This window comes from Peromyscus leucopus, chromosome X, assembly GCF_004664715.2.
Source record: "Peromyscus leucopus breed LL Stock chromosome X, UCI_PerLeu_2.1, whole genome shotgun sequence".
NCBI lineage: Eukaryota > Metazoa > Chordata > Mammalia > Rodentia > Cricetidae > Peromyscus > Peromyscus leucopus.
Genome location: NC_051083.1, coordinates 117,826,484 through 117,898,572, shown reverse-complemented (window position 1 = coordinate 117,898,572; position 72,089 = coordinate 117,826,484). Strand labels below are relative to the sequence as shown.

At 42.2% G+C, this 72,089-nt stretch overlaps 2 protein-coding genes across 2 annotated transcripts in view; one reads left to right on the top strand and one right to left on the bottom strand.

The window, feature by feature from the left end:
* The window catches only part of LOC114705271, an 8,359-nt gene extending 6,166 nt beyond the window's left edge, over positions 1-2,193 (top strand). Inside the window, exons 3-6 of the mRNA XM_028887076.2 lie at positions 1-2; positions 209-320; positions 752-1,051; positions 1,417-2,193. The exon at positions 1-2 is cut by the window's left edge and continues 432 nt beyond it. Coding sequence (XP_028742909.1) covers positions 1-2; positions 209-320; positions 752-854 — 217 coding nt within the window. The 3' untranslated portion in view covers positions 855-1,051; positions 1,417-2,193. The remainder of the gene's footprint in view (positions 3-208; positions 321-751; positions 1,052-1,416) is intronic.
* A 32,261-nt stretch (positions 2,194-34,454) lies between these two features.
* On the bottom strand, positions 34,455-71,509 carry Hprt1 (hypoxanthine phosphoribosyltransferase 1). The gene is made up of 9 exons (XM_028887092.2): positions 71,294-71,509; positions 61,505-61,611; positions 58,154-58,337; positions 50,718-50,783; positions 45,492-45,509; positions 40,080-40,162; positions 36,223-36,269; positions 35,975-36,051; positions 34,455-35,075 (listed from the first exon to the last, which is right to left on the bottom strand). Exons 1-9 carry the CDS (start codon positions 71,366-71,368, stop codon positions 35,028-35,030), a joined length of 705 nt encoding a protein of 234 aa, XP_028742925.1. The 5' UTR covers positions 71,369-71,509; the 3' UTR covers positions 34,455-35,027.
* Between the last annotated feature and the right edge of the window lie 580 nt (positions 71,510-72,089).

Below are 72,089 nucleotides of genomic sequence, written 5' to 3'. Positions count from 1 at the left end.
CGGTACCTCTGTCCCTCGGCGTCCCGCACTCCCACGACCTCGCGGCCCCCCCCCCAAGTCCCTGTGCCCGCTCCTCTACCCCCACAACTCCGCCACAGCCCTCCGCCCTTTCTCTGGCCCTCTCCATCTGTCCGTCAGTGGGTCTGTCTGTCCGCCTCCCCACCCTCCTTTTCCTTCCTCTGTCCCGCTTCTCTGGCTTGTTCCCTAGTTCGACTTGGCGGAGCGGCTTCGCAGGAAAATCCCAGAAACCTTTGCAAAAAGCTTACAATGAAATTTAAGAAGTTCTACGATTTCGGCGCCATTTTCGAGTGGAGTGAGAGGTGACTTGCGATCTAAAAAAAGAGGGGGAAGGGGACTTTGGGGCTGACCTTTTCCCCCCCAGCTGCAGACTGTAACAGATGCGGGGTAACTCTGAAAAAAAGTTCTGTGTCGCGCTGGGTGGGGAGTGGGGTGGGGGTGGGAAGCGTGTTTGGGGGGTCGGGGTGGGGAGAGGAAAGATCTTTAGTCTAGCAAATGAGTGTGCCCAGAGAACTAGGAAAAAAGCACTGAGAAGAGTGAACAGGGAGGAGCAGGAAGAGAAAAGTGAGTGAGGGGCGGTGGCCGACTGTCAGCCTTGCCAGGGTGGGGAGCGACTGGTTTTGACAGACTGTAAATGGACTTTAGGCGACTCATTTGTAAGCCATAAAGACTGTCCTGGAAAGAAATCTAAAATTCATTTTACATTGTCTCTCGCTAATTAAAACTTTTCAAGGTTGTTTAGTTTTTCCAGACTCGACGTTGGAAAAGTTTGGCTCGAAGGTGCGGAGGACGTGTACATTGTGCGTTTTGGGTGTGGGGGCGCACGACATCTGTAACATTAAAAGACAAAACGTTCTCAACTGTGAAGAGAGGAAGAGGCGTATTCTTTGGCTCTTAAATCATTTGGCCAAACACGTCGCAGTTCTGAAAGGGGTGGGGCCATGGCAACTCCAAAGTATTGATTCTTTGTCTATTGTAGCAGTGAATGACCCTCTCCAGAAGTGACCAGACGCCTCTTTGTGGTCTCCTTTTTGTAAGTAAAGTTCAGCCCAAGGGGAAATACATAAACCGGGGAGTGAGATGGCTTTTGAGGGATATAAGTCGTTGTAGTGTCGCTGGAAGAAAAGAAATGGGTGGAGTAAAACATATAGATGAATTTGATTCCAGTATATTCGTTAAGAAAATGATCTAGAAGGACCGTCGTCTTTGACGCTGATGTCTCTTCGAATGAACTTATGTTTTTTTTTAATAGTCAACTAAGGAAATGTTAAATTAGGATTGGCTTTAATATCACATATTTGTGTGGAAAATAAAATTAAGTTGGGAGAAAGTTGTGTTATCTTTAAAGTATAATTATACCTTTACTAAACATGTTTTTTTTCTCTCTCTCTTTTTAAGGGCGACCATCGACGTTTTTTTCTCTCCACTATTCAGTGTCCATATAAAAATGACTTGTAATATAGCCAAGACAAGACAGAATTTGGACTCGGTCCAACTTAAGGAGTGGGGCTATTATTATTAATGACTTTATTTATCATGACCTTATGGGTTTATTATCAGTGCATTTGTTAGCACTGGATCACAATCTGTTGTGTTAGGAATTTTGTACTTAGTTTAATTACATACTCTGTATATTTAATTAATTAATTGATTGATTGATTGATTAATAGGACACAGCATTCATTGTACTAGTTTTGAGAATGTTTTGTTTAAACAAAAGGAAATGAATGAATGTAACTTTTGCTCAAGTGTGTCCATTTTGAAAATGAAGAGCGGAGCAGTGACGGCCATTTCAAGACATGAGTTTCGTGGAAGTGCTTGAGAAGGAGCGATTCGACATCAAGTATTTAAAGTTCTTGATTTGTGTTTGATAAGTGACATTGATAAATGTAAATTATTGATGAATAAGTTTGAGTAACCAGCAATGTATGAGAATATCTAGGGGTTTAATCTATAGAACGTTCTCATGCTTTGTCTTCAAAAATAACTAATGACAAGGTGTTTCCTGGAAGAACGGAGTTGAAGGAGATGTCTGCTGTCTGCACAAACAAGGCTATTCCATGCCTAGAGTACTCAGTCAAACCAACTGGAGCTACCCAGAGGGTTTTCTGATTATCAAAAGGTCCTTGCATTGCTTTCCAATAAATGACCCAAAACTGGGGGCAATAAATGAGACTTATGCAATGCAGCAGGAAGTTTCACCAAGACTCTGGAGCTGGCAAGAGTGATCCAGATGTTACCAAATTATCTCAGTTTATTTAATCTCACTTTTCATCTACTTTCTGAGGTAAGAGTCTCCCCCATCCTACTATCTGCCATAGCCCTGCTTTCCACCAATACACTTTCCCAAAATTCATGGTGAGGGTGTGTGAAACCCAGATCCTTCACCTCACCAGCAGATCCTGGAAATCAAGCAAAGTTATAAGAAGTACCAGCTTATAAAAAGTCCATCAACTTGGAGTGATAAGTCCTGAGAAGCATACATTGTACTTCATTCTCACCAGGGGGCAGGGCAAGGAGGGGCTCCCTTCTACTCACAGAGACTTTCTTCATTCACAGGTCGCAGAGCGACCCCCACCCTCGTTGACTCCGAAGGGATGCAGCAGCAATTCATGTTTTGGAGTAATGCCAAGGTTCAAAACATGAAGCGCTGCAACACCCCTTCGTGGGGAAGGTAGAAGGTGGGGGTCTGCAGAACAGACCCGTGTGGGTTCTCCTAAAAGCCCCAAAGCAGGTAGGTGGGAGGGAGGGCAGAGACTTGTCTGTCTCTTCAGTCCATGGTCCCCTAGGCAGGGACTTAGTCTAGTGAGGGCCACTCTACACTGTTCAAGGGCCTGGGAGGGGGTGACTGGCCATGCACTTGGAGGAGGGACAAGATATCCTGCACTCAGCCCACCACACTCAGCCGTGCCCTAGCAGCGTGAACAGTACTGCAGTGAGTGTTTGGTGCCCTGAAGTATTGTTTCCGCTGCCTGGGTAAGTCTGGGACTTCCACATGGGCACATCCACCCACCAGGTAAGTTTCGGTCCATCACATGCAGCATTGGGCCCAATGCCAGCGAGACTCCCGAACAGCTCCAGACTAGAGCTTTTGTGTTTGTCTTCCGTGAAACATTTGCGGATCTGTGACTAGGACTGGGTGTGACAGACACTTTGTTGTTAGCACCTCGTTTCCTGCCCAGGTAAAACTGAACCGACTGGAAAGCAAGCACTTCCCAACCACCTAGTAGAATACCACCCACAGGACAGCAATGAAGAAAGTTTGTCTTCAGTCCTCAGCAACAAAATGGGGAGGGGGTTCCCGAAAAGGAATGAAAAGGGGTCCGAATGTGGTCGGGAATGATGACTGAAGCAATCCCCATTTCTCTCACAGTGCCTGCTTAGGTCCTGCATAGAAAAGACGTTAGGGTCAGGAAAGATTAAGGATCGATCCCACGACTGTACCGGGGGGGGGGGGGGGGGGGCGCGTCCCTGGATCTCAGGCATCCAAAAGAAACACATAGGTAGGCACATGACCTTGCTGGTGGTGAATCCCAGGCGGCACAGCGAGGAGCAGTGACCTAACAGGAAGCCTCAGAGTGAGGCTCTACATGTCTACACCCCTTTTGTCCCCGTTTCCCCAAATCATCACACAATTCTACCCTGGCAGCAGGGACTCAAGGACACCTTTGTCACCGCCTAGAAGTATTGACAGGCTCTGGCAAAATGGCAAACAGCATCAGAGGTATAGATTCAAGGTCCCTTTGTGACACCCCAAACGCTGTGTGCTGTGACAATGATCACAGCACCTCTGTAGTCCTCTCGGGTCACCTCCACTCCCTTAGGAGCCCTTGGAACCTTCAGTGAGAAAAGGGGTCCAGAGTCACCTGCGGACTGGAGAAGAGTGTTAATTACCTAAGCGAGGCCTTACTTTTCCTGTGAAAATAACTGTATATAATCTGGAGCGTGGGCATGCAAAGTTCTATTGGAAAATGGAGTGGGGGTGGTTGGTGGTGGTGAAATCTCTCTGCTTTGTCATCTTAAAAAATAAAATAAAATACACATACACACACCCTTCTGGTCTGTATGAGCTGCCTTGTAGTGATCTTCCCCAGGGACTCGACGCAGGGCCCCATAAAATTTACAGTTAGAGGAGGCCTTGTGCGCCTGGGAGTCTAGCTCTAGCCACCAAATGTCTTTCTCCCAGACTCCCTTGCGCTTGAGCAATGTGTGGGAGGTGGTTTAGGTTCCTTTGGGCCCCCAAGGACCCCAGGGTTACAAGGAGCACCAAGAGCCTTCCGGACTTCGGCCAAGCCTTGTCCCCACGTCCCCCACCTCTTGTTGAAGCCACGCCCCCAGCTCCTGCCCCACCCCGCCCCCTGGCAGGGCCCCTCTGTCCCGGAATCCCCAGGGCAAATGGCTAACAGGTTCAGGCATCCGCGTTCCTATGCACTGGGTTGGAGGAGGGGCACCTTGAGACTCCTTACTCTCCCTCACCAGCTTCCCTTCTCCCTTTCTGCTGTTCAACAGGCTTTTCCCTTACTTAAGTCAGAGGAAGAGCACCCGGGTGCACTGAAAGCGCCCACCCATCCAGAAGGATCTGGCCCGCGCCATCTGGCTCCTTCCAGTGGGTGCCTGCAGGACTCAGGTGAGATTCAGGCGGGTTGGGGACTTTAAAGGACAGAGAGCAGGGTCGCAAATGATCCGATTTAGGGCCATTGCCTTCCAGAATCCAAAATGTCCTTTGCCCAAGGTGCCCAAGGGCGCCAAAATTGAGCTCATCCACACAGCGCCTGACTGTGTGGTGTCCTTTTCTGATTTGAAATGCTCTTCGCACCTTTATTTGTTCAGTTATGGTGTGCCTAGATTTTCTTCCAAGGGCAAAAATGTGAATAAAGCAATATTTTAGCCAAACACTTCTATGTCAATTAAGAAGATGGCAATTCGTTCCAGACTATAAATTCTCTTTAACAACTCCCTAAGGTATTTTTTAAATTGTTTTTTCAAACATTGCTAAATGTGCATCATAATGTGTGGGAGACTTGTATAAAGTGATTCAATTTATAGTCGGCTGATTAATTGATCCTCCATTACCACATTCAAAGAGGTACCTCTCCATTGTTTTCTCATTTTTTCCCCAACACGTGTTATTTGTTAGTGAGGAAGCTGTGTGCACGTGGCATTGTATAAAGTTTATTAGACAGACATGGCTCTTAAAACTATGAAAAGCTTAGCCTGGCTCTAAATCTAAACTTCGACATTTCTATAAGTCATAGGACATGGCATTCAGGTTATTATGATACACTAGAATTGAACATAATTTTGTAACAATTTTAATAACAGGAATACTTCTGAAGGCATCTTCAGTTAGCAGTACTGGTTTTGTTTTGTTTTCTTTTTTTCCAACAAGGGAACCCTACATCAACAATCTTGGGGATGTGGACACAGAAGACTCCTGTTTCAAGAAAGTACAATCATCTTCCAAACGCTGTAATTTATATGCATTTTACCACACTAGATTTTGAAAAACACCCTACTGGGGGGTTAAAAGAGAACCAATAACTAGTGTAATATTATATGTCTTTTAAAATGTTCCTGGAAAGTGTTTTATGATCTGTAAGTCAAAGGATCCGGTCCCAGCATTTCATTCTTCCTGCTAGTCCCCCCATTCCAGGCTCCTTTGTTCCAGTTGGCATGTAAACTTGTTTTTCCCACCAAATGAGTCAGTCATGATAGGAGCATCGATTGATTTGAACAGATGTGTGTCAATGTTACTTGGAAAAACTAGATGCCAATAACCAGGGCCACAGGAAAAGGCAGTGGTTGTAACTTTGTAAAGCATTTATGCGTGCACACAGACAAGGACAAAAGTAGAATCCTAAACAGGAAAACATTTGGATATACTCCAGTACTGGGAGACTAAATAATTGTATGTTGCTTTTGATTTCCATTAACATGGGCAACTATCCAATTCAACATAAACCCAGTAAGGACTCTGCAGTGCACATTATTTTGCTGAGTATTCTAAAACACCATGACCTGTCAATGCATTGAGGAGGTGGGACTAGCAAGGGACTGGGTTTGCTCCTCGACCCTGGAGAAAACATGATTCTACAAGACAGAAATGAACTGACAGGCAGCTTTTCCTGAGAGATCGTGTGGGATGAAAAATACAAACAGGTTCAAAACGTTTGCTTGCGAAAGATCAATGAATATATATGGATAGAGATTGAAGGACATGAACTGGAGGCTATACCAAGTTGACATTAATTTTCCCATTGGCCAGAAGCATATCTCGTGATCCCAGAAGTTTATATGTTCATCTTTAGAGTTATTGCATAACTCTTAAATGAAACCCAGTACGTATACACCAATCATATCAAATATGTAACTCCCTGGCCCAGTACAGCCTGTCTACGCCCACCCATTAGTATCTGTTCGCCAAGTTGGGATCCCCTGGCTTGTCCTAATATTTCACCCATCTGCTTCCCTTGCTTCACAATTGATCTCCTCAAGTTCAAAAGGGCTTAGAGCCCTGTGGGGACCTTAAGCTGCGTCATTAGGGAGGAGCCTCTAAAGACTTCCACTTCCTGTGGTCCCTCAGCCTTGGAGCACTCCCTTTAAGCTCTTGAGCTCTGCCATCTGAGCAACTGGTGGAAACTGAAGAGGGGGCCCTGGCCCCAAATCAGGCTGGGAATACTGCTTGCTTTGCAGCCTGAATTTCCTGAGGCAGGGCCCTGGCCGGGCGTTTGCTACCCCTCCCCCACCTCCACTCTGCAGCGTGAAAGGCAGCTTTTTGTGGCCCAGAAACAAAATCTTTGCAATCCTCATCTCAGCACTTGTCTGTGTATGCTTTGTTCACCCACTTTCCCAACTGCTCCCATAGATTTGTTGTGTGCAACCACTTTGAGATAAGTCAGGCAGAAAAAGTGTCCAGAAGCCCCGGGGATTCTGAAGATGAAGGCTGTATGGGAGCCTAGCTGCTGAGACCTCATAATCCAGACTTCATGCTGTGCCAGGTAATGTCCCTACCTGGTCATAGTGACTGCAACAGAAAATGGAGTGAGCTAGTAGTTTGGTTAGCAAAGGTCCTGGGGAACCTGCCTAGTCCTAAACTGAGGGAGACTCTAACTGCTGGACACTGACTTCCTACTAGAGGCCCAAGACTGAGCCCAGGATGAGGGAATGACTAAGTTACCTACCTATGCACAATTCAGTGTGCACAGCCTTAAGACTTGTGACTCGAATTCGCTTTAAACCTTTGCTCCTTTCTGTAGATTCAGCTAAAGTAAGGGAGCAAATAGGAGTTAACCGCAGGGAATAATTTAGCGGTGTCCTCAACAGAACCTTTTTAGCCATTCCAAACAAACATTATAAAAACTTCCTAGAAACTAGAAAACTGCTGAAGATAGGTTTTTGAAAATCAAGGCCACATAGTTATACAGATTCTAGTGGCTGAAAGTCGAAGCAGAAACTGATTGGACGGTAGGCTTGCACCCAAAGTTTTGTTGGCTTGCTTGCTTGCTTTTCCTTCTTTACTGTTGTGTTGTGATTTGCCTTTTGTTGCATTGTGAAATGCAACTCTCTAAAAAGTCTTTAAGGATCCTGGGAAATACAGAAATTTGAGGTTTTGCATGCAAAGAAGGATCTTAGACGTCTCGGGGATCATCATGTCACAAGCTATACTGTGCCCTTGTGACAGAGTGATAACTGAAAGGTCTGGGAGCCACTCACCTCCCTGAGAACAGGCAGGATGAGTATTATAAGAGATGAGAGGTCGGGAGGGATGTGGGCCCCAGTCAAGGAGAGGGGTTGCCATGGAGTGGGGGAGGGTAGGAGTTGTATTTGCATAGAAGTTTAATGAGAGGAGTTTTATTTGCATTTCTATTCAGTCCACTGAAGCCTAGACAGGGTGTATGATTTTCTATATAGGCTAAATTACTAAAACAAGTTTTTTTGCTCAAACAGACAAGGAAAGCACTAGCTGCAAGCATTAGAAATACAAGGCCAACTGTGATATGTTGAGTCAAGCAAGTGGCCATAAAGAAATATGCAAGCCACGGAACCAGAAAGTCACAGAGATTTCATTATGTGTGTTACTATTTATTTATTTATTTATTTATTTATTTATTTATTTATTTATGAGACAAGGGCTTACGTAGCCCAGGTTGAGCTCAAACTTGTGTAGCCAAGGCTCACCTTGAATTCCTTCTCCTCCTGATTCCACTTCCCAAGTGTCGGGATTGTAAGTGATTACATATTTTGATTTTTGAGACGGGTCTCACTAATTGGCTCACGAAGGCTTTGAAGTCCCTCTGTAGGCCAGGCAGAGTCTGAGTGTGTAGTTAACTTGCTTCAGCCTCTGATGTCACTGTGGTCCTTTCTGTAATTTGGAGGATAGAATTAGGAAAACCCTGAATGACTGACTAACAATAAGGGTTGCATACGTAAAATATGCTTTTCTAAGACAATGGGAGAGCATGCTTTAGTTGAAATTGATATTTCTGAAAATATTTTTGTGACATAAGGATATGCCACAAACACTGATAAAATGTTTAGTGATAAGCATGCAAAATATTTTTTCTTCTCTGTATTTTAATTTTACATACATAGGCTCAATATACAGATATATGGCTAAGAGGAAAGACATCAAAATATTATGGTTATCTCTGAGCTGTGCTCTAATGTTATTGAACAAAGATGCTGGGGGACGGGAGTGTGGTTGAAGGACAGAGGAAGGAGAGCGGGAATCCAGGATGCTGAACTGGTTTTGCGACGTGTTCCTAATATGTACTATGAGTATATTGGGGACATTTTGCATCCATGGTTCTGCATCAATCATGTGGGCTGAAGACAGTTAACCTCCAAGTTATGGTCCCACCAGTGACTAAAGAAAGATGCTGAACTGTTTTTGCGATGTGTTCCTAATATGTACTACAATTATATTGGGAACATTTTGCATAAATAGTTTTGTATCAATACAAGACAAAAGGCTGGAAGAAAGAAGCGGGATATCTAACCATAGTCAGTTATGGTTTGCTTTTAGAGTAGGGGTAAGATACAGAATTATTTTTGCAGTATGTTCCTGAATACATACTATAAGCGTATTGGGAACATTTTGCATAAACAGTTTATATCAATATATGGAGGAAAGAAACATGCCAAACTTTAGGAAGAAGCATGGCGAAACTTTAACAGCACTCATATCTCTGGTGTTACAGGTGATGCTTGTTTTTCTCTCTATATTTTTATTGTTTCTCCAAATACTGTATAAGCTGAATGTTTTTCTTTTATAGAAATAATAAAACTTATTTTATCTTAGTACTAGAGTTTACATTGATTTTTTTTTGGGGGGGGGAGTTGAAACAGGGTCTCCCAATGCAGCCCTGGCTGTCCTGGAACTTACTACATAGACCAGGCTAGACTCAAACTCACAGAGATCCACCTGCCTCTGCCTCTCAGAGCACTGGGATTAAAGGCCTGTGCCACTACGCCTGGATTTACATTGACTTTTTTTAAAGTGTGAATCCCTGGCCTGTGTGTGCGTCGGGGGTGGGGTGGGGGGTGAGGGTAGGGAGATTTCTATATGGACAGCGGTGGGCCTAGAACACTAGAACACAGTTTCCAGTCTGTCTAGGGAAAACCTATAGCACCGCTATAGGATCCGAACTGCAGATAGGTGTTTTCATTTGCTCTGGGCAGAGGTGAACCCGAGCCTACTTTAACAAATGCAGACGCTGGGGGATAGCTCCTCACGAATGTGGCTGACCTGCCTTCAACCTTCAGAGCTGTTTCCTTGTTGCTAATTAAAGAGGGGCTGCAGAGATGAGTCAGCAGTTAAAGAGTGCTTGCTCCCCTTGCTGAGGCCCCTAATTGGGTTCCCAACCCTCACATAGCAACTCATAGCCACCTGTAACTCCAGCTCCAGGTACCAGAAGCCCTTTCCTGTCTTCAAGAGCATGCAGTGCGGATACATATATGTGGGCAAAGGACTCAAATGCATTTTAAAAATATAATTTGTAGCCGGGCGGTGGTGGTGCACACCTTTAATCCCAGCACTCGAGAGGCAGAGGCAGGCAGATCTCTGTGAGTTTGAGGCCAGCCTGGGCTACCAAGTGAGTTCCAGGAGAGGCTCAAAGCTACACAGAGAAACCCTGTCTCGAAAAACCAATATATATATATATATATATTATATATATATATATATATATATATACATACACACATATATATAATATTTTATATATAATATATTTATATAATTTATATATTTTATATAATTTATATAAATATAAATTTATATATTATATAAATATATTTTATATAATATATAATTTGTATTTGAGTTCTGGGGAGGTGGGCACAGGTAGATCTAGCTGAATTGGTGAGCCCTGAGTCCCAGTGGGAGTCCTTGTCTCAAAAAACAAGGTGGAGCGCTCCTGAGGAATGATACCTAAGGTTGACCCCTGGCCTCCATGCACTCACACACGTGTACATTTATACTCCTCCATACACAAACGTGCAGGCACTAAATGAAAAAAAGAAAACCAACAACAACAACAACAACCATGGTCGTCGGGTGTGGTAGCTCAAGCCTGTAATCCCAGCACTCAGGAGGCCGAAGGAGAAGGTTTGCTGGAAAGCTTGAGCTAAGCCTGGACTACAGAATGAGACCCTCTCTCAAAGCACCGTATACACACGGAGCAACACTGATGACTGCTACCCAGAGTGCTGGCTCATATCCAGTCCAGCACACTAACCCTGGAGAGAGTTGAACCGGGCTCATTTTCCTCCAGGAGCAATTCCGGAAGGTGGCACTTGGATGACTCCCCACGGCCCCAAGACACATTGGGCTAGTTTGGGAAACACCTGAGCCAGGGAAAATCCTTCCAGAAAGCCCAGTTTCATGGACATACAGATGCCAACAACGGGCTGCATTTCTCCACCTACTGCCCATGTCCATTTGAACCCTGGATAGAGACTACATGTGACCTTCCAGTTCAGCCTTCCCTCTTCTTTCCTAGTAAGAAAGACAGAGCCATCTGGTAACTTCGCAGACCCGCAGACCCGTGGTCTGACAAGGTTCCTGTCAGGGGTGTTTTTGGTTTCTTGGGATTTTGTTGTTGGTTTACATTTTTATTTATGTTTGTGGGGGGGTGGGTGGAGGATGTATGTGTGCTATGACCCACTTGTGGAAATCAGAGGACAACATGTGGCAGACAGTTCTCTCCTCCCACCATGTGGACTCCTGGGATTCCGCTCAGGTCCTCGGGTTTGATGGCGTTACCTGCTGAGCTGTCTTACTGCTCGCTCCCAAAGGTTCTATTAATGGTCCTCAAATGGGACAGATGTGAAGAGGAGCTAGAGTCTCACTCTGAACCATTTACAAGCACTCCAGGAAAACTCTCCCCCAAGAGAAGTCCATATATTCTTTACCTCAGAGCTACTGGGGGAGCATCCATTCAACAAAGGTACTGGGAGATCATTTGTCCCAGTACCTCCCACCTGCCCCTCCGCTGTACAGCAGCCACACAGCCAAACATAGCCGTACAATGGCGTTTCATAAATAGTTTACTCTGCCACAATTAGTTAGAACAGTTTTACTGGGCCCCTCACTCTGTACACGGAAAAGAGGATGGGAGAGCAACAGGAGTTAAGATGAAGCTGAACCAGAGAGACCTTGGATGCTCAAGTCCATTCCTCTGTGTGGGTATGAAGCAGAAATCAGCAGGATCTTGTGACCTGTTCCACGCCAGGCCCAATCTCCCAAAGAACTTCCTTGCTACCCCGAATGATCAAGGCGACCTCCTTCCCTCTAGGCCTCACTCTGGTCCTTCCTGGGCAAGGATTGTGGGAAGTGGGGAGAGCCAGGGTGGGACCCTTTCTGAAATGGAAGGCCTCACTTCCAGGCCCAAGGAAGAGAGAACTCTACCAATTTCAACACTGCACTCCGAGTCCTCTCCTTTAGCAGTGGACTAAAGAGGAGATGCGAGTTTCTGAATCACAGATATCCCAGAGTTTGGCGGATGCAGACAGCATGCCTCCTAGTTGGGAGCATGCCAAGAGGCTCCCGGGGTGGGGGTAGTGCAGGAGGGAGAGCTTCCCTTTCCAACAAACCAGTCCTCCCTCTTTGCAAAGAGGAGGAAATGCAGTTGCAGCGAGAGGAAATAACTCGGAGCGAGGTCGCGCATAGAAGTGGTGGCACACTTGAGCCTGGGTCTTCAGGTCTCTCTCTCCTGTTATACACGGGACCTAAAGGACAGAGGGGGGACTTTAGAGGACAGCAGGGACTATGAGGGACTGGAGGAACACCTTCAAAGGTGGGTGGGGCAGGCAGGGGCAGAGAGAAGGAGGGGTGAATTTCAAGCAGGGGGATGACAGGGCACAGGCAGAGGCAGGAACAGATGGTTTCTGTCACAGGAACAGTCGAGAGCGTCTGGAGGAACCTGCCAAGGACAAATCTAGCTTTCAAATGCAAGCTGGGCTATACCCTGAGGGTAGAACAGTGTCTTGGGGAGTGGGGTGTGCAAAATGCCCCCAGAAAAGGTATGACACGAATTCCCCGGAGTGCAGACTTGATTCAGTAGTGAGAAATTTACAGCAGTTTCCCTATTCAAAGGAGGGCAAATTAGAATCTCAACCATTTCCAACTTTTCTATTTGTCCTGGGCTCCTCTGGCCAGCCTCATCCCAAGGGGAGAATTCATGCACCCGACTCCAGACATTCGGCTTTTCATCTGTTACTGCTGCCAAGCCTCTAGTCTCTGGGTCTTCTAAAGGTTCAAGGGCTCTTTGCTTTGGTGAGCTGCCCCTCCCCCACCGCAATCATGAGATGTTGGAAGAGCTGTCAGTTAAAGTAAACCATAAGCCTCCCAAAGGACTCTTCCTTTTGGAGCAGACAATCCTAACACCTTTTCCATTCTCTATTGATTGGCCTAGAACTAGCTCATGGCACCCTAGCCTAGGCAATCAGAGTACTTGCTAGGGATTTGTGGTGGAGGGGTTGTTGTTTGGGAGTTTCACAAGCCTGGCTGTCCTAGAGCTCACTCTGTAGACCAGGCTGGCCTCGAACTCACAGAGATCTGCCTGCCTCTGCCTCCTGGGTGCTGGGATTAAAGGCATGCGCCACCACTGACCAGCGTTTTTGTTATTGTTGTTGTTTGGTTGGTTTGGTTTTTTGTTTGTTTGTTTTGTTTGAAATTACACTTTTTATTACATTTTATTGATTTATTTTGTGTGTGCCCGTGGGGAGGGAGTGCATGTGCATGAGTGTGCACAGGGCACTTGTGGAGGTCAGAGGAGAAATTTCAGAGGTCCACTCCCTCCCTCCACCAGTCTCTGGAGACTGAACTCAGCTCCCTCAGGCTTGGTAGCAGGTGCCTTTTGCCTCTGATCCTAAAAGGCTGGAGTTTGGGGTACTTAGATTTGCTCAATATTTTGTTGTTGTTTTCAGAATTATTTTTATTTTTAGCTGTGTGTATGTGCACGTCTCTGTGTGGGTATGTACATGCGAATGCAGGTGTCTGCAGAGGCTAGAGGCATCAGATCCTCCAGGAGCTGGAGTTATGGGCACTTAGTTGTGAGCCACTCTGTGTGGTGCTGGGAATCGATGTCCAGTCCTCTGCAGGAACAGTTTTGAGCTGAAGCCCTGAGATATCCCTCTGGTTTTTGTTTTGGTTTTGAAGACAGGGTCTTGATATGCAATTCAACCTGGCTTTGAACTCTTATGTAACCCAGGCTTCCATCCGATTCGACCTCTGCCTGAGCCTCCCCCGTGCCGAATTCCATGCATATTGTGCAGAATTTTGGGTTTTTTTTTTTTTGTTTTCTGGGTTTTATCCTTTTTGGTTTGTTGGTTTTGCTTTTTAACTGAAATGGAGTCTCAGTACATAACCCACTCGGCCTAAACTTGTGACCCTCCCACTTCAGCATCCTGAATGCTGGGATTACAGTTCTGTGTTCCCCACACCTGGCCCTGATTGGTTCAGCTTTTACAATACCTCATGAGCAGGATGGCATAGATGATTCCAAGTCCCTTCAGTGAAAAGCAGTTGTGAATGAAAATAAGATCCTTCCTTCTGGGCTGGAGAGGTGGCTCAGTGGTTAAGAGCACTGCTTGTCCTTCCAGAGGTCCTGAGTTCAATTCCCAGCAACCACATGGCTCATGTCCATCTGTAATGAGGTCTGATGCCCTCTTCTGACCCCTTCAGGTATGCCTGCAGACAGAACACTGTATATATAATTAATAAATCTTTAAAAAAATTAAAATAAATTAAAATAAATAAAAATAAAAAAAGAAAATAAGATCCTTCCAGGAAATAGTTCATACCCAGTCTTCCTGCCCTCTCCTGTCTGCTCATTGTGTCCTTCAGTCCAGTCTTTCCCAGCCTGCTCCATCTTCTTGCCCTTGGCCTGCGTGGTGCAATGATTGACTGGTCACATTGGACACCCCCACCCTCGCCTGTGTGCATATGAAGTCCATATGCCACTAACGCTAAAATGCTAGCTGAAGGAAACTTGTCCACTCCTTGCCCCAGTCCACTTACTGTCTAGGACTCAGTCAAGTACTGCCTTCTACTGAGCACTGCTTCATCCACCTGTGCCCACACAGGACCTCCTCTGAACTCCTGCCACATGCCACATCCAATCACTTGCTACAAGTCTGCCAACTGCCCAAAGGACCCATTGATGCGTGAAGAAATGAAATATCTACACAACGGAATATTATTCTGCCTTCACAATTGCTAAGAGGGCTGGGGAGAGGGCTCAGTGGGTAAGGGGCTTACTGAGCAAGCATGAGGTGTTGAGTTAAAATCCACAAGACCCATGTAAAAAGCTGGGGGCTGGTGAGCATGTCTGTAATGCCAGCACCAGGGAGACGAGACAGAGTCAGGAAGAGGCCAGGGCTGGCTGGCCAACCAGTCTAGCTGAAGAGCTGAGCTCCAGGTTCAGTGAGAGAACTTGCTCCGAAGCCTGAGGTGAGAGTGAGTGAGGAAGACATCACACACATCAACTCCTCCTCACGCCAGGCTGCTATGATTTAAGCCAGAAGTGATAGTGCATGCATTTGGGGAGTCAAGGCAGGAAGACTGAGTTCAAGGCCAATTTAAATTATGTAATGAATCCCTGTCAAAATAAAAGGAAACACACACACACACACACACACACACACACACACACACACACACACAGAGAGAGAGAGAGAGAGAGGTGCTTGTAAGTTGAGCAACAGAAAGTAGGGAATTAATGAATAACAAATATAGACTTATATAATTATAAATTATATAAATATAGTTGGGGAGGATAAAGACCTGTGGAACTGGATAGTGGATGTTGGTAGCATAGCAATCAAAACATGCTGAATTGTATATTTTAAATGGTTAGAATGGAGACTGCTATGCTGTGTGTCTATTACTCTATTTTTTTAATTCAAAATTTTCCAGAGATAATAATCATTAAAGTTTAGGGGAAGAACTCAGTGGAAGCTCACACTTGTAATCCCAGAATTTGTGAGGCTGAGACAGGGGGATTTCCACAAGTTCCAGAAAAGCCTGGGCTACAGACCTCCTTGGTCTGCAGAGCAAGATTCTATTTCAAAAAAAAAAAAAAAAAGCCAAGAAACCCAACTTTGGAGGGCTCGTGAGATGATTCAGTGGGTAAAGGCGTTTGCTGCTGAGCCTGAGGACCTGCAACAGATTGCCCTGTGACCCACGTAACGAAAAGAGAACTGAACCCTTCATGTTATCCTGTCACCTCCACATTCTTTTCATGGTACACGTGCACCTGTACACACACACACACACACACACACACACACACACACACATGTACACCTGTACACACATACAACTGTACACTCAAATACACCTGTACACACACATACACCTGTACACACACGTAGACATACATGTACACACACACGTACACACACAGACCTGTACACATACACCTGAATACACACACACACACCTGAACACACACACACCTGTGCATACACACACCAACAACAACAACAATAATTTTCATTAGTATAATTTTCCAGAAAGCTTTTAGTGTACAGAACTGGCACAGCATGAATGAGTCCCTGGATTTGGTGCCTTTTTTATCCAAAATCCATGAACCTTGCACATTGTAAGTAAATGCCCCCAACCAACTCACCTTTCTTTTTTCTTTCTTTTCCGCAGGCTTTTACTCCTTAGCCTAGGCTGGCTTCAAGTTCACAATCCTCTTGCCTCAACCTCCTCATTCCTGGAATTATAGGCCTATACCACGATGCCAAGCTGTAAATTGCTTTTCTAACCTCCAACAATGACTAATGAGCCAAGTGTTGTTTTTACTTTATCCTTCTGGTGCAACAAAATGTTCCAGGTTCTTCTTGCATGCTTCTTGACCCTGACCTTGAATTAGCCATTTGTCCAAGGAGTCCTGTTGCTAGCAGTGGGAAAGAATGTTTCAGGGTCACAATCCAGACCTTGCATATCATATTTCAAGCTCCAAGCTTGCTTTTCTTTCTGCCTCGAAGTCTCCTCTCTCCTTCTCTGCTTTTGCTATACTGGCTAAACGCACACTCTGCTTATTGTGCATTACAAGTAGCACAAGAGCGAAGAACTACCATGGTTTCGTCGCTGTTCCTGCTTGATGATATATCTCCACGACCTAGAACAGTGACTGGCCCATAGCTGGTGTTCAGTGACTGAATCCACACATATAGGATGGATAGGACCCTACATTTAAGCTCACAGATGCCAAAGATGCCAGAATAAAATGAGGTCTTCTGTGGGGGTGTGAAAGCAGACTTTGAAATGCTCTTATCTCCTGATCCATCTCTCCAGAACCCCTTTACATGTTTAATAGTGGTGCTGTCGTTTCTGTCGTATTTCATTTTTAAACTTTTAAACTTCAATACAAAAGCTCAAACTTCATAGAAAAGTTACAAAACCGGTACAAAGAATTTTTGACCAACTTCTTCATTCAGTAAATGTATGAGTTATGTCATAACCACTTCTGGTTGAGTATCCTTAATGTAAAAACCCCAAGTTCAAAATATAATAAAATCTGAAAGTCTTGAGCCCTGACATGATGTCGCAAGTGAGAAATGACATGTCTTATTTCATGTAACATATCATAGTCAAAATCAAGGTGCACTAAAAATACTACTTAAAGTTATCTGTATGTCTTATGTTTACAGCATGTGTGAGAGACATAGGGTCTGGAACTCAGCGGGAAAAGTGTTTGCCTAGCATGCACAGAGCCTCCAGTTCTATCCACAGCATAAATCAGATGTAGTTCTACGCTTCTGTAATCCAAACACTTGCGAAGTGGAGACAGGAAGTTCCGAACGAAGTTCAAGGTCATCCTCCTCTGTATAGCAAGTTTGAGGCCAGCCTGGGAAGCGTGAAACCCTGTGAGAGAGAGAGAGAGAGAGAGAGAGAGAGAGAGAGAGAGAGAGAGAAGAAGAAGAAGGAGGAGGAGGAGGAGGAGGAGGAGGAGGAGGAGGAGGAGGAGGAAGGAAAGGAAGGAAGGAAGGAAGGAAGGAAGGAAGGAAGGAAGGAAGGAAGGAAGGAAGGAAGGAAGGAAGGAAGGAAGGAAGAGGGTGGGCAGGCACTCAAGCTGGTGCCTATCTTTAATCCCAGCACTCAGAAGGCAGACACATGGGGACGTTCGTGAGTCTGAAGACAGCCTGGCTAGAAATCAATGCTGCCGCAGGACAGAAGAATCTCTGGGAAGCTCTCAGGCCAGGTAGCATGCAATATTCAAAACCAAGAGAAGTTGAGGACTGACACCTGAAGCTGTCCTTGGACCTCCATATGTGGATTGTGGTATGTGTGCATCCAAACACACACATGAACAATCACATACACACACATAAGAAATCGAAAGGAAGCCAGGTAGTGGTGGTGCACTCCTTAATCCCAGCACTCAGGAGGCAGAGGCAGGTGGATCTCTGTGAGTTAGAGGCCAGCCTGGTCTACAGAGTGAGTTCCAGGACAGCCAGGGCTACACAGAAAAAACAAACAAAAATCCAAAAGGAATATGTTGGTATAAAAGTAAGACTCTCTGTTTAGATATAGTCCGTGAGATACTGTGAGTTAGGATGTCAACATGGGAAACTGAGGCAACCTAATTCATGCCCTAAGAGTGAGTCAGCAGATTTACCCAGCTTGATAGGCATTCATTTGAATAGTGAAGATTTCTTACAGCAGGGGAAAGGCACATGTCAGCAGACTTGGAGGACTCTAGCCCAGGTCCCACTGTCCTTCATATAAGGTGAAAGCACACACAGCATGTTTTCTATGTAGCAGCAAACTGCAGACATGGATCCAATGCCTCAGGACAGGGAAGCCTGCTGGGTATTACAAGGTCTGTGGCCCATATGGCTGCTGGTCACAGAAACTCATTCGCTAGTGGCTGTCTATGGCACCTGAAACACAGGCTCCCAACAATGAAAGCAAGCGTATATACATATATGTGTTCAGTCATATGTATGCATATATGTTCAGTCTTCATGCAGAGCGACCATACCAAGATGGCACAGCATGCTCTAGTATTACAAGTGTGCACAATGAAATCATCAACCCATGAGTGGCATGCGTGCTCTGCAGGCCAAGTTCCCACGGATTAAGAGTTCTTTGGAGACAGGCAAGGATGGAGCGCCAAACCTGCTGAGCTAACGATACCTCACAGTAATGCAAGCATAAGATGTCTATGTTGCTGACACCCGTCACTCCGAGGGACGGGTTGAATGAGGGGTGAGGGATAATTAGATGATAATGAGGAAGTGGGGACCATGTTCGACTGCACCTCACCCATACGAGGAGTTACTTGTTTAATGGAAACGACTCTTTTCCATTTCACTCAGTAAAGGACACTTCTTCATGTAGACTGGATTCTTACATCAACCTTCTCAGATCTTAGATTTTTTTTCTTGTTTTGCATTTTAATTTTCATTTTATGTATGTAGGTGTTTTGCCTGTGCATGCAGTGCCCAAAGCCAGAAGAGCACATCACACAGATGCCCTGGAGATGGAGTTACATCATGTGTCTGCTAGGAATTGAACCTGAGTCCTGTGGAAGAGCAGCCAATGCTCTTAACCACTGAGCCATCTCTCTCAGCCCCTCCAGAATATTTTTATTTTTATTTCTTTTTTGAGACAGTGTTTCATGTAGCCCAGGCTGGCTTCGGATTTGCTATGAATAGCCTTGAATTTCCGAGCCTGCTGCTTCTATTTCCCGGGTTCTGGGGTTAAGGCATACATCACCACACTCCATTTATGGAGGCCCAGAGATTGAACCCAGACCTTCAAGCATGCTAGACAAGCATTCCACCAGCTCCGCTACATCCCTAGGCTCACCACCGCTTCCAATAAAACCCACCGTCTATTCGCTGTCCAGAGCTCTACTTAGCTTTCCCTCCCCCTACCCCTCTCACCCCATCTCCTATCATTTTCCTCTTCTCTTTCTCCCCTGACCCAGCCAATGGCAACCTCAAGGCCCCTCCACACACCACAGTCTTACTTGCTTCAGACTCTTTGCTGAAGTTGAAGCAGTGTCTCTGTCTGAAGTGTTCTTGGTGATTGCACAGCCTGCTCCCAAAGCCCCCCAACTCTGTCCATACCCCAACTATTGTCTCAGACACCGTCACAACCATGTTATTCAAACCAGCAGCCCCCACCATTCCATGCACTTCCCATGTTTCGTTTCTTCACACCTGACAACATAGGCATGAATCTTGACTTCTTTTGGCTCGTCCCCCTACCAACCCCCAACCTCAATGCTTGCTTCATGAGGGCATGAAAACTCTTTCCAGTTCATTGCTGGATCCTCAGGCCCAGCTTACTGCCTGGTACACAGTCGGGGCTCACCACTCACAGAAGGAATGGGTGAAGGAGTCAGATATGTAGTACTGAGGGAAGGTTCTTGGAGAAGCGTAATAGTCTTTATTTTAGCAGTCTGCCTTGGTGACACACACTCAAGCCCAGCATCCCTCAGCCCTCATGAGGTGAAGTCTGGAAAACATAGCCAAAAGATTTTGCCCAGGGATATGGCCTAATCGGCAGGGTGGTTTTGCCGATCATACATAAAGCCCTGTCTGCATTCCCAGTGCCATATGAATTGGGCATGGTAGTACATCCGTATAATCCCAGTGCTTGGGAGATGGAGGCAGGAGGATCACAAGCTCAAGGTCGCCCTCAGCTCCATAGTGATTTTGAGGCCAGCCTTGGCTACATGAGATCCTGTCTCAAAAAAAAAAAAAAAAATCAAACCTCCTAACTTTTAGCTGCAGACTTCAGAGGAGATATCCCACTAAATCATTTTCTTTTAGGATCTGAGTATGAAAATATTGTATTTATATCAATATTTTGTTAATTAATGTTTTGCTGGGCTTTGTGCATCCTTGGTGTCTTCCAACTAAACTACATGCCCCGCTCTGTCATTAAACATTTCTATTGCTCTTTCGTACTCCATGAGAATTTCACAGAGCAACACAGTGGAATTTCAGTCAAACCCAGTAGGTCATCCTTAAACATTTGAAGAGGTGATTGTAGTTCCCTCTTCATTTCATTTCATTTCACGGTAAAATGTGTAGTTTCGTTTCATTGCTATGGTAAAACACCCTGTCAAAAAGCAACTTAGCGGAGAAGGGAATTATTTTACTTACAGTCCATCACAGCAGGGAAGTCATACAGCATCAAGAGCTTGAGAAACCTTTTCACATCACATCCGCAGCCAAGAGAGAGAGATGGATACACAGATGTTTATTGCTCAGACAACTTTCTCTACTCTCCTTCTTGTTCTTGCGTGGGCTTGCTTTTGTTTCTTAGACAGGGTCTTACTGTGTTCTCTGGCTGGCCTGGAACTCCGCATGTAGACTAGGCAGAGCTCCAGCTCACAGAGACCTGCCTGCCTCTGCCTCCTGACTGCTAGGATTAAAGGTGTGCGCCACCATCACTCTCTTCTCATTTTAAAGGTTTTCATTACTTCTAATTATGTGTAGGTGTGGCTGTCTTCGTGTGGGTATGAGGACATGAGTGGAGGTGCCTGCAGAGGCCAGAGACATTGGTTCCCTGAAGCTAGAGTTACAGGTGGTTGTGAACCGCCTGATGTGGGTGCTGGGAACTGAACTTGGGTCCTCCAGAAGGGCAGCAAGTACTCTTAGCCTCTCAGTCATCTTTCCAGCCTGGTAGCTTTCTCTACTTTTACACATATAAGACGACAAACGAGGTAATGGTGTCAGATACTTTCAGACTGAGACTTCCAGTATGAATCAAGGCAGTCAAGACAATTTCCCACAGATATGCTCACAGGCCAATCACTCATTGACACTCTCTTAGTGGATGAGTCTAGGTTGCATGAAGTTGACTAACCATCAGAAGAGACTGTTTAGCAGGATTTTCTCTCCTTGTTCCCGATTAAAAGTAGGATATTTACAAAAGGCCATTAAACAACGAGAAAAGAGTCCTGTGTGCTAGGAAGCCCAGAGCACATGGGCTAGAGAGAGGTTAGGAAAAGAGAAAGAGCCAAGAGCTACATGTTTCAGCAGGGCAACTGTCCCACAGTGGCTGTAGGTAGTAGCTGGGTCAAGAGAGCTCTGACCCCGTGGATCAGTTGGCCACATCAAAGTAACTTGCTTTACTATTTATGTTCTTTGCCCATTTTTTCTAGGAAAATTTCTTTGAATGCATACTTTCAATTTTTGTATAAAAAAATCTTGTCTATAAAATAGTTCGCTTTTTCTCTGCTTATTCTCATCCTCCAATGAGTTTTTTTTCTTTTTTAGTTTTATTTACACTTGTAGAAATCTCCCTTTTGACTGATCAAACTTTTAAGACTTATTTATTTTATGAGTGTTGTGCCTACATGTGTACCACGTGTGTACTAGGTGCCCATGGAAGCCAAAAATGGCTATCAGATTCTCTAAAACTGGAGTTACAGACAGTTGTGAGCCACTCTGTGGGTGCTTGGAACTGAACCCGCGTCCTCTGCAAGAGCAGCCAGTGCTCTTAACTGCTGAGCCATCTCTCCGGCCCTGATTTCATGTTTTCTATCATTTAGAAGTGGTTTTTACTGTATGGCCAACTCTTTCAGCGTTCGGCCTTTGGTGCTGCCATAGATACCATGCTTAGAAAGGCATCCGCTACGGTCAGGGATGTAGCTAAGTTGGGATAGTGCCAGCTTAGCATGCATCAAGTCCTGGGTTTGATCCCCAGCACTTCGTAAAGTGGGCACAGTAGCACACATCTATAATCGCAGCACTTGGGAGGTAGTCAAGAGTACTAGAAATTCCAGGTCATCTTCCACTACATAGCAATTTTGAGGCCAGCCTGTAAGATATGAGACCCTATCTCAAAATAACAAAAAAATTTTTTTTTAAAGTCTTACCTAAGGGCTGGAGAAATGATTCTGTGGTTAAGAGCACTGGCTGCTCTTCCAGAGGTCCTGGGTTCCATTCTCAGCACCACACAGCAGCTCATAACTGTCTGTAACTCCAGTTTCAGGGGATCTGACACCCTCACACAGACACACATGCAAGTAAAACATGAATGCACATGAAATAAAAATAAATAAATAATTTTTTTTTACAAAGTCTTACCTAATCCAGAATGATAAACATTGTTCACCAGAATTTTCTTTTGGAGCTGACATGAGTCGATCTTTGTCATTTTGAAACTTTGAGGACATCCACAGCTTTCTGGTGCTACTAGACATTTAGTGTGCACTTATCCCAGGTCCTGTGCTGATGGAAAGTTGAGCCCCTGTAGAGATAACTGCTAGCAGGAGCCCTGTTCTCACAAGTGGGATGCATTGAGACCTGAAGGCTGGTTGCTTGGCTCGGGCCACATTGTTAGGGGAAGCTCAGTTCTCCTGACGTTACAGCCTCCACAGGCCTGTTGTCAGGGTTCAGGTTGGTAAACATGAAGTCTTTAGAAGATTAGGCAGTCAATGGATTAGAAAAGGGTTATAAAATTATTACTACATAGCCTTCATAAGCATTGTTTTATTTATTTGTTTATTTCTTTTGTGTGTGTCTCCATGTCACATGCGAAGGTCAGAGAACAAATTGCTGGAGTCGGTCCTCTCCTTTCTTCCACTCTGTGGGTCCCGGGTAGGCAGGTTTGGTGGCAAACTGAGCCATCTTTCTAGCCCCATAAATATGATTTCTTTTTTTTCTGGTTTTTCAAGACAGGGTTTCTCTGTGTAGCCCTGGCTATACTGGAACTTGTAGCAGGATCTTAAAGAGTCTTATTAATAAAATCAAACCCGGGCCAGGTATTGGGGTGAACTGGAAGGTCAGAGAGACAGAACAGGCCACAGCCACCTCACCTCACCAGTTCCTCAGCTGATCCTGTTTCCTGAGACTGGAAGCTTCTGTGTCCTCATCCCAATGGCTCTCAGCTGAACTGTGCTGCTCGAAAGCCTGAAGCTTAACTAGCTAAAAGCTTAACCAGCCAAATGCTTAACCAGCCAAATGCTTCTAGTTTCTGGTCTTCACGCCTTATATATATATATCTTTCTGCTTTCTACCACCACTCCCTGGGATTAAAGGCTCACTTTCTGGGATTAAAGGCCTGTGTCACCATGCCTTGCTGTTTCCAAGGTGGCCTTGAACTCACTGAGATCCAGAGATTTCTACCTCTGGAGTGCTAGGATTAAAGGTGTGAGTGCCACCATTTTCTAGCCTTTGTATCTAGTGGCTGTTCTGTCTCTGACCCCAGATAAATTTATTAGGGTACACAATATTTTGGGGAACACAATACCACCATAGGAACTAGTTCTGTAGACCAGGCTGGCCTCGAACTCAGAGATCCACCCGCTTCTGGGATTAAAGGTGTGTGTCAACACCGTGAGGCTCTCAGTATGATTTCTGATGGCTGTATTTTATTTAGAAAACTTGATTTTCTGTTTCAGTAAACTACTAAACCTCCCCCCAAAAAAGTTCTATCCCCAAACTGTGATCCTTCTATATCAGACTAATGGACTCCTTCCCTCCCTCTCTCTGTACCTGGGAAGAACAAGAACCAGAGAGGAAGATGGAAACGTAGAGGGAGAGGGGCCGTCAGGAGCAGGAAGGGTGTGTGAGGAGGCAGCAAGTGAGGAAAAGATACACTCTGTACGCAGATGCTACACAGAGCACAGAAAGACTCGATGGTTGTAGTTTATCTTTAGTCTGGATTTTTTTCTCATTTTAAAAGTTCTTTTATTTATCCAGACTCCCTATATAAAGATGCACAACTTGTTTTTTTGTTTTGTTTCTTGGAGTCTCTATGTGGCCCAAGGTGGACTCAAACTCAACATGCCCAGCTGGGGAAAATGTTATCTGGCAGGAAAACAGAATGATAATAGCTGTTTTCAAGCAGCAGATGGATGTGGCCAGGTGCAACTGACTGTAGGGCAGAAGCCACTCTGGAAAAGCAGGTGACAGGAAGGACTCTGACTCACCAGCGCTCTGTTTTTCCTAGCCCAAGTTCAATTGTTACCTCTTCACGTAGGATTCAAGTATGAAACTAGTATATTGAAAACACCAATATTTTTACATGTTGATTGGGGAGGGGGTAGCGCACATTTAATAGTGAGCACATGGAGGTCAGAGGACAACTTGCAGTTGTCGGTTTCCTCCTTCCATTGTGTGGGGTCTGCTGATGGAACCAGGGCCTTGTGCACGCTAGTCAAGCGCTCACCCACGAGCTCCACAGAGCTCGGCTTCTCTTTGCGGGTTCTGAGAATTGAATTGAAGGAAGCGGTTTACTTCCTCAGCACTTCTGAGGTGAAAGTAAGAGGGTCTGGAGTCCAAGGCCAGACTCAGCTATGTAAAGAGTTTGAGACGACCCCACACCAGCGCCTCAAAAACAGAAAGCCAGAAACCCCACCTAAAACGTTTTCCACGATCCCTATTTTTGCCTCAACAAGCACAAAACTCTACTTTTCTGACACTAGAGGCCACATCAGTTGTTCCTAGTTGTTTCTCACGCAGAATTCTCCACTCTGCCATCCTGAAAAAGTCCAAGGCATTCTGAGGGAAGTGGACTCCAAGCTTGCTCCAGATGTGAGCTTTCCTGGGCACACAATTGCCAGTGACTGCTTCAAAAACCGATATGAGCCGGCGGTGGTGGCGCACGCCTTTAATCCCAGCACTCGGGAGGCAGAGGCAGGCAGATCTTTGTGAGTTCGAGGCCAGCCTGGTCTACAGAGTGAGATCCAGGAAAGGAGCAAAACTACACAGAGAAACCCTGTCTCGAAAAATCAAAAAAAAAACAGATATGAGGATTAGAAGGGGGGGTTGTTCGGAGCAAGAAGAGGCCTTTTTATTGCATTCATTCATCTACTCAGTGTTTGGTGTGTGTGTGTGTGTGTGTGTGTGTGTGTGTGTGTGTGTGTGTGTGTGTGTGTGTGTGTGTGAGCATGAGCATGAGCATGCCACAGTACCTGTGTGGAGGTCAGAGGACCACTTTTGGAAATCAATTATTTCCTTCCACCATGTCAGTCTCAGGGACAGAACTCAGGTCTACCAATGAGCCGTCTCATCAGACCAACAGGAAGGCTTCAGGAGAAGGAAGGGATTACAAATAGAGCACTAGGGGGTGGAAAGTGCGAAAATTCATTAAACACATGTATGAAGCTGTCCAAGAATAGAAAAATTAATTTTAAGACTGGGCATGGTGGCACACACCTTTAATCCCAGAACTCAGGAGGCAGAGGATGGTGGATCTCTAGGCGTTGGAGGCCAGCCTGGCCTACACGGCCAGTTCCAAGCTACCAGTTCCAGGACTACATAGTAAGACTCTGTCTCAAATAAACAAATAACTAAAAACAATGGTATATGTTTTAAAATATAGGCATGCGCTTCCATTCTGGCCAGTGAGAGCTGAGGAGAGTGTCAACTCCTTTGAAGACAATGACCCAGATGTCCGTTTTGAGGAAACTTTTTCTCAGATTTCTACTAGCAGCCTCCATGTGACCAACAAGGAAGGACAACTGTTGGTGTTCCTTTTCTCTTTCCCTTCCCCTCACTCCCACTTTCCTCCCTTCCGGTCCCGGGGCTCTTCCTGAGGACCGGAGCTGGCGCATGCTCGCTCTGCTACTGAGCTACACAGCAGCCCAGGAGCAGCCTCTGAGCAGCAGTGACCACGGATGGAAATTATGTAGGTACTTGACCTCACCGTGGAACAGTGGACCGACCAATCATGTCTGGACTTCCCACTTAGGGAGCCAGTTAGCTCCTGTTATGAAAGCAGGTTTGAGCTGGGCCGTCTGACTGGGCCAGAGGTTGTTACGATGACCTGACCCCGCCATCATCCAGAGCTTCCTTTTTATTCCTTTTTGTTCTCTTCTATATTGACACAACCAACTTAGGGAAGTCAACATTTTCTCATACCATCCTGTGATTTTGTTGTTGTTGTTGTTGTTTTGGTTTTTCAAGACAGAATTTCTCTGTATAACAGCCCTAGCTGTCCTGGAACTCATTCTATAGACCAGGCTGGCCTTGAACTCACAGAGATCCACCTGGCTCTGCCCCCCGAGTGCTGGGATTAAAGGTGTGCACCACCATCACCTGGTTCCAAGTCTCCTTCTTAATGTGGCTTCTTCCTGAGGGCTTAAATTCTCCCCACACTAGCTGTGTCTTCCTTTGAATAGTATCCTTTTTCTTTGAGACTGGGTCTTACTTTGTAGCACTGGCTAAGCTGGAACTCACTCTATAGACCAAGCTAGCCTCAAAATCAGAGATACCTGCCTCTGCCTCTAGAGTGCTGGGATTAAAGGCGTGTGTCACTGTAGATACTTGACCTCAAATCTCTCAAGGACAGGGAGAGTATACTCCTTTAAAGCCCCAAGATAATTAGTGCCAACCAAGTTCAAGATGCAGGAAGGCCTAGAATTATCTACTGAATTTGGTAGCTCTTTTTGCTTCTGTGGCTTTAGAAAAGTGCTTAGCAAAGGAAATGGAGGCAGGTACCAACTGAAGAGAATATTTATTCCCAAGTATCAACCAAAAACTACCTGAGTAGTTTTCAACATGAGCTTTCAACAGATATCTGAATGCTTGCAGAAAGGTGACTTTATAAGTGCTGAGTTTTAGAAAGACCCAGAAAATGTGAGAGAGAAAAAAAAAACAGGTAACTAGAGATGTGGTCCAGTGGTAAAGCAAATTTAGTATGCATAAGGACCTGGGCTCCATCACCAGCAAATGAAAGAAAGAGAGGGAAGAAGGATTCAGTAAGAAACTCCACTCCAGTAAATAGAGTGAAGAAAGACTGAAGAAAACATCCAGTGACAACCGCTGGCCTCCACATGCACACACATGCATGTACCTGCACACATTACACACACCATGTATGGATACAAAGTAAACTTTCTAGGTAGAGGAAGCCATATGTGCTACAACTGAACCTTTGAATAGGGAGAAAAGAACGTCAGAAATGCAAGTTCTGCTGAAAAGCTACCAAGTTGGAAAGTCACTGGTCATGAATCAGAACAAGGAAGCCTGTTACAAAGTGCACTCATATGGTATAAAGCAAAAACTTGAAATTTAATTTGACGGTTTATCAGTAACACTTGAGGTTACAAATAATCATCAAAAACCATTTAAAAAGCATTACTCTTTCAAGTGGCTGGGAGTGTCTATAAAATTCACATTTACAAATGGCAAAGAGCACTCATAATCCTTCATGCTAGAAAGTTATTTTGTCTGAAGCTGCCCACAAGATCGTAAAATAGGCCAGAAGAAAAACGTGAAGAGCACATCGGCGAGGAGGTCTGCAAGCCATCGAAAATGCTGGCTAGTGGCACAGGAAGTCAAGAGGCATGCTTTAAGTTCAGCAGGGACCTCCAAAAGTCATGCGAGGTGTCCAAGTCATTTTTGATTATTACCTGCAATCAGCTTAATGCATTTTCTTCATTGTTAGCGCAGTCATTTCTACAGAAAAGCTGACTTACGTGGCAGTGAATTACTCAGGAAGATTCTGGAATAAAATTGCCTCTGTTTAAGTTCTTTGTCTGATACTTACCAGCTGTGTAACCTGGGAACATCACGCAACCCTCTCTGGACCCGCATTTCTTTATCTGTAAAGTTGGGACGATACAAAAAAGCAAGCCCAACTTCTTTATCAGAAGATTTCAAAAGCACTTAGAGCATTTCTATTGCCTAACAGACACATAATAATGGTAAAAAAAAAAAAAAAAGTGTTAGCTATTCTTAATAACGAACAATTAAGGCTTCTTACCCCTCAACCCCCTCAAAATGTTTTCTCTCTGTACATGCAGGTTCCGCGTATTTGGATTCAACCAGACTCAAATTATAAATTTTGAAAAACAAAATTACACCCCCATTGAACTGTATTTTCTGTCTTATTTCCTCAACAATACAGTATAACAACTATTCATATAGCTTTCATATTGTGTGCTATAGATTGGTGGTAGTCTACGAGGATTGAAAGTACACGGGAGGTGGTGTCATGAATTTTCCACACAGACTTATTGACAAGGTCAACTGCAGCCTGCCCTGTCTTGAAGGAATGCCCTCAGATCCTTCCCTGAACAGTCTTGGGAGCTGGGCCAAGGCTGTTTGTCACCCACCTCCCCATCTTGTGGAGACTGCCTCCCAGGTTCTGCAAAGGCATGGGACTTTTGACCTTGCCGCCCCAAGAAGGGTACAGCTGCAGGCCATAAAATCATTAGGCTGGAGTCTGGACCTGACCTCCCAGAACAGAGCAACCCAGTGTGGGTCCCGGGGTGTGGGAGCTGACACCATGCTGGCTTCCGTGGTCTTTCTGAGTAAAAAAACTATCTAGATGCACTTGGGCTTGTTTCTTTCCCAGCGAGCCTCTGTAGGTGTTGCTGTATCAGGACCGCTTGCTCTGACAAGGCTGAGGGAAATAAGCGAAGTAATTAATGACAAGTGATCCTGAGGTAGAGGCGGGGGCAGGGTTCACCAAGCGGACCTGTGAAGCAGCCAGTTTTGCTGAGTGGCAGGGAAGAGTGTCGGAGAGAAGGGGCAGGAGTTACAGGGATCCCGAGGCGAGGAGGAGACAGGTTTGAGGAGCGGTAAAATGGCGGCATGGTAGGAGGGACGGAGTAATAAGGGTAAGATGGGGATAAATTAGAGAAGTGAGCAGAGCCGAGTTCTGCACGGCTTAGTAGGCCACAGAGCAGTTTGTTTTCTGAGGTGCTAAGGAGGTGATGTGATCTGATTTATATTTTGAAAAGATCATCTTCCTCCCAAAAGTGAAATGAACAAATTAAATAAAAACGACACAATAGTAAAAATAAACAAAAATAGAACTGGTGGGATGGCTCAGTGGGCAAAGACGCTTGTCAGCAAGCCTGACACCCTGGGTTCCATTCCAGGACCCACATGGTCGGAGAGTGCCAATGTCCACAGGCTGCCCTCTGACTTCTCCAGGAACCACATGGTCCACACACACTCCAGATGTGGACTAAGCCAGAGAGATCACTTCAAGTGCGGGGAGAAGACTGGGATGAGGAGCGGAGAGGGTGATCAGTTGTGAGGCAAATTGATGGCAGTCCCAGTGCTTAAACGAAGTTGGAAGCCAGCTGAGAGACGCCAGAGCCTGCTTAGAAGTGACCAGGTTGTCCTGAGGGGGAATATTCTCCACTACTGAAGGGTCTTGGCTTTTTCTGTAAAACAGGGTTCCACAAAGGATTCCAGCAGAAGAGAAACTCACCATGACTAAAGCTTTTTTTTTTTTTCATTCTTATCCTTAAGATGGGGTCTTGCTCAGGCTGGCTTCAAACTTTAGGGGTCAAGTGACCTTCCTAGCTGAAATGAGTTCTCACCATCACTCCTAGCTCCAACCAAAGGATTTTGTTTGTTTGCTTGGTTTCTTGAGACGGCATCTTACGGAAGTCAGCCTTGTCTGGAATTCTCTATGTAGCTGGGGATGACTTTGAACTTCTGGTCCTCCTGTCTCCATTTCCAGTGCTGGGATTCATTACAAGAGTGTGCTAGCTTTCTCCGCCAGGCATCTTTGAGTGTTTTGCCTGCATATCACATGCATAACTGATAGCCACAGAGGCCAGAAGACAGCATGGATCCCCTGAAACTGGAATAATGGATGGTTGTGAATCATTTTGGTGATGGGAACCGAACCCAGGTCCTCTACAAGGGCAACAAGCACTCTTAACTGCTGAGCCATCGTTCAAGCCCCTTAAATTTTTAAAAAGATTTATTTATTTTAGAATGTTCTAGTTCTTGTGCTGGGCTTTACAAAAAGAGAGAGGGGTATGAGGGAAGGTGGGCCAAGGTGGAAGCAGATCAGGATATAGGCTACTACATCAGTCCAGACAGGAAATTATGGCCAGTTTTCCATGGCAGATTTGCTTCATTTTGGCCACAGAACATCTGAGATGGCCTTCCTTCTGTGAACTGTGATGTGAATGAAAATAGTGTGTACAAAGCACTTAGAAGGATCTGACTATAGTAAACAGTAGTTAGCTGCCATCGCAGCCCAGGAGCCTGCTTTCCAGAAGGCTCTTAAGAGGTTCTTGTGCCCTTAAAAATGCAAATGAAATCTCATTTCTGGCATTAAAACCCTGAAGGGCCTTCCCATTGTGGAATGCAGAAACTTCATAGTTCGTTCTTGCCATAACCTTCAAAGTCATTCATGGTCCAGCTCTGGCCTTCTTTCCTGGTCTTAGTTCCTACCACTCTTCCCCAGGCAACTCCAATGGCTTGCCAATATCTCGTTTCCTTCTGCTTCCTTACCCTTAGAGTTTCCCTGTGGTAGACTTACTGCATTTCAGCTCAACCATCATCTTTCCTAATCACCCCGTCTAAGAGAGAGGGCCTGCTTCTCATGGCCAGCATACCCAATTTACTTCCTTCATTGCACAGGTTGTCTTGAGGCTGCAGAGAGCTCAGTGGGAGAGAACTTGGCTAGCATGTATGAGGCCCAGTCTAATACTTCTTGTTGTGGCTATTGTTTTTCAAGACAGGGTTTCTCTGTGTAACAGTCCTGGCGGTCCTGGAACTCGACCTGTAGAACAGGCTGGCCTTGAACTCACAGAGATCCCCTGCCTCCTGAGTGCTGGGATTAAAGGTGTGTGCCACTACCACCCAGCTCTCCCAATCAAAATTTTAAGCCTGATGTGGTAGTAAGTACACACCTGTAATATGAGTCTGACCTACAAGAGACCTGTTGCAAAAATAAAACAAAATAGTTCAAATGAAAGGTCGTGTTTACTGTGTCTCTCTCCAACTAGAATGAATCTAGCTAGTGTTCTCTAACACATGGGAACTTCTCCAACAGAGAAGACTGCTTCTAGAATCTCAAATTCAGGGAAGGACACCAACTGATTAACCTTACAAGCCCAATGATAGCTCAGTTAGCATCTACAAATCCACAAAGAGAATTAAAATAGGGACCTGCCAATATTTTTAGATATGATTCTAAGCATCTGTAAGGCATGACTGCAAACACTTTTTTTTTTTTTTTTACAACAAACCAACACTTTCTTGGGCAGCAATGTTCCTGAAAGAAGCGCTTAGATGTTTGCTAAAACACAGACTCCTCACTTAGACCCAACCAAGTTAACAAAAAGCAATACACTTCGTCTCTCAGATACTTCAGCTGAAAGGACGGAGGTAAGTCAGCCTTAACCTTTCCTCGAGTTACCTGGGAATCATGGGACAGCTGAATGCTGTGGGACAGGTGGGAGTCATTATCCACGAGGGCATACCCTGCAGCAGTGACATTGCAGGCTAAGGGCCTGGGCTCATCTTGCAAAACCCACACTGAGACAACGATCGACCATCAAGACTAATTATGCCTCTCACCTTCTTTCCCCAGCTTCATCTGTTGCAACCTAACCCTCAGGCTGGTACTCTGGAAGGACTATCGTGGAGCCGCTGGACCCCTTTACTTATCCTTTTCAATGTTGTGCCATTAAATAAGTCTTAAATATTAAATATTTAGCGGTGGGTGGGACGTTAAGTCTTCTGCTTTTCACAAAGACTTGTCTTTTTAGTGCATATTGGGGATGGGTGGCTGAGCCTAGCTTGTTGGGGGTGCTAAGGCCCAGGCTTCTGCTCACCCCTCAAAAAACTCCAATTATAATTCCTAAAATGGATATATGCTTTGCCATTTCCATGAACAACTTCAATACAATTTTGTTTTCTTTATCAGCATAACTTTTCAGGACTGCAATAAAAGTGAAGCCCCAGAGAATTGAGATAGGACAGTTATGACCGTTTGCTCCTATACTAGCCACAGGAAAGTACAGCTTTCTTTCAATTTTTACTTTACCTATCTTAAACTGTTACCCTGAAAATGACTGCTGTTCCTCTCAGTAACTCCCCTTTCCTGTCTTACAAACTGACTATATTTGATCTGTAGAAAGTTGGTTTTTAAAAAATTACATAACTTGGGGGGGGGTGACGATGTTGTCAGAAAGTAGACTAACATGCACAAAGCCCTGCGTTTAACCCCTAGCACTACATAAACAGGATGTAATTCCAGAACTTGGGAGGTGGAGGAAAGAGGATCAGAAGTGCAAGGTCATCCTCAGCACCAGAGTTCAGTTCAAAGCCAGCCTCGGCCACGAGACCTCCAACTCAACAAAATTATTAGAATTACATACTCTCAAAATTAGGTTAAGTAAATGCAAAGAGGCATTTCCTTCCCAGCTGTTAGCTACGGTTCTGGTAGGTTAGGCCACGAGCTAAAACGTACTAAAAGCTGAAACTACTTCATGATGAACTGCAGCAAGTTCAGGCAGGTCTGAGTTAAATCAGGGCCGCCATGGTTTACCAATAACTTCCTGAAGCATTCATTCGTTTTCTAGCAACAACTAATGCTGCTGGAGCATTTGCTGTGTGTCAGGTTACTGTCCTGTCTTCCCTTCACTGTAGCTAATTGATCCTTAAGTCCATGAAGAAGACAGCACTAGGCCAGCAAAAATGCTCAGCAGGTACTTGCTGCCAAGCCTGATGATCTGAGTTCGAGTCCTGACACCCACACAATGGAAGGAAGATAACCTATTCCTAAAAGTAGTCCTCTGACCTCCACATACCTTCTATGGCATGAGTGCACCCCCTCCAAAAAATGTAAAAGGAGAGAAAAATACAGCACCACCCCCACTACCAGGTTCCAAAGGTAACTAATTGGATGCCAAGTCACTGTTAAGGACTAGACAGTCCTAGCCCAGAGCAGGGCCAGAGCTCTTAGCTACCTGCTCATTCAACAGCCATGCGAGCTCTTCCTACTCTCTAGGCACTGGTCAAGCCACCTAATGCACACCAGTGAACAACGAGACACATGGCAGCTCAGCTGTAATAACTCACATTCTTGGGAGGCAGAGGCAGAAGAGTCGTGAGTTGGAAGCCAGTCTAGGTTAAGAGAGCACTGCCTCAGTACACAGATAGACAAAAAGACAGAGCAAAGTGATTTTGCCAGCTGGGTATGGTGGCACAGTCCCTTAATCTGAGCTCTAGGGAAGCAGAGACAGGCGGATCTCTGTGAGTTCGAGGTCAGCCAGGGCTACCAAGTGAGTTCCAGGAAAGGTGCAAAGCTACACAGAGAAACCCTGTCTCAACGCCCCCCCCCCAAAAAAAAAGAGTAAGAAGGCTCAGCAGTGGGAGGTACAGGTAAGTGTTAACTAGAGTAGCCAGGTGGACCTCAATTGGATGAAATTTTGGGGGAGGAAAGGGCTCAGAAGTTATTCCTGACACTGTATTCACATATGGCAACATCAGGCTTCGGAGAACAAAGGAGAAAACAGAAGTGAAATGTTTTGTAAACTAGGAAGTTGTAGGACTGTGGCAATCTTTTTTATTTAATTACTTTGTTTTGTCAGCTTAGTACATGTCCACGTGTGCGCCCACGCTGCTCGTGAGGGTGGGAGGACAACCTGCTGGAGTCCTCTCCTTTCACCATGCAGGCGGTCCCGGGCCACCCTTCACCTGCTCATCTAGTTCACCAGCTTGACTGCAGCAAGTTCTTACTGGTATTATTTAAAGCTTCCTACTTCGTACCTCACCACATCAGAAAGGTAAACAGGACTCTTGGGTTAAAATATTTCTCTTGCTCCCAAAACACAAAACAATGTTTTATTGTTATTGTTCTTTGGTTAATAAAGCTTTATCTACACAAAGAAGGTAACAGGACATGTCTGAACACAAATTTGTAGGTCAAACTGCAGTCTGAACAACCTCTCAGAAATCCGAGAGCCGTGTTCTTTTAACAGAAGGAAGTGTAGTAAGTAGTACTGTCTGTAATTTACAGTCTCAAGTAGGTAGGAGCTTTCCTAGTGCCACCACACACCATTCTACCAGATAACCATTACTTGCAATTAAATAACAATTAAATTGGCTACTAAAACCTAAGGAAAAGGTAAACAATGGAAAATTGTACCAAGGTAATTTTTAGGGAAATGATAGGCATCTAGAGTTCTATAAGAGATAGTCCTTAGTTTAAGGACTTTCACATTCAAGAATTCAAAAAGTAGTAAATTTTTAGAATTTATTTATTGGTATTTAAAAGGAACTGTTGACAACGATTCACTGAAACAATCCAAGTGGGAAAATACAGTCAACACTGCTGAAACATGTTTATTCCACTGAGCAAAACTTCTTAGATGGGTACTGACATGAAGCTGAGTGCTTCAGACTGATCTAAACACACGTGGTCTAATTAACAATATTCAATCACATCTTTCTTTCCTGGATATATAAAAATTAAAATACCAATTAAAAAACTAATATATCTTCTCTTTAAATGCTTCTTACAGATACAATCTTAGTATTATTTAATAGTGGTAATTTAAGAGATTTATTTTGCTCACAAGGTAAGCGACAATCTACCGAAGGGAACCAATAGTTGGCCTATAGGCTCATAGTGCAAATAAAAAGATCAAGAATGCAGCAACTGACATTTCTAAAAATAAAAAACATAAAATTCGTAGAAGTTTCATGCAAAAAGCTGTACTAAGCAGATGGCCGCAGAACTAGAAGCCTTGCTAATTGTACTGGCAACATCAATGGGACTCCTCATCTTTGCAGATTCAACTTGAACTCTCCTCTTAGGCTTTGTATTTGGCTTTTCCAGTTTCACTAATGACACAAACATGCTATAAAATAAAAGAAATTCACATTAGAAAAATGTGTTCTGGAGAGACAAGAACAGCATTAGAGAATACTACTACATTGTCTGGGTTCCTACCAAACAAGGTACTTCGGACCAGTAACTTGAAGAAAACACATTTTGAAAACAAAGCAGAAATATTTTCCATTAGTGTGCTTTTTTCTTTATCTTACTATGTAACTTTGAAAAACATATAAATCTGGGCATTGAAGGCATATGAAAATAGGGGCCAGTGTAGCTAGGTAGTGGTGTCACATGCCTTTAATCCCAACACTCAAGAGGCAGAGCCAGATGGATTCTCTGTGAGTTCAAGGCCAGCCTGGTCTACAGTTAGTTCCAGGAAAGCCAGGCTACACAGAGAAACCCTGTCTCAAAATAAATTAAAAAAAATGAATTTATGAATGAATCTAAGGTGGGGGTCAGGATAAGCGATTTTAAAAAGATGAAATAAAAACCATGCTTTAGATAATGCTGCCCATGTAGTCTTCTTAACTACTCCTGGACAATGTTCATAAACTCACCTAAAGGACTCCTGCCTCCAGAGTGGGAGGCAGGTATGTGAAGTAGAGTTAATTATAAGATTTAAATGGAATTGTTTCTTACTTATGACCATATTTATCATGTGAAATAACAATGAGACAATTTTTGTATATTAAAGCTGTTCAACTATTTCAGTCAGCAAGAAGTGTCACACTAGCCTGGCCAAGTTCCAGTCCTAAGGACGTCTGTACTTGACTACAGCTTTATGTGACTAATGGGAACCATCAGTCTGGTCAAATTACGAGGTGCTGGAAGGAGAAAACAATTCTTCCCTTTCCTAAATTTTTATGTGGGTTTTTGAAAAATGAGATTGAGAAGAAAAAAAAAAAAAGAAGCATTACTTACATTCAAATCCCTGAAGTACTCATTATAGTCAAGGGCATATCCAACAACAAACTTGTCTGGAATTTCAAATCCAACAACTGTAAACAATCACAGTTTATTATTTAGACAGAGAAAATAGTATATTCAAATCTAATAGTTACAAATGTACCTTCTTTACAAATGTTCTCTAAAATAACTCTAAGCCATTTCATAGTCAACTTTTTTAGCTATATGATAGATAAATGACTGACCAAAGAGCATCTACTTACAGTCTGGCCTATATCCAACACTTCGAGAGGTCCTTTTCACCAGCAAGCTGTTAATTACAAAATATTACACATGACATATGGAAAGACAACAAAGCATTACGAAAGAAAACATCAGTGTTCTTAAGTATCATCTGCATTTAGAATACGGTCAGCTTTGCATACTCATGGGAAGACAGAAACTAAATCAGAATTCACAAGAAGACAAGGCCCCTGATTGATCTCCACGTGGAACCTGGTAAGATGCTTTTGAGAGCACAATCCCAACTACCCGTATGTCTGTTAAAGCACAGCTACTGAGGGGAATGAATGGGTGGGGGTGCCAATAAGCACAGATGAATAGATAAGGGATCTAGATCCAGAATCCTTGAAATACAACCCCTAAACTTGTAAAGGAGGTAGGTAACAAATGTTCTTTCGTCAAGACTTTTAATAACTGGCTCACAAATGGGAACTTTAGGCTCAAAACAAGTATGTTAAAAGAACTTTTTATTTTTTTGCAGTGGAGATTTTACCCAGAGACTTGATCATGTTAAGATGTATAATACCACTGAGCTACCCACTCCATTTTTTTAGTTATTATATTTTCAACTGCTTGACTCTTGCTAAAAAGATAATAGTTTTGAGCAGTTTTATTTTTTAAAATTATACTGCTGTTATTATTTATAGAAATCATGAATTTGCAAATGTAATTTGATTACACATAATTATATAAAACTATATAGTTAGTTAATTATCTGAATGCTTGTCGTGTATATATACAACCGTGAGTTGAATCCCTACTACCACCAAAAAGTTAATGGCTTTCAATTTTTTTTATTTTCACAGAAAGTTGCAAAAGAAAAAATATAATACACAAGGGAGGTCTCTAGTGTCCCTTTTTATCAGATTAGCAAACCAGGACATGGGCACCGATGAACTAAGTGGCCATGTACAGATTTCATCAATTTTATATAAGCTCATCTTTCTGTGCAGTTCAGGCAATTTCAATCACCAGTGGAATTATCTAATCACTACCACAATCGTACTTTGAGCATGCAAGGCTCTCTCCTGTATTCCCTTAACCCCTGGCAATCCTAATCTGTTCTCATCTGTATGGCTTTATCATTTTAAAGTAGGTTATAAAAGTAGAATCATGCAGTTTATTACTTTGCCTTTCTTTTTGGGGTATGTGGATGGGTCTTATTATAACAGCCTTGAAAAAAATTAGGAAATTTTCAAAACAGGGAGCAGGTAAGCAGTTTAAACAGAGCAAAAGACCTGTCTGATGTACTGCTGGAAGTGTCACAACCGGTACAGTCTCAGTAAGACTCATCTGAACTGTTGTGTGTCATAGTTGTTCCTGTTTCTTGCTGACTTGATGGTATAGTTGTACTCCAGTTTTGTTCAAATTTTGTTGCTTTGAATTCTGGGCTATCACAAATGGTGTTGTGAAGATTCTTGTACAGATTTGAGCAGGGAGGTATGAGACAGGTATGAAAGCTTAGGCTGCTTGTCTCAAATTCAATGTGATCCTCCTGCCTCTACTTTCCAAATGCTGAGATCACAGGTGGTACAGGAGTGAACCACCGTACCTAGCTATCAATTTATACAGATTTTTATATCAACATGCATTTTCACTTCTCAGGGATAAGTACTCAGTACAACTTGTAAGGCCTTCTGGTAGTTATATGTGCAGTTTTTAAAGAAAATGTTTTCTAGAGTGGCCATACTATCTTATATTTATATCAAATAGTAGCGTTTTAATTTTTATTTTGGGAAAAACCAAAACACACTTGTGTAGGACAATTACATTATCAAAAAAAATTACCCACATCTCACCTCCAGCAATACAAAAACTCACTGAGGTACATTTATTCCATCTATCAGAAAAATCCACAAGGATGAACTGCTCAAACAGGCTTCATGAAAATTATAGCGATTCAAAGACTTGACACAGGTACTTTGATCCTTTAAAAAGCGTTTATAGCCGGGCGGTGGTGGCGCACGCCTTTAATCCCAGCACTCGAGAGGCAGAGCCAGGCGGATCTCTGTGAGTTCGAGGCCAGCCTGGGCTACCAAGTGAGTCCCAGGAAAGGCGCAAAGCTACACAGAGAAACCCTGTCTCGAAAAAACCAAAAAAAAAAAAGCGTTTATAAGAAGCCAGTTCTGGTCAGCGGAGGAGGTTTAGTGGGTAAGGCTACCGCTGCCAACTCTGCCAACCTGTACTCCACCGCCACCTAGGACCAACAAGGTGGAGAGAAGCAGCTCCCCTGGGCTGTCCTCTGACCCACACAAGTACATGTGGCACATGCCCACATCCCTGCCACAATAAATAAGGGTAATGAAAAAAAGTTAGAACCAGTTAATCATTCAGGGATAAAAAAGAAAAAGACCTGAACTTTCCTCTACACAAAAACCACAGATTAGTCAAAGATTTTAAAATAAAAATGAAATTGTAAAAGTAAAAACGAAACAAAATTCAACAGCAGCAAAACAAAAACAATGATACTTTTACTGACAAACCCCAACTTAAAATAACAGAAGCATCAACTGAGCCATGTTCCCTGTGAGCTTCTTAACTCTGTGGGCAATTCCCTATGCTTCAACATTCTCATCTGTAAGGTGGAGATAACAACCATTAGAGAATCAAACTATAACTGAAAATAAAACCAGGAAGAACTATGAAAACAAAAGCCAAACACCGAGAGAAAGCAAGGAAGATGTGGGACTGCTTCAGAAAAAAGAAGTAGACATTTATAAAATTTCAATGATGACACAAAACAGGATGCCTTATCCACCACTCAACTCCAGGCGATCCAAATGTTCGGGGCCCCACCCTTGTGGGTATCACCTTTGGTATCACTGGTTTCCATTTCCCAAGGGAACTCTAGATCCTCTCATGCTACTCAGGACAAGTCTGATATAAACAGCATGCTGCAAAACCAATTGTTATTTGACTCTACATATGTGTGTGAGTTTCATATCTAAAAACTTGTATATCAAGTTGCTCTGTAAGCACAGGCACCTGAGTTTGCCTCTTCAGTGTTCACATAAAAAGCTGGCCATGCCTGTCTGTGTTTGTGACCCCAGCACTGTGACATTAGAGATGGATTCAAAAGCTCACCCACCAAACAGCCTGCATGGCTAAAACTTTGAACTTATAGTTCAGTTAGAGACCCTGTCTCAGGCAATAGAGGAAGATACCCAATCTTGCTCTGGCCTCTGCATATATGCATGTGTGTACACACCTGCACATTGCAAGTTAACACGCACACATACACACACACACAAAATATTCTAAGAAACTATACTAAAAATATACATATTTCCCTAAATGATTCAGTTAAGTATTTATATGGCACTAACATTATAATAGGTATTAAAGTATATGGAAGGATATGCCTAGGTTCTGTGTAAACACTCAACATTAAGAAAATTAAATTACATTTATTTTATTTGTGTGTGGGTTGGGGGCATGTGTTGTGGTACACATATGGATGTCAGAGGGAAATTTTTAGTAGTCAGTTTTCTCCTTCCACCATGTGGGTCCAGGGTTTGAACTCAGGTTGTCAGGCTTGGCAGCAGGTGAGCCATCTTGCCAGCCCTTCTGACATTTTGTTATGAAGGACTTGAACATCTAGGGAGCTTAGTGTCGAGGTAGTTGTGAATCCAAAGCTCTGTATATATTGTAGTAGACAAGGAGCTGACTATAATGAAGGGCTTTATTAATACATAATAAAATTACAAAGGATACTGTCTAAATTTTAAGAATACATTACTTTTTAATGATAAAATGAGAGCTGAAAGCATTTCTCCTTACAAAGAAGCAATTACTTAATGCTCCAAATGAAGAAAACATTTTACTTTGTCATACATACCTTGCGACCTTAACCATTTTGGGGTTGTACCGCCTGACCAAGGAAAGCAAAGTTTGCATTGTTTTGCCAGTGTCAATTATATCCTTTTAAAAAGAAAAGAGATGTTTAATGGTAAGTGTTAAATAAAACCAGCATCATTTTAAAATCAGAGTTGCTATATAAACACAGAATACCAGAACCTCAATGTTCTGGTATTCCATGGCACAATGTCATTATTTTTTCAGCACATACAAAAAAGAAAAAAAGAAATCTCACCATAATTCACACACAGAGATAGTCTGTAACTTGTAACCCATCTGGCTCTCAGCAAGCAGTGGGAATGTCAGTCCCCAGAACTAGACTGCACAGGTGTGGTGAAGTAAAAACCAATGAACTGAAATGGGTACGTGTAATCACTGGATAGACATGCAATTCTTCTGGTTGTTTTCACTCAGGGTCTAGCTATAGAGCTCAGGCTGGTAGCCTTAAGCTCAAGATCCTACTGCTTTAGGTGTTCGCAGCCGTCGCCACCCTGCCGCCGCTCCCTAACGCCAGCGCTGCCTCTCGCTTGCAGAGCTCCAGCCAAATGAGAAGGGGAGTAAGTAAGGAGGTGCCCATACCATGGCTCGTACAAAGCAGACTGCCCGCAAATCCACCGTTGGTAAAGCACCCAGGAAACAACTGGCTACTAAAGCCGCTCGCAAGAGTGCGCCCTCTACTGGAGGGTGAAGAAACCTCATCGTTACAGGCCTGGTACTGTGGCACTCCGTGAAATCAGATGTTATCACAAGTCCACTTAACTTCTGATTTGCAAGCTCCCCTTCCAGTGTCTGGTGCAAGAAATTGCTCAGGACTTCAAAAACAGATCTGCGCTTCCAGAGTGCAGCTATTGGTGTTTTGCAGGAGGCAAGTGAGGCCTATCTGGTTGGCCTTTTTGAAGATACCAACCTGTGTGCTATCCATGCCAAACATGTAACAATTATGCTAAAAGATACCCAGCTAGCACGCCGCATACGCAGAGAACGTGCTTAAGAGTCCACTATGAGGGGAAACATTTCATTCTCAAAAAATTTTTTCCTCTTCTTCCTGATATCAGTAGTTCTGAATGTTAGATATTTTTCCCATGGGGTCAAAAGGTACCTAAGTATATGATTGCGAGTGGAAAAATAGGGGACAGAAATCAGGTATTGGTAGTTTTTCCATTTTCATTTGTGTGTGAATTTTTTTTTTTTTTTTTTTTTTGGCTTTTTTGAGACAGGGTTTCTCTGTGTAGCTTTGCGCCTTTCCTGGAACTCGCTTTGGAGACCAGGCTGGCCTCGAACTCACAGAGATCCGCCTGGCTCTGCCTCTCGAAGTGCTGGGATTAAAGGCGTGCGCCACCACTGCCCGCCTTGTGTGTGAATTTTTAATATAAATGCAAGATGTAAAGCATTAATGCAAGCAAAATGTTTCAGTGAACACATTTCGACAGTTCAACTTTATAACAATTATAAATAAACCTGTTAAATTTTTCTGGACAATGCCAGCATTTGGATTTTTTAAAAATAAGTAAATTTCTTATTGACGGCGACTAAATGGTATTTGTAGCATTTTTATCATACAGTAGATTCCATCCATTCACTATACTTTTCTGAGTTATCCTACATGCAAGTACATGTTTTTAATGTTGTCTGTCTTCTGTGCTATTCCTGTAAGTTTGCTATTAAAATACATTAAAATATATATATAATAAAAAAAAAAGATCCTACTGCTTTAGACTACCAACAGTTAGGATGGCAGGCATAAACCACCAGGTTTAATTCTGTAAACATATATTAGATTTTTCTTTGTAATTTCAAGATAGGGACTCTTTCATCCTAAATTCTGATCATGTGAGCAACAATGCTTTGTATTATGTTTGAAGACATCCAAATTACTATATTTTACTATATACAACTTTATCAAGGATAAAGCACCTGTGTAAGATCCACTGGGCCCCATATCTCCAGTACTACCAAAAACAGTATCAGAAAACAAATAAAAATCCATAAAGCAGTGTGGACCACAAGAAATACCAGGCTAGAGACTTGTGAAAAATGAAGATTCTAGGATGTGGCAGGCAGGATGGGCGCCAATATTACTGCCCCCTAGAGTACACACTGGAAGAACTTCTACCTCTTAGAGATGATCACAATCCATGAACACCTTATACACAATCATTTTAGCAGACTAGAAAGAGAATTCTCCTGCTGGTTTTGAAGAAGTGAGCTGTCATGCTATGAGAGGGCTGTGTAGTAGGACATGAGGGATGATCTTTGTAGAAGAGAGCCACCCCCAGCCATTAGTCAGGGAGAAAACTGTCCCTCAGTTGGACAATCACACAAGAAATTATACGGTGCTATCATCCTGCATGAACTTTTATTTATTTGTGGAGTGTGTGTGTACATACACTTGCCATGGTTCAAAGCCAGCATGGTCTACATAACTAGTTCCAAGACAGCTAGGGCTACATAGTGAGACGCTATCTTAAAAAAAAAATACATAAATAAATCAGTGAAGCCGGGCAGTGATGGTGCACGCCTTTAACCCCAGCACTCAGGAGGCAGAGGCAGGCGGATCATAGGCCCGCCTGGGCTACAGAGTGAGTTCCAGGAAAAGTGCAAAGCTACACAGAGAAACCCTGTCTCGAAAAACCAAAACAAACAAACAAAAAAATATCAATGAAAGAAGCCAGACACAAAGTACAATTACTATGTAATTCTATTTATATGTATGTCCTCAATTGGCAAATCTTAGAAAGTGGAGAAGGAAAAGGAAGAAATAAGAAATGAAGGCTAAGGAGACTGGATTTTTCTGTAGGAAAATGATGTTTTTATAATGTTACTTAAAAAAAATAAATAAGGGCCACCAAGATGGCTTGGTGGGTAAAGCCATTTGCCACATAAGCCAGTAACCTAAATTCAATCCTCAGATTCCATGTAAAAGGTAGAAGAAAAGAACCAATTATACAAAGTTGTCTTCTGACTTCCATGTGCATACTGTGGCATGTTTACCCATGCAAACATACACAAACTTTTTTTGAGACAGGGTTTCTCTGTGTAGGTTTCTGTCCTGGAATTTGCTCTGTAGACCAGGCTGGCCTCAAACTTACAGCTATCTGCCTGCCTCTACCTCCCAAGTGGTGGGATTAAAGGTGTGCGTCATCACTACCTGGCAGCAAACTTTGAATTAAAGAAAAAGTCAAAAGTGGAGGATAACTTCAAGGAAACAATGTTTTCTGGCACAGTATTGCAGTTACATTTATGAATTGACATCAGTTGAGAAAAGATGCACAAAACATTTGCAGGGTCAGGCTAGACAAAATTCCAGCATGGGGAGGGGAGGTAGGCATCAGGTCCTGCTCCAGTGAAACTGATAGCTGCTGCAAGACAAGTCAGTTTTCTTTAAGAATGTGGCTCCTGGTGGGTTGATCACTCTCTAGTGAAAGCCACACATCCAAGAGTAATGGGCAGAACTAACTGTATTGTTGGATTTTAAAAAAAGAAGACGACCCAAAGCTGGGTAGATAGGGAGGGGCAGACAGATCTGGGAAGAGTGGGGAGAGGAGGTGAACATAATCAAAATACATTGTACTAAATTCTCAAAGAACTAAAAAAAAAAAAAAAGAAAGAAAAAATTTTAAAAGAAATACTAACTGAACAATGGTGTGCACCTTGAGGGGAAAGGATCATGAGTTCAAGGTCAGCATAGGTTACACAGTGGGTTCAAAGCCAGCTTGGAGGCCGGGTATGGGGGTGACACAAAACCATAATGGTAGCTAGCATTCAGAAGGGAGAGGCAGGTCATCCTGATCCACACTATGAGACCCAGGCCAGATGGGGCTGACACTAATACCTGGTCTCATAAAAGCAAAAAAAGCCATCTTGAGCTATACAACAAGATCCTGCAGGAGGGAGGGAGGGAGGTAGATGATAGATACCTGTAATCTCAGCACTTGGGTTGGGAGGTGCAGGCAGGTGAATGGAGTTAAGAGTCTAGCCTGGACTATTTAGCTACCTCATTCTCCAAACAAATAAACAAACAAAAAGCAAAACAAAGAACTGGTGGTGAAGCCTAGTGGTAGAACATTTGTTTAGCATGCTCTGGGTTTGATCCCTAGCACCACACATAAAAACAAAGAAGTAAATTTTCCTTTGTTAAAAAACAAAATAAGGGCTGGAGAGGTGGCTCAGTGGCTAAGTCTATTAGCTATGTAACCACAAGGACTGGAGCTTGGATCTCAGTACTCACATAAAAACCAGGCATCTTGCTCCCACCTGCAACCCAGGTCTAAGAAGACAAGAGGCAGGAGGACTGCTGGGGTTTGCTGGCTTCCAGCCTATGTAAGAAAATGTGAGCTCCGGGTTCAGAGAGAGCCTGTCTCAAATGAATAGACAGTGCAATAAAGGAGGGTACACATCTTCTTCTGGCCTCTGTACTTGTGCACAGGCATGCACAAGTGCACATACACTCATATACACTCAGACATAAAAAACACATGCACAAACAATAAATATTACAAAAAGCAGAAAGGAAACAAAGAGATTACAAAAATGAATAAGCAACTAGGAGCAGAAAAATGATGATAGAAAAATGATGTTCTCGAAAATGTGCAAAGTATAGAGAAGAAGATCCTGCTAGTTTTCATCATAAAGATTCTGAGTCAGTAGGTTCTTGGCTGATGATTTTGGTTTTTAGGGATCACATTGAAAAGCAATGGGCTACAGACAGAGATGGTTTGAGTCTTTACTCCACTCACTGCCTGGTAACCCTGGGAATCTGTTTACCTTCCCTGTGCTTGTTTCTACATCATTTACACAAGTAGCTGGCAAAGGGAGCATTGGATAAACTTTACTGGTATTACATACAAAGTACTCAAGGACATAATAGCAAATAGAAAATAACACATGAACTATAAATATTTTTCTTCTTTTATAAGAATATTTGATACTCATTTAAGATGAAATAAGAATCTTATGATGTTCCATAAAATAAAATTTAGGACATTAAATAACATACATACACATCTCTCTATACTTATAGCTGGTTTTAAAGGGAAAAAAAACAAAACCAAAAGAGAAATTATGTAAATTTTTTCATGAACAGCAAAATACATCACTTATCCTTTTTTGTTTGTGTTTTGCTGTTGCTGCTGTTGTTATTTTGTTTTGTTTTAAAAACAAGGACTCTCTGGTTTCAAACCCATTATGTAACCCAGGCTAACATAAATGGAATTCAAGAGCCTCCTGAGTATCTGGGATTCCAGGCATGTCCTACTGTACATGGCTTCTCTTAATCTTTAGGAAACACAAGCCCCTCATTAAAACAGATTTCTCTCTCTGCTTTACCTTTATTACAATACACGCTAAGTTAGAAAACTTTAAATAGTATATTAAAAGTAAATGCAGAACTTACTTCAACAATCAAGACATTCTAGAAGAAAAAAGAGAAATGAAAATTATTACATGAAGTAAGATATTTTCCAATTATCAGTGAAATCATACAACAAACTCTAAGAAATTACCCAAACTCTTGCTTATAAGTATTTGATTATACTGAATCCTACTTGAAACAAGTGTTTTATTAGAACTCAGAAGTCCTTAATATTAAATCTTTCATAAAGAATATATGACCCATATGTTCATTTTTTTATAAAAAGCTTTTAATCCTTAATGCAAGATCTTAGACAACTTGTGAAATATCTTTGAATCTCAGTTTGAGAAACCTGAACCAGGTGGCCTTTTATGTATCTTGACTTTAAAATTCTAAGAACTATAACCTGTACAAATGCCTCCAAAAATCATCTATTTAACATAAGAGAGAATGCAATTAAAATTTTATTTTCCCATCAATCAAAAACTAGTATGGTTGTGCACATATCTGGGGGCCTACACTAAGGAAAAATACCAATTCTTCTTCTTACAATAAACCCCTAAACCCATGCCAACACACTCTTTTTTCCTTTACTTTGTAGCCCAGACTGGCCCAGAACTCATCATGTAGCCAAACCTGACCTCAAACTGGCAGCAACATTCCTGTCTCAGTCTACTGAATGTTAAGATTTACCATGCCTGGGTTCTCACTCCCTCCACTTTCTATGGTTACACTAGTTAGAGGAACAAGGCAGCATTTCACATGTCCATAATAAACACTGCACAGAAGATTTATTCTCTACTATTTACCTATAATTCTCAATGCACTCTGTCAAACAACCATTAACATCAGAATTGTAATGTCTTCTATATTATTCTAAGCTAGTGGTTACAAGGTAGAGTATATAGCATCCACTAAGTCTCATGAAAATTCAACTTTTTCACCTTGTGGTGGTTTGAATGAGAATCCCGCCCCCCATAAACTCTCACATTTGAATGCTTGGTCCCTAGTTGGTGGGATTGCTTTGGTAAGAATCAGTCACTGTGACCTTGTTGGAAGAGGTGTGTCACTGGGAGTGGGCCCTGAGGCTTCCGAAGTCCACATCAGCCCAGTCTCTACAACTCTCTGCACCCAATTTGCAGATAAAACAGAAGCTCTCAGCTACTGCTCCAGTGTCATGCTGCCAGCCTGCCACTCGGTTGGTTCCAGGATGGTCATGAACTCACCCTCTGAAACTGCAACCAAGCTCCCAATTAAATGCTTTCTTTTATAAATTGCCTTGGTTATGGTGTGTCTTCAAAGCAATAGAAAAGTAACTAAAGACATACTTCATTATGTTTATCCTACAGTTTTAAGCACTTTACAACATAAATTACTACCAAAATTCATACATAATTTACAAATACATATGCTGTGGGTAAATCCTTGAAAAACTGTTTAGTGACTGGGCATGGAAATCAAAGTCTGGAGAATGGCAGCTTATGCATTAAAAGTAAATTGTAACCAAGAAAAACTTCTAATGTGTCCATGTCTCAAAGCAATTTATCATAGAAGGCAGTATCTCACAGTCTTGCATGGGTCTAAGAATAGAATCATGCAAGGTTAGCTCAGAACTTCTAGAAAGCAACTCACAGCTGCAGCTCATTCTATAGACAAGAAAAAGGTCATTTTAATGTAAAACGTAGGATATGCATAGAAAATAAAACAGATATAAAAATTTGGGGCAATATAAAGGCACAGAGTACAGAACAAATGAATAACATAACTATGATTTTATTATGATGTCTACAGAAATTCTAAGTAAACTGAAAATACATTAATATACTGATAAAAAAAAGCAATGTAGCTATTCAAATAAATCCTAGCACAGTGTAAGAAACACCGACACTGGACTAAGACATTTATTTATTCAAATTGTGGTTCTGTCACCTAACAGTTATATGACTAAATTTTAACATCCTTCAACATCTTCCTTACAGGGCAACTATGAGTATTACATGAAATAATAAACATGAGATACTACTATGAATATCTTTAGCAAAATTGAATATATAGTTAGCTCATGAGTCAGTAACTGTTTCCCTATCCACTATGCAGTTTTCTCAACATTTTCTGTCCCTTACCTTGAACATTTGAAAGATAACAGTCCCATCAATAAGTGGCTCACAGCAGCAGTAATAGCTACTGCAGTATTATAGAATTATAGACTGGTAAACAGCATGGCTTCTGGGACAGAGACTGAATTGTAATCTTGTGTCTAACACTAAATAACCTTGGTTAAGTAATAAGTATATATGTTAATTCTTTACATTTATTTTGTTTCATTAGAGGGGTTGTAATACAGATCAAATATGGAGGTCAGAGGTACTGAACTTGGGTCATCAGGCTAAGTGGCAAGTGTCTTCCTGCATCAAGACATCTTGCCGGACCCTAACTGTAGATTTTAGCATAAGACAGCTTATTCAAATCAACAAAGTCCAGAAAGATTAAAATTTGTCCAAGGAATACAGAACAGTATTAGACTATTACTCCAATACAGAGGCTGAGAATTGCTACCACTGAGAGTTTCTTTTATGTCAAGTTCCTACATGTCTACTCAATGAAAACAATGAGGCTCAGGAGTCAAACGACTTACCTCAAGTAGTCAAAAGACAAATGCAAAAGGAAAGGTAGATTTGGATCCAAAGTCTATATTCTCAAGTAGTAATGGGAAAATATTTGTTTATGTCTATACTTGTACACACATAAGATAAATTTCCAAAATGTTTTAAATAAGCCCATAATCTCATCACCAAGATTTAACTCTGCTTAATTTTTACTCCTTGACTTTTTCATAAACATAATCTACTGTGACTATCATAAAAAGTTATTTTAGAAGCAGAGCTCTGTTTAAGATCACAGAGTTGTGCAGTGGGACAGAGCCATTAGGTGAAAAAGACAAGGTCAAACTAAATCACAGAAGGCCTTGATGGCTAGGCCCCTTCCAGCACTGAAAACTGATTATAGAAGTGCAGGTCTCGAATGGCTTCTAAATATGGACAAAGCACGATGAAAGGGAAGGAGGTCTGGCAGTTGTACACCAAATGGACAGCAGAGAGAAAGAACCAACAGACTACCACTTCTCCTCTGAAGCTTCCAAACACTGCTGATGGCAACATTAGTCTGCCATGACCCCAATACAGGACTATAGAATTTCACAAGGGTTTTATGTTAAAGTTCCCTACAGATTTTCAGTGAAGTAAACAGTGATCGCTAAGAGCTAGAGAAAGAGCAGGCTCTTCTACTTCCTGGTTGTGTGACTTTGAGATTGTGAGACACTTTTTGTCTCATAATCCCATGTAGTTTTCAAACTATAACTATATTGCATAATTTTTTGATCTGTGAAACGGGAATATAACTTCCCTCACCAGATTTCTGTGAAATTTATTAGAGTAATACATTTATATGTAGCACAACGTCTGAAAGTAAACAAACACTAGCAGCTTAGAAAATATGTTCAGAGGCTGGAGAGATGGATCAGTAGTTAAGAGCACTGACTGCTCTTCCAGAGGACCCAGGTTCAATTCCCAGCACCCATATGGCAGCTCACAACTGTCTGTAATTCCACTTCCAGGGGAACTGGCAAAACACCAATGTACATAAAACTTAAAAAAAATTAAAAAAAAAAGATTCCTTTAAAAAAAAGAAAAAAGAAAACATGTTCAGTCCAATATAGTGTCTCACGCTTGCAATCTCAGCACTTGGGAGGCTGAAGCAGGAAGACCACCACAAGTTCAAGGCCAGCCTGGCTTACAAATGAGATACCAGGATGGTATGGGCTACAAAGTGAAACTCTGGTCTCAAAAAACAAGTGCTGGTGAAATGGCTCAGGGGTAAAGGCCCTCGGTGCCAAGTCCGATAACATGAACATAATCCCCTGAACCTACAGGCTAGAAGGAGAGAACCGACTCCTGTAAGTTATCCTCTGACCTCCACACACTCATGTACCCCCCACTCACTCTCTCTCTCTCTCTCATACATACATACACACACACACACACACACACACACACACACACGGAAATAAACCAATGTTAAAAGTAACACAATAGCCAGGCGGTGGTGGCACACGCTTTTAATCCCAGCACTCGGGAGGCAGAGGCAGGCAGATCTCTGTGAGTTCGAGGCCAGCCTGGTCTAACAGAGCAAGATCCAGGACAGGGACCAAAACTACACAGAGAAACCCTGTCTCGAAAAAAATAAACAAACAAACAAAAAAAAGGAACAGAATAAAGCAAGGAAATCCTACAGATTTCTCATAGTAGTATATTTGAATTTATTTGTAGTATTTATTTATGAGAAACTGCTATAATAGCTCTACAATTGTATCACTTAATCCTATTAACTCTGAGGTAGCTACCACTACCATTTAGCATCTACCTCTGAGACACACAGGGTTAAAATATCCTCCCCAATGTCACAGAGTTGGGAAATATCGAGCCAAGTTTTTGATCAATGCTATCAGATCCCACAACTCACATTTTTAGCCACCATACAATACTGATTTTCTATTCTTTTAAAGATGTAAGGGGAGCTAACAGAATAGCTCAGTGGTTAAGAATGTTAAGAACGCTTAATGCACAATCATAATGACTGGAGCTAAGATCACAGCACCTATGTAACAGGCAGGGTGTCCTACAAATGCCTGTAACTATAGCTCTGACGAATCTAACACCTTCTTCTGGCTTCTGTGTGTACACACAGGCTTGCATACTGGCATAGGCACGCACACACGCGCACGCACACGCACACACACCCACACACACACACACACACATAGAAAAATCTTAAAATGAAACTACATGTGAATTGTTTTTAAGACTGCCTTTCTCTCCATTTGTATTTTCTGAAGGATCCCAAATTAGATTTTCAAAAAGGTATTACAGAAAGCAGTAATTAGCAATATGGATTTTTAGGGTTAATGTTAGATTCTGTTGTTATATTAGATTCATTTGGCTATACAGTTCAGGGGATAATATAAACTACATAAGGTACTTTCCAAGAGTTAAACAACACTTGCTTATTTATACTAATAAAGTACTCTGAGTGAGTGATTGAAAGCACAGTTACTGAGGGTTGGGGATTTAGCTCAGTGGTAGAGTGCTTGCCTAGCAAGCGCAAGGCCCTGGGTTCGGTCCTCAGCTCCAGGAAAAAAAAAGAAAGAAAGCACAGTTACTAACTGATTCTTGGTATAAAAAAGATTCTTTCCTTCCACTTCAAGATACATACCTTTCCAGTTAAAGTTGAGAGATCATCTCCACCAATTACTTTTATGTCCCCTGTTGACTGATCATTCTAGATAAAAAAAAAAAAGCTACATCATTTATATGCATATTTTTGTGAACACACAAACTTCTCAAATTATCAGATGTAAGCCACAACATTTAAGACATTAGCTATCTAATGGCCACAGCATTATGGTATTCTAAATTATATGAATTATAAGAATTAGGTTTCTAGAAATGAATGACTAGGTAAATTTCACATAAAGATTAGTAAAAATTAAAAATCCTAATTGGTCATTACTGGTTTTTGATGTTCCGAAGAGTCCTAAAAATAGAGTACATCCATTTCTGAGTGGGCATATTATAGCTATTCATCGTCAATCAGGCATTTCTCAACCACAAAGGACAATTTATTAGCATGGCAGGTGTCTGCTTCTGGCCCTGTAACATTCCTGTGAGTCATACAAGTTGAAGGAGCTGGTCTATGTCACATCCAACCCCGAGGATATGCCCCCTAAAAGTCCAGCCCATATCCAAGTCATCTTCAGAGCTGAGAAACCAGGTCTGATTACTAGTCTGTTAGCACATACATCTTAGGTTCTCACTTTCAGCTCTCATAGAAATTAACCGAAATCCTTACAGGGGTTTCAAAGGAGAGTACTTAACACTCAGGATAGCTGGTGGAAATAACAATAATTTGGATGTGCTGGAATCAAGACAGAAAACTGAATTGAAAACAGATGAATAAAAGAGCCTGGACTTGCTCTATTGGGACAGTAACAAGTATCATAAAGCTACGGCAATTACCTTATGTCAATCAGCACAGTGATTGACAGAAGTTAAAGGAACCAAGTAAAATCCAGAAACAGACCCAAAAACATATGACAATTTAGTACAGGACAAAGATGGTATTTTGAGTCAGTAATTAAAAGATGAATTATTCAACAAATGGTGTTTGGTCAATTACTTATCCATTTGAGAAAAAATAAAGCATGGTCCCTACCTCACACCATGCACAAAAATAAATTCCAGATGGATTAAAATCTAAATGTAAAAAATAAAACTATAAGTGGATTGGAAGAAAATGTAGGAAGATATTTTTTCCTTGCATTCTTAGAAAGGGCAAAAAACTAGTCATGAACCCCAATTGAAAAGATCTACAACCAATATTTCTAATGCTTATTACACTTCAAAATAAGAACCCATCAGATGGGACTGGAGAGAGAGCTCATCAGTTAAGAACTCCTGCTGATCTTGCACTGGACCTGGGTTCAGTTCCCAGCACCCACATGGCAGCTCATGATTGCCTGTAACTCTAGTTTCAGGTGATCTGATCCCCACATCTTGTATTAAAAGCATCAGGCATGTACATGGTGCACATACATACATACATACTGGCATTCACACATACACATAAAGTGAGATAAATACATCCTTTTTTAAAAAAAGAACTATTAGAGCCCAGCAGTGGTAGAGCACACCTTTAATCCCTACACTCAGTGGGGCAGAAGCAGATGGATCTCTATGAATTCGAGGACAGGAGGCCAGCCTGATGTACAGAGCAAGTTCTAGGACAGCCAGAGCTGTTGTTACACAGAGAAACCCTGTCTCAAACCAAAAAAAGAAGCTACTGGAAAAATGTGATTCTAGTGTTCACCCATCCACATTTATAGAACTTAAGCCTGGTAATACATTGAGGGGAAACAAATACTCAAGTTGTTGGTTAGAATACAAAAACCAATATAACCTCTATAGAAAAGAATATAGTAATGCCTATTAAAATTGTAAACATGCATGCCATTTTGATTTAACAATCACATTTCTAAGAATCAATGTCACAAAAACATTCACAAACATGCAAAAGAACATTAAAGGATGCTCACTGTATCCATTATTCATCAAAAAGAATCAACATGTCTTTTAACAGGGAATTAACTAAATTAATGAATTTAATGTATACAACAATACTATGGAACTATTAAAAAGAATCACAAAATCTAATATATACTTATATAGATCAATACTAATTAATAACACCAAGTAGTAGACCAATATGCTACCTATAAAAGTATTTTCATTCTGTATTTAAAAGTATGTTGAGGCAGTTATTTTTTGTTCTGTATTTAAAAGTATGTTGGGGCAGGTATTGGTAATACATACCTGTAATAACACCTCTATGGAGGTTGAGGCAGGATTGAGAGTTTGAGATCTCTCTGGGCTACCTAACAGACCTTATCTCAAAATATCATTAAAAAAAAGATAGCCAGGTGGTGATGGCACACAACTTAATCTCAGCACTGGGGAGGCAGAGGTAGGTGGATCTCTGTGAGTTTGAGGCCAACCTGGTCTACAGAGGGAGATCCAGGAAAGCCAAGATTACACAGAGAAACCATGACTCAAAAAACAAAATAAATGATAGCTCAGTTGGTAGAATGTTCGCTTAGCATGTGCAAGGGGAAGTGGGAGAGAGGGGAACAAAATAAATAAAACCATACTACTAGTACATGCTGTAAACTAAATGTTTGGCTTTTTAATGTAATTTTGCACATTATTTCTCGTATTAGTCTAGCCTAAAACCCAGAATTTCAAACACACAGAACTGATTAATGACTAAAAGAAAAAGAACTGTATGAAATCTGAAACGTTTAGAGGGAATTTTGCTAAGAGGTCTACAAAGTAATAACAAACCTTGGTAAATACTGACATCTTCTGTAGAAAGGTGGTATTACAGTCCAACACCAAATAACTCCTTTTTCAAGGAAAGGCCAAAAGGAATCAATACCTAAGAATGGAGCTGTGGTCCAAAGGCTATGGCTATGTGGTCCAAGGCAACAGAACTCCAAAGTACACAGAATACTGGCACTCTTAAGACTGTTCCAGCCGGGCGGTGGTGACACATGCCTTTAATCCCAGCACTTGGGAGGCAGAGCCAGGCGGATCTCTGTGAGTTCGAGGCCAGCCTGGATCTACAGAGTGAGATCCAGGACAGGCACCAAAACTACAGAGAAACCCTGTCTTGAAAAAAACAAAAAAAAAACTGGCCGGGTGGTGGTGGCACACACCTTTAATCCCAGCACTTGGGAGGCAGAGACAGGCGGATCTCTGTGAGTTCGAGGCCAGCCTGGGCTACCAAGTGAGCTCCAGGAAAGGCGCAAAGCTACACAGAGAAACCCTGTCTCAAAAAAAAAAAAAAAAAAGAAAGAAAAAGAAAAAGAAAAAAACAAACAAACACAATGACACCCAAGACTGTTCCAATTTTCACCATCCCATTGACCTCACTCAATGTTTCAGCTTATGTGTCCTTGAAACTTTTTTTTCCCAAGGACAACAGCCTCCTTTTAAATGGGGCTAATAAAAAAGGTTCATTTAATAGCTGTTATATGTGAGTGCCTACATTGTCTACAAATGCTATCCATGTATCAATTCCCTAACCCGAGTGGCCAGAAAACTACCGCACCCTCCCTCTCTGTCTGGAACTCACTGTACCCCTTAACTCGGTGCCTCTCTAGAGGCCTCCTCATCTTTAACTATTAGAGCAAACTTGCTCGCGCTCTCTCTCTCTCTCTCTCTCTTCTTTCCCCTTTCATCACTTCATTAAGCAGAAGTGCCCATGGCATCCTTCATTTAGGTGTCACTTTCAGTAACCAAAAATCCCCAGAGGGGGCTGAAGAGGTAGCTAAGAGCACTGGCTTCCAGGAGACCCAGGTTCAATTCCCAGCACCACATGGCGGCTCTCAACTGTCCATAAACTCCAATTCTAGGAAGTCAGACACTCTCTTCTAGCCTCTGTAGACGGCAGGCACATGTGTGGTGCACAGACATGTATGTAGGCAAAACACTCACGCACATAAAAATATGTGTTTTAATTCCCAGAGAATCTCAGGGGTCTAAAAACCCAGTCTTAACATTTGTTTCTACTTGTCTGCCTCTTAATGCAGATGACAGGAAAGAAGTTTTATTCCTCATTTTTCACCCCTAAGATTTTTGAAAATCTTTTTTTTTTGGGGGGGGGGGTTTCGAGACAGAGTTTCTCTGCGCAGCTTTGCGCCTTTCCTGGAGCTCACTTGGTAGCCCAGGCTGGCCTTGAACTCACAGAGATTCGCCTGGCTCTGCCTGCCCCCCCACCCCCCAGTGCTGGGATTAAAGGCGTGCGCCACCACTGCCCGGCTTGAAAAATCTTTTTTAAGTAGCAACAAGAGTTCCAGCTTTAGAGCTTATTTGCTTGGCATATTTGAGATCTTGGATTCATGCAACACTCAAAATAATTACAAATTTAAAAATAAAACTTAAAGCCGGGCGGTGGTGGCGCACGCCTTTAATCCCAGCACTCGGGAGGCAGAGCCAGGCGGATCTCTATGAGTTCGAGGCCAGCCTGGTCTCCAAAGCGAGTTCCAGGAAAGGCGCAAAGCTACACAGAGAAACTCTGTCTCGAAAAATCAAAATAAATAAATAAATAAATAAATAAATAAATAAATAAATAAATAAATAAATAAATAAATAAATAAAAATAAAAAAATAAAACTTAAAACATTACTTGTTTACTAACAACCATTTCTCCCAAAATCTCGGTATCTTTTCTTCAACCATTTTAGTAGAATTTTATAAAATTGAAGCAAAACTCAAACTAGAAGAAACACATTTGCGTACTTATCAAATGTTTCATTTTCCTGCAGGTTAGAGAGCACTGGAACAGAAAATGTTACCAAATATATAACACTGTTTTAAGATGCACATTCATACTTTACTACCTCTGAAAACAGAATTCATGGCACCATACAACTATAACTGAAGGCATTTTCTTTCTTAGAAGCACAAAAAAATAGTGGTTTTAATTAGTGGACTCTTTCATTTAATGAAACAGATATTTGGAATCCCCCGGTTCTTTCCCACCTAGGTACTTAAATAACATCTGGGATAACACTGATTATGTAAATTATAGTAGCACGTGTATACATGTATACAGAGAGAAAACTCTTTAAAATACTCAAAATAAAAAGTGATGACAAAGCCAGGCGGTGGCACACACCTTTAATCCCAGCACTTAGGAGGCAAAGGCAGGCGGATCTCTGTGAGTTCGAGGCCAGCCTGGTCTACAGTGAGTTCCAGGACAGACAGGGCTGTTAAACAGAGAAACCCTGTCTCAAAAAAATAAAAAGTGATGACAGGAACTGGGGAGACGGTTCAACAGTTAAGTGTTATGTTCTTGCAGAGGACCCAGATTTAGTTCCCAGTACCCACGGTGACTCACAAACACTGAAACTCTAGTTCCAGGGGATCTGATGTCTTCTGCTGGCCTCTGCCGACATGAGGCACTCACATAGTGCATATACATACATGCAAGCAAAACACTCATAAACATAAAATAAAAATAAGCCTTTTTAAAAAGTAGAATATGGTGTTCGAGGCCAGCCTGGTCTACAGAGCGAGATCCAGGAAAGGTACAAAGCTACACAGAGAAACCCTGTCTCAAAAAACAAACAAACAAACAAAAAGTAGAATATGAGATGACTTAGTTTCTCTATAATTTTCTGTAGTTTATTTTTAAAAAAATACCTATTTTAGCTAGACAGTGGTGGTGCACATCTTTAATCGCAGCACTCAGGAGGTAGAGGCAGGTGGATCTCTCAGTTCAAGGCCACCCTGATCTACATAGTGACAGGACAGCAAGAGCTACATAGAGTCTCAAAAAAAGAGAAAAAGAGGAAAAATAAACTATGCAATCAAAATTGTGAATGATGGAATTTACATGTAAAGGTCACATTTATTTTTTTTTTTTCATCATAGTGTCAATATTCTAAATCATTCCAGACTCTGACAAAGGTAAAGTGGCCCCAGGTCAAAAGTGGTTTCTGTTTTCTGAGAAATAACTGTTAACCTTAATAATCAGACTTTGCTTCAGATAACTTAGGATTCCACTCAAAGCAATTTAGCTCCAGAGAAATCATTTGCCACCAGCACATAGTCAGGAAAACACCAAGTCTCAACAACAATTCTTTTTTTTAAATATATGTGTGTGTGTATTTCAACACCATGTCTGCTTGTGCAACAAGTGAATTCCTGGTGCCCTCCGAGGCCAGAAGAGGGCATCAGATCCCTGGGACTGGCTTTACAGACCATTGTGAGCCACCATGTAGGTGCTAGGAATTGAACCCAGGTCCTCTGGAAGAGTAGCCAGTGTTTTTGACTACTGAGTCATCTCACCAGTCCCATAATTCTCTTAAGACTTACTTATTTCTTTTTTTCTGAAGCTAGGACATCAGATCCTCTACAACTGGATCTACATAGTTGTGAGACATTTTTCTGGTGCTAGTAAACTAGACCCCAGGCCTCTCCACAAGTGCTTGTGACTGCTGAACCATCTCTCCAGCTCTACTCATTAGTAATTCTTAAGAGTTTTTGGGGCCAGGCGGTGGTGGCGCACGCCTTTAATCCCAGCACTCGGGAGGCAGAGACAGGCGGATCTCTGTGAGTTCGAGGCCAGCCTGGGCTACCAAGTGAGCTCCAGGAAAAGCGCAAAGCTACACAGAGAAACCCTGTCTTGAAAAACCAAAAAAAAAAAAAGAGTTTTTGGAAGCCGGGCAGTGGTTGGCACACACCTTTAATCCCAGTGCTGGGGGTGGTGGTGGGGAGCAGAACCAGGCAGATCTCTGTGAGTTCGAGGCCAGCCTGGGCTACAGAGCGAGATCCAGGACACACACCAAAACTACACAGAGAAACCCTGTCTGGAAAAAACAAAAGCAAAAACAACAACAACAAAAAATATCAAAACATAGCCAGGTATGGCGATACACACTTACACTCCCAGAACTTGGAGGCTAAGACAGAAGGACTGTTTGAGGTACATAGTCTGAGACTAGCCTGAGCAGTATCATAAAACAAATCAAAATCCAGGTCAAAAGAAGAGAAAAGAAAAACCGTGCAAAATAAGCACATATCCCTCTGGGGTGACTATATAACAGACAATCTTCACTTCAGTATTGGTCATGAAATACACTGGTTAGTATTCTGTGTTGTGATAGAAAGTACCAATGAATTAATAATAACAAAAACAACAATCATAGCCAGAAGTGGTAGCACCTGCCTGTAATCCCAGTTACTTGAGAAACTGAGGCAAGATGACTGAAATTTCTAGACCAGCCTATGTCATGAGTTGAAAGACAGTCTGAGCAAGTTAGTGAGAAAGGGTCTCAAACTAAAATTCTAAAAAACAACTGGGATGAGGCTCAGTTGTAGCATACTTACTCAGACCCTGGGTTCCATCCCCAGCATAGAAAAATAAATAAGTAGTTGATAGACAAATAGAGATAGATAGATAGACATATAATAGTAATTCTACTATAAGTGAGACGATTATATAGTATAGCTTGCAGAACTTCAAAGAAAACACAGACAAAACTATAATTGCCATATTTTTTAAAATTATAAATTAATTATACTTACACAGTAGCTCTTCAGTCTGATAAAATCTACAGTCATAGGAATGGATCTATCACTATTTCTATTCAGTGCTTTAATATAATCCAGCAGGTCAGCAAAGAATTTATACCCCCCCTTCAGCACACAGAGAGCCACAATGTGATGGCCTCCCATCTCTTTCATGACATCTCGAGCAAGTCTTTCAGTCCTGCAAAAATAAAATCAGGAATTGAAAAAGATTCCAAATATGTATATTTTATAATACACACCTCTTAAGCATTAAACCTCCATAAGACACATCCTTTTTACCCATAAAGGATAAAGGTTTTTTTTTTTTTTAATGTTTTCCCCACATGCCAAAGGTAAGATTTTTGGGGGGAGAAGGTGACACAGGATCTCTTTATGTAGCCCAGGATGGATTGTAACTCATAGTCCTTGTCTCTACCTCCCTATGCTGAGACTACAGATATACACCAACACACACAGCTCAACCAAAATTAAAACTTGATACTTTTTTTCCCCCCGGAGCTGAGGACCGAACCCAGGGCCTGTGCTTGCTAGGCAGGCGCTCTACCACTGAGCTAAATCCCTCCCCAAACCCAAAACATGATACTTTTAAAAACCAGGTACATGCTAGGCATGATGTACATGCCTATAATTCCAGCACTCTGGAGGTGAGGCAGGAGGATTGCTATGAGTTGAAGGACATCCTAAACTGTAGAGTAAGTACTAAGACAGTTAGGGCTACATAATAAGATCCTGTCTCAAAGAAAGGAAAAGAAAAAAAAAAAAACAGGTACATTATAACATCTATCATAAAATTTAAAAATACAAATAAAAACAAGATATAATTTTCAAAGCTTACTTGATGGCGAATTTTATTTAAATTGTATTCCTCTAATATAAAGTATTAGAAGAGATTGTGAGGAAAAATGAACTCACCACTGAAAGTATAAAATGATGTAACTTTTTAGAGGTTAATTTGGCAGTATGAGAACATTCAATAAACATCTTTTCCTTGACCCAGAATTTCTACTCGCCTAAAGCTAAGTTAAGTGCCAAAATGTGTTTATGAGATATTCCTCTAATATACTCTGCTAAATGCAAAATAATGAAGATCTTAAAGTGTCCACCAACAGTACAGATTTAAATCAGTTATGGTACATCCATGAATACAATAGCATATCACTGCTATGGGATGTCTTTCTGTATACTGTGAATATGTGTTGCTCTCACTGGTTGATAAATAAAGCTGTTTGGCCAATGGCAAGGCAGAATAAGATTAGGTGGTACAATCAAACTGAAGACAGACAAAGAAGGGTGGAGTCGGGAGAGATGCCAGCCTGCTGTCTAAGGAGCAACAAGATGCCAGCAGACCAGTAATGCCATGGCCACGTGGCAACATATAGATTAATAGAAATGGGTTAAGTTGGGGGGCTGAAGAGATGGCTCAGAGGTTAAGAGCACTGGCTGCTCTTCCAGTGGTCCTGAGTTCAATTCCCAGCAACCACATGGTGGCTCACAGCCATCTATAATGAGATCTAGTGCCTTCTTCTGGCATGTAGGCATGCATGCAGGCAGAATGTTGTATACATAATAAATAAATCAATCTTTAAAAAAAAGAAATGGGTTAATTTAAGATGAAAGAGTTAGTTAGGAAGAAGCCTGAGCCATAGGCCATATAGATTGTAATTAATATAAGCCTCTGTGTGTTTACTTGGGACAGAGCAGCTGTGGGACTGGGCAGGACACAGGAAAATTTCTGTCTACATATCACCTTTAAAATAAATGTGGGGGAGCCAGGAATGTAGCTTAGCTGGTAGAGTCCATGCTTAGTACGCACAGGAAGTCCTAGGTTCTATCCTCAGAACTGTGCAAACTGGGCATAATGCTATATCAGGAGTTGAAGCAGTAGAATCACCCTCAGTTACACAGCTATTTCAGACCATATTTCAAAAACAATGTAACATGTAGGGCTGGGCATGGTGGCACATACCTGTAATCTCCACACATGGGAGGCTGCCATGGAGGACTGCTGAGTTGAGGCCAGTCTGGGATATACAGAAAGTTCCAAGCCAGACTGAGTTAAACAGTGAGTCCCTATCTCAAAGAGAAAATAGTATACACACACATACACGATTATAAAGTAATTTTTAAAAGATAAACACACACACACACACACACAAAGTCAGGCGGTGGTGGCACATGCCTTTAATCCCAGCACTCAGGAGGCAGAGCCAGGCGGATCTCTGTGAGTTCAAGTCCAGCCTGGTCTACAAAGTGAGATCCAGGACAGGCTCCAAAGCTACACAGAGAAACCCTGTCTCAAAAAAAAAAAAAAAAAAAAAAGATAAAAACATGTGAGAGCTCTAGATGTACTACTATTAAAAAGTTCCAAAAAAATTAGTACTATATGATAATATGTAATGTGTGTGTGTGTGTGTGTGTGTGTGTGTGTGTGTGTATACACTTCACATACAGTGATACAGTGTACATGTACAGGTAGGGTCTAGGTAAGAAATGTGTGTAGCAAGCTGACAGAACAAAATTATAATCCCATTTACAGACAGACTAGAGGCTCTTCCAACCTCTCTTCAAAGTTTATTGTACTCAGTATGGATCCCCTACTTATGTCTCAAACTGGGAAACTAATTAGTAAAATTTCCTGATGCTTTTCTTTTTGTAAAAAGAACATTAAAAATAAAAAACATTGGGGCTGGATAGTTCAGCAGCTAAGTGCACTTGCTGTTTTTGCAGAGGACCTAAATTCAGTTCCCAGCACCCACACAGTGACTCACAATGGTCTGTAACTCCAGTTCCAGGGGATCCATTACACTTTTCTGGCCTCCTGAAATGCATACGCTATACATACATGCATGAAGGCACTCGTACATACAAATAAAATAACAACAAATACTTTTTAAAATAGAAAACCTTTGTTCATTAATAAGTTGCCTAGATTATATTCAAATATCAACTACTCAATAGTTGCTAAGTTAGAATTAATACAAGAAAAAACTCTTCAGTTTAGGCTGGAGGGGTGGGTCGGTGGGTAAGAACACTTGTGCAAGCATCAGGACCCATATAAAAACCAGGTGTGGCTATATCTGCTTTTAACGTCAGCACTAGGGGACAGAAACAGACAGATCTCTGGGTCTTGCTAGCCAGGCAGCCTAACCAAATCGGCATGCCCCAGGTTCAGTGAGAGACACTGACTCAAGAGAATAAGACAGAGAGCAACAGAATAGGACACCCAATGTCCTTCTCTGGCTTTCATATAAATACATATACTATACATATACATCACTACACACATATCATACATACACACAGACCTAAAAACCCCCAGAAAACTTCAATTGAGATCTTACTAACCTGTCCATAATCAGTCCATGAGGAATAAACACCTTTTCCAAATCCTCGACATAATGATTAGGAATACAAAATAAATCTAGGTCATAGCCTGGTTCATCATCACTAATCTGAAAAAGAAAGATAGCTGTTTCAAATCAGAGCCTTACAAGATACCCACATTTAATTAAATTTAAAAATAAGCCTTAGTTCACAGAAGAATTTAGGTAGGAGAGGGTATAAAGGGGAGTTAATTTTATACTTTTGTAATAAATCATACTTCTCTAAGAAAACCATGTGTCTTATTGCTGAATAGGGTCAAGAATGAGAAACAAAACACGACACAGAATTTTCTTCAGATCACAAATAGAAAAAGATAAAAATTTACAGAGGTATGACAAATATGGCAAAAATATTTTAAACATGAAAGATTAGTATATGCAGTTTCTACTCTATACATTTTGGAATATATTTGAACATTGTGTGGGGGGGTGCATATTTATATGCAGGTGCATGTGAATATGTGTGTGGAGTCCAGAGAGTGAAACTGGGTCTAAAACATTCATTTGTTTTGAGACCGGGTCTCTCATTGAACTTGTTTAACCAAATTGGCTAGTCTAGCTGGTCCGGAAGTCCCAGGGATTCCCCTGTCTCTGCCTCCCTGGTGCTGGGATTACAGGGATGTGCTGCTTTTTATCCAGGTGCTGGGATTCCAAACTCAGGTCCTGAAGATGACATGGCAGGCACTTTATAGACTGAGCCATCTCCCCAATACCCTAAAATATTTTTAAATTTAACACAGTATATTCTAGTAAATTAAATAAAAATCTCATACAGAAAATGAAAACTGGTGTTAACCATCCAACTCCTAAGAGTACTTATCTTAGTGTGTGTGTGTGTGTGTGTGTGTGTGTGTGTGTGTGTTGATATACTGTTTGTAATCTAAGAAGTAAAAGCTTTCCTGAAGATCAGAGACAGAGCTAGTCACAGGGTTAGCCATAGAGGTCAGGCAGTGGTGGCACACCCCTTTAATCCAAGCACTAGGAAGGCAGAGGCAGAGGTCTGGATCTCTGTGAGTTCAAGGTCATGCTGACCTACACAACTCCAGCACTTGGGATCACACACCTTTAATCCCAGCACTGGGAAGATTGAGACAGGAAATAATAAGGCTGGGCAGAAAAATGAATATAAGGTGGGAGGAGACAGGAACTCAGGTCTTTTCAGGCTCTTGCAGGCTAAGGAGCTGGTGAGTTAAGAGGTGGCTTGCTCTGTTTCTCTGATCTTTCAGCTTTCACCCTGATATCTGGCCCTGGGTTTTTACTATAAGACAATTTAGGATTCGTGCAACAGGGGTGTCACCAAGAAACGAACAGATCCTTTAAAAACCCAAATTCCCACAAGTATGTGATGGTTACAATCCACTAATAAGGTCATTTTACAGTAGATACTCTAAAATTGTTTTGAGTTGTATCATATTGGTTATATTAGTATGCCCAGAATTCACCATACAAAACATTTAATGTTATTGATATGGTACCTTTGGTGGCAAAATATTATAACAGTTTTATAAATATGCATGTACCTATACACAGAAAAAAAGTACAGCAGAATCATAAAAGCAGGGTAAATCTGCCAGACACATTTGTTAACCCAGTACTTGGGAAGCTGAGGTAGAAGTTTCAGAGTTTGAGGCCAGTATGGGTTACTAAGTGAGTTCCAAGCCAGCTAGGGTCTACAAGGCAAGACCTTGTCTTTAAAAGTATCCCCAAACTCCAAAATCACAGTGAGTCGTACAGTGAGATGGTGGTCTCATGGATCCCAGGGCTAACCTCAAACTCACTATGCAGCTGACCTTCAACTTCTGAACCTTCTGCTTCTCCCTCCTTAGTGTTCAGACTACAAGAAGCATGTGCTATCACTCAGTTTATGTGGTATTATGTCAAACCCGGATCTCTGTGAGTTCGAGGCCAGCCTGGTCTACAGAATGAGTTCTAGGACAGGCACCAAAACTACACAGAGAAACCCTGTCTCAAAAAACCAAAAAAGGAAAAAAAAAGGACCATTCAAAGAGTATTTTACAAGAAAATATTTTTGTAAGTTTTATAAAGCAAAATTTAGTTCATGTTTTGGGAAAGGATAACAGACTGCTCAATTTTATCAGATAATACAATAAACATTTCTACCAGGCTCATCAGAATGTATGCACTGTAATTTGACAAAAATGAAGTTGGGTGATTTTTAAAGCACCTTAGAATCAAGATTAGAATACCACAATGACTTCCTTGAGGCTTCCACCCACTTACTCTGTTTCTGGCATAAATTTAAACCATATCACACCCAGGATTCATCAGACTACTGGCTCGGTGCCTGGTTACAGGTTTTACAGGTAATCTAAGAACTTCAAGGATTGTTTCAAAGACAAATTCAATGTGAACTCTGCCAAGCATCCCAGTCTTTTTATGTGTTTGCGACAGGGTCTTGCTATATATCCAGCTGTCCTGGAACTAGATATATAGATCAGGCTGCCTCAAACTTGCTATGATCCTCCTGCCTCTGCTCCTTGAGTGCTGAGATTACAGGTGTACACCAACACATCCTATTCCCAGTCATGTATTCTAAGAATCCAAACAGATCAGCAGGAATTACTCCAAAATAGGATTCCTATTTCTGTCAACACACCAAACTGGTTTCTAATACAAAAGTTTTGATTTCTAATAAAAACAGATTTATATGTCAGAGAATTTTTATTTTGTTCTTTTGATAATATTTATTTTTTGTTATTTTAAGAGTAAAAATTTTGTTTCTCATGATTTTAGATGGTCTCGGCTCTGTAGTCCAGGGTGTCTGAATCTCATGACACAGCCCAAGCTATCCACAATCCTAGGGCAATCTTCCTTAGCTTCTTTGAAATGATGAAGTTTACAGGTATGAGCCATCATATCCAGTTTACTGAGACCATTTGATACAATTCCTTCCCAAAAGACAAAAACAAAAAGTCTTAAACTAGTACTATGTTCATCTTCCAATTTTTTATCAGTCCTACAAATACATATATTTTTATTTCCCTTCCAAGAGTTAAAGCTATAAGATAGACTATTCAGTCCAGGAATATATATATATATATAAATAATATAAAATATATATATATATATAAATATATATATATATTCCTGGGCTGAATAGTCCCAAAATACATATATATTTTTTTTTCCGAGACAGGGTTTCTCTGTGTAGCTTTGCGCCTTTCTTAGAACTCACTTGGTAGCCCAGGCTGGCCTTGAACTCACAGAGATCCACCTGGCTCTGCCTCTTGAGTGCTGAGGTTAAAGGCATGCGCCACCACCTCCGGCTCAGCCCAGGAATATATTATAACCACTCTAGGCAAACAGGTCCTGTAATTACCATATCTATAAGGACATGAGTTAACACCATTAATTTTTTTTTTTACTAATGTACATACTAGAATAATAGGTATGTTCACTCTGGACAAAAAAAAAAAACAACAGAAGGTAGTTTCACAGCAATTTAAAGTGTCTGAATTAGCAGCAATTATTTTAATACTAGTAACTTGGAAGTCCCAAACAGGAAAATAACAAATGAGTCTCAATATTACTATTACTGGCAGTAATTAACACTTTTATGTGATCTATCAATGTTAGTGAATCCACATAACACAAAATTACAGAAAGACTTTACAAACACATTTTTATCATTCCTTTACTATGGGGGAGAAAAATGACATGGATCATTGACTAATTAAATATGGAAGAATAAAAAACATTGGGTATGGGGTGATGTGCCTATAATCCTACCTACATGGAAAGTAAAGGTAGGGCTGGCCTGGGCAACACAGGCAGATCCCATCTCTTAAAAGATAGTATTTAAGGGCTGCTGAGATGGCATGTTGGATAAAAGCAATTTCTGCCAAACCTGACCTGAGTTTGATCCTCAGGATTCACATGATGGAGGTAAAGAATCAACTATGGCAAGCCGTCCTCTGACTTCCACATACACAGTGGCAAAAGCACAAGTGTGCATGCATGCGCACACACACATACATACATAGAGACAGACACACACATGTAAATAAATAAAAATTAAAATTATCTTTAAAAACTACAAGAAAACAGGTGTGGTACTACATGCCTTTAATCTCAGCACTTGGAAGGCAGAGGAAGGTGAATTTCCATTGAGGCCGAGGCCAACCTGGTCTATATAGAGAGTTCCTGGACAGCCGGGGCTATATAATGAGATGCTGTCTCAAAAATCAAATACAAACTATAAGAGCTAGGCATGGTAGTACATGCCTATAATCCCAGCACTCAGGAGACTAAGGTAGGAGGATTCCAAGTTTGAGAAATGTCTCTGGGTCCCACCCCAGACAAAGAACTACAGGTAACTAATAACTGCTGGGAGAAGAATTAGCTGCTCCCAACAAAGAGCCCCCTTATTGGTTGTTCAGTGCCAAGCAATCAACCTTGAGACCATTTACACACGAACAAGAATATGTATGTGTACGCAGAGATACATACATATATGTATGTAACAATAATAAAAAGAGGCCATCATCTTGAGAGTGGGAGCATTGGAGGGATTTTAGGGAGGGCAAATGGGAGGGACTAGAGGGAGAAAAGGGAAGATGAAAGTGATACAACTTTATTTCAATTTTTTTAAGATTTATTTATTATGTATACAATGTTCTGCCTACATGTATGCCTGCAGGCCAGAAGAGGGCACCAGATCTCATTACAGATGGTTGTGAGCCATCATATGGCTGCTGGGAATTGAACTGAGGACCTCTGGATGAGCAGCCAGTGCTCTTAACTGCTGAGCCATCTCTCCAGCCCTTATTTCAATTTTTAAAAAGTGGAAATTTGACAAGTGTAGTGACACATGGCACACTTTAATCCCAGCACTTGGAAGGACAAAGCTACACAGAGAAACCCTGTCTTGGAAAACAAAAGCAAAAAACAAAAACAAAAACAAACACACAAAAAAACAACAACAAAATTTTTTTCACTGTCATTCTATTTTTGTTTTGTTTTGAGACAAGGTCTTTCTACATAGTTCCTGGCTGTCCTGGAACTCACTATGTAGACTAGGCTAGCCTTGAACTCAGAGATCCGCCTGCCTCTGCCTCCTGAGTGCTGGGATTAAAGGTGTGCACCACCACTGCCTGGCTGAAAGTGAAATTTTTAAAAAAGAAAATGGATGGAATTTTAAAAACCTGTAAATGTGTCTATTTATCAACTCTGTAAAAAAATAAAGAAAATGAAAATTCAATTCATGACAGTCAGTAATTGTAATAATAAAATAACTTAGCTGGCTTTCCCCCACTTACATCCAAGAGTTCAAAATAAAATAAATAAAACCCACAAGAGCTGGGCATGGCAGTACTTGCCTATAACCCCAACACTTACAGACTGAAGAATTCCAAGTTTGAGATCAGCCTGGCCTATATAAAGAAAATCTGTCTCAAACTAAGATAAACCAGTGACCCAATAAAGAACCCCGCCCAAAACAACAATAATAAAACTGTAAGGCATCTTTTTTCTGATATGATTAGTTCTCTTCCCATCTGCTATAATAACAAGGATACAAACTAATTAAGATGGATATATAGGTAACACAGTACAAAAATTACAGAAAGAAACCTCTAAGAGGAACTGTTCCTATTGGTGATCATAAATAGTTAATTTTGGTCTTACTTATAAATGGATGTTATTTTAAACACTGTTAATAACAATAAAATAGTGATAGGGTCCAGGCAGTGGTGGCACACGCCTTTAATCCCAGCACTTGGGAGGCAGAGGCAGGTGGATCTCTGTGAGTTCGAGGCCAGCCTGGTCTACAAAGCGAATTCCAGGAAAGGCGCAAAACTACACAGAGAAACCCTGTCTCGAAAAAACCAATAAATAAATAAATAAATAAATAAATAAATAAATAAATAAATAAATAAATAAATAAATAAATAAATATAAAAATAAAGTAGTGATAGGCCAAAAAAAGAACCCACCATATTTTAACCAATTCTGTGGGAAAGTGGGCTGGAAAGATGGCTCAGTGTTTAAGTGTAATTGTTGCTCTTGCGGAGGACCTGGATTTGGTTCCCAGCACCCACACAGAGGCTGTAACTCCAGTTCTAGGTGATCAAATGCGCTCTTCTGACCTTCACAGGCATGCTAATCGTGCATACATACATACATACATGCAGGCACAACACTTATACACATAAAATAGAAATAAATAAATCATAACAAATGAAAAAAGTAGATGGATAGAGGTAGATCTCAGTCATAAACCATATGCTTACCACATGTAAGACCCTGAGTTAGATCACCAAAATTCTCTCTCTCTCTCTCTCTCTCTCACTCACTCAGTCACTCTCCTTCTCCCTTGCATACCAGGCATGGTGAAATATGTCTATCTCTAATACCCACACTCCGGAGGATAAAGTGCATACCAGGCATGGTGAAATATGTCTATCTCTAATACCCACACTCCGGAGGATAAGGTGCATACCAGGCATGGTGAAATATGTCTATCTCTAATACCAACACTCTGTCGGATAAGGTAGGAGGACTGGGAGTTGACAGACCAGCCTGTAATTACATAGAAAGTCTCTCTCAAAAAAACCTTTAAGACAAGTGTGGTGGTTCATGATTGTAACCCTAGAATGTAGAAGGCTAAAGCAGGAGGGCTTTAAGGCCAGCCTGGGCTACATAGTGAATTTCAGGTCACTGTAAGCTACAGAGTGAGCTTTTGTCTCAAAAAACATAAATTAAAAAATCATTTAGCAAAGTAAAAGCTCAGTATATTATACTTTTATCTGGGTCATTTTGATATTCAAGGATATGCTATATGAAACATACCTAATGTTTCGCACTAATTTGCAAAGAGCCAGAAGCTTTATCTTAAAGGATAGTTACAAGCAGCATATTTTCTATCAATCGGGCACATCTAGGGCCAATTTCATGAAGGTGATCTAGCATACGGTTATACTGTCTCCCTGTATCACCACAGTCATGTCAGTATTCATCTACACAACAGGGTACATATTATGTAACTTTAGGATACTGACATAAATAAAGTCTGCAAAAACATTTGTCAATGCCCAAGACAGAGAAAACATCTTATAAACATCTGCTATAGCTCCTAACTTAAATTTACTGGTTAAGGGTAGAATCTGGGGCCAGATAACAGGTTCAAATGTAGTAGCACTGAATGATTTAGGCCAAGTTACTTAACTCACTCCTCTGTGATTTTTTTTTTTTAAGATTAAGTCAGGTAGGGGCTAGACGATGGCTCAGAGGTTAAGAGCGCTTGCTGCTCTTCCAGAAGACCCAGGTTCAATTCCCAGCCCCCCTATGACAGCTCACAGTCACCTGTAACACCAGTTCTTGAGGATCCGATGAATTCTTCTAGACTCACAGGCACAGGGTAAGCATGTGGTACACATACATACATGCAGGCCAAACAGCCATACACAGAAAAAAAAATAGAAATTAAAAAAAAAATCAAGACAGTTAAGGGGCTTAGAATAGCAACTAGCACATAGTAAGCACTATTTAAGTGTTTATTATTCCTAACATGCAGACAATTAAGGGGAAGGAAACTTAAAAAAAAGGAACAGGAATTTGCAAACTAAAAATACAGTGAATTTCTTGATGTTCAAACAAAACTAAGAATAGCCACTTCTAACAGTAAGAACTAATTAACTCTACATTGAACAAGTACCATATCTCAAAACTTAAAAGCATCTGTAGAAGTCAGTAACTGAATAAAAATAACAGCCATTTGTTGAGCATCTACTGTATCTTATGGTAGTATTTACTTGCACAGGCTCCAGAGACAGACCTAGGTTTGAGACAGAGTTCTACCTTCTAAAATTTATCCTTTCTTCTGGTGCTGATCTAAAACTATGGCTTAGCAATTAACTGGGGGGGGGCTCTCTCTCCCCTTAATAACTGTGACTTATGTCTGATAATGTGAACATACATACCATTGTTACAGGGTTATTTTGAAAACTAATTAGAACTAGCTATGTAAACACAATGATGGCTATTATTACTATTCCTACCCAGGGACTGTAAAATGGTTGCTTATTTGCATAAACTATCGTGTAGTCCTTTCCATACCACCAGCAGCCAGCACCTCAGCTGTAAGAAATTTAAAGCCAGATGATGGCACATGCTTGTCTGTAATCCCCACACTGAGGTGGAAGCAAGAAGATGGCTGTAAGTTAAAGGCCTGGTCTACTTAAGTCATCAAGGGCTACACAGCAAGAAATTGTCTACAAAAAAGCTTGAGCCTAGATGAAGACACTGAAGACCACACAGAACATATTCTAAACAAGCAGGATCCCAGGTCATCAAAAACAGTGTTTCTGCCTTAAGCCACAGTGTCTAATATGATTATGAGACAGCATTTTTTAGGGCTCAAGAGGTTATTAATTCACTCAACAAACTATTTATGAAAACTCCCCACAAACCAGACATTGTGCTATATGCTAAAAGCTCCAGTGGTTACTCCTGCCCTTATAAGGCTTGTTTAAGGGTCAAAGCTGTTGACCCAGTGGTAGAGAGATCACCTAGCAGGAACAAAGCTCTGGGTTCAATTCCTAACATGGAAAAAAAAAAAACCAGCAGGGCATGGTGGTGCAGCACTTGGGAGGCAAGAGTCAGGGGGACTGTCACAAGTTCAATGCTAGCCTGGTGGTTCACACTGCCAATTCCAGACCAGCCAGAGCTCCATAGTAAGGCCTTTCCTGAAAATATCACAATAAATAAAGTTTGTATAAGTGGGGGAGACAATCAACAAGTAACCAGGTAACTGCTAAATTTACAACAATGATATTAATAAAGCATGACATGACATTTAACGAGTAGCAGGGGCAATAACCACAATACAGCAGGCTAAAGCATTTCATCAGAGGCGGGAGCTTTAAGTTATTTTAGCAAGCAAGGTTGTGCAGTGGGGTAGGGTCGGGGAGCAGCCTGGCGGGTTACAAAGAATTGAGCCAATGGGAGAAGAGACAAAATATCAGGGGCTGACTGTGGGGAAAAAGTCCTTTTGCCTAACGACTAAATCCGTATTTTTTTTTTTTTAAATTCAAGGGCATGGGCTATCGAGTCAAACGTATCTACATCCAAAACTCATTATTCTGGGCCTTGGGAAAAACGGGCTGCCTTTTCACTAGTCTCCTCAGGTGGAAACTAGGCGTGATTTTTCACTAGCAGGGCCGCAGCGCAGATCCAATGGAGCAATTGCGCATTCCTCAAATATGAATTATGACATCTGCAGAATTAGAGGCAAAGCCCAGTCCTGAACGTGCCCTCCCATGCTGTCCTCTATGGATGCCGGGAGCTCCTTCCAGAGGTGCTCCGAAGCTCTCCCTGGCCGCCAAGCCCCAAACTTCCAGAGCTGCGTCTTTCCCAAGAGAGCTCCCCTGCCCTCCCCGTGCCGGATCCTTCTGGAAGTCGCTCCCCGCCTCTCCCCACCTCATGCCCTCTGGCCGCACGTGTCAAGCCCAACGCCATTTCCACTTCCCTGGCCCACACGCAGTCAGCCCTCTCGGGGCTCACTGGAGGGGCAGCCCACCCCCGAACCCCGCCGTTCCATCCCGCCCGCCGCCCCCTAGGGTCAGCCGGTCACATTCCAGGAACCTGTGACGGGCCCCGGCCCCGGGCTTCCGCGCCCCCGCCCCGCCCGCCCAGAGCCGGCCTCTGCGCCTCAGGGCCCCGACCGGCGTCATTAGGCAGCCGGCCTCGTGGGCCCGGCGGTCCGGCTCTGCCCAAGAGTCCCGGGGCTCACCACGACGCTGGGACTGCGGGTCGCCATGATGCTGGGACTGCGGGTCGCCGTAACGCTAGGATTGCAGGTCGCCATGTCGGAATCGGTGGGCTCGCGAGCGGACGGGGCTTCGAGGAGGAAGCCGGCAGAGGAGGCGTTACGACACGGGAAAGCCGTGAGGTAAGCCCAACGCTCTTCGCCGCCGCCCCAGCAACCGCTCCCAGCCGCCGCCGCCGGCCAAGCCCCGCCCCCGGCCCGCCCCTTCAGCCCGCCCAGGCCCCGCCCCCAGCGGCGGCGCTGCGTGGTCTTCGGCGCGCCTCCACCAGCCGCGGCTGGTGCCTCTTTCAGGCCAGGTGGCCGTGGGAATTTTGTGCTGGGAAAATCCGGGGCTGCTCGTACCGCAACCTCCAGCCGGCTTTCAGTATCCCAGAGGCCTCCCGAGTAATCAGACCAACCGCAGTCCGCAATTTTTCCCCCTCAGGACGCTTAAGCTGATGGACAGCCCTTCAGGTTCCATTCGCTACGAGGTTCCTCAAGCCAGGTGTTCCCCTTCCCAAGACCTACATGGAGGCTGGCTTCCATTTTCCTCATCTAGGACCGGTTCTTTCAAAAATCTTACCTTAGTTTTAAGAGTTGAGACCTACAACCCCAGAAGAGCCAGATCAAGGTACAAATCCAAGAGGAAAAAAACTGCTTTGTAACCTTGTAAAGTCGACCCCAAACTGCTTTTTACCTTTACATGAAATGAGCATTTTAAGCTGGGTATGGTACAAAGGGTTATATGCCCAGCTACCAAGAAAGGAGGATCATATATTCG

Excerpts from the sequence above, each read along its gene's own strand:
- Hprt1 (XM_028887092.2), bottom strand. The coding sequence starts at position 71,368 with ATGGCGACCTGCAATCCTAGCGTTACGGCGACCCGCAGTCCCAGCATC. Across the intron at positions 36,270-40,079 it reads AAAATGGTTAAGGTCGCAAG|CTTGCTGGTGAAAAGGACCT; the intron begins GTATGTATGACA and ends TGTAATTAACAG. Across the intron at positions 36,052-36,222 it reads TGTTGGATATAGGCCAGACT|TTGTTGGATTTGAAATTCCA; the intron begins GTAAGTAGATGC and ends GATTGTTTACAG.